General features: G+C 44.3%; 1 protein-coding gene across 1 annotated transcript; it reads left to right on the top strand.

Moving 5' to 3' along the window:
* The first annotated feature begins 19638 nt into the window (after positions 1–19638).
* On the top strand, positions 19639–70905 carry LOC124716785 (mediator of RNA polymerase II transcription subunit 15-like). The gene is made up of 7 exons (XM_047243333.1): positions 19639–19760; positions 30755–31037; positions 44847–45071; positions 48730–48954; positions 55252–55488; positions 64341–64644; positions 70632–70905. Exons 1-6 carry the CDS (start codon positions 19639–19641, stop codon positions 64638–64640), a joined length of 1392 nt encoding a protein of 463 aa, XP_047099289.1. The 3' UTR covers positions 64641–64644; positions 70632–70905.
* Positions 70906–72089: the final 1184 nt, after the last annotated feature.

Here is a 72089-nt window from a genome sequence, read left to right as displayed (position 1 = left end):
TATGACCAGGTTCAAGGAACTTGTGGTCTATTGTGTCAATATGCTGATTTTGTCTCAAGATGTACATCCATCATTTCAGAACTGGATCTGTTTAAATATGCGTGAAATATTACTGTAAGCAATCTTAAAAACATACACATTAGCTGTTGCACTACTTACAATATAGTGCGAACCTTTAGCTTCGTTGAAGAGACCCGCAATTTTTTTCAGCTGCCATTTACTTGTACTGGTTGTATTCTAAATCCAGTCTACGTATCGGCTTAGAGCCTCATTTTATCATCACAGAGTCCAGAACTCTGCAGGAAATCCCCTGTTCCTCCCTTACCCTAAAGGAAGTCACACTTTAGCTTCCTAAATGTGAGCTTAGGGCATTTTCTTATGAAACGTCGCGTCTAGCTCCTGTACTCTCAGCTCCTCATATATAATCTCGACGTTTTCTTAAATCCATCAACTTCATGTAATAGATAATTCTGTTTACAGTGTATTCATAGGTGAACTAGAATCAGTTATAGTAAATACGGGCTCAAACTATTCCTTAAGGAATGTTACTACCATTAACAATGTTTTTCTCACTATATTCTGAAAATCAGTTTCCTTGCTTGGATAGCATTTATTACTTAACACCATTAGGTCAATAATTTAGAGTTGTTATAATATCTGAGACAATTGCTGACTGTGAGTCATGAGCATACCGAGTCTCATCTTCAAAATAATATAAAAAGGTTCCAGTAATACCATATATGAATTTGCCTGTTGCAATACCTTTTAACTAAGTAATAGAAAATAAACGTAGCAAATGCATCTTGTTAAATGACACATTTGACATTAGCTTTGCTTTCGAAGAGATCATTTAACTCTAAGCAGTCACATAACTTTACAATGCACTATTTACAGGACAATCAATCTACTCGTTGGCAAAGGGAACAAGAGATAAGTACAGTTCGGATGTTGTAATAAGAAGTGGGTGCCTCAAAATATGTGGATGGGAAGAGGCACAGGAAACCGGTATAGATGGAGAAGTTTAACCTAAACTACCGTTCATCAACAGAAGAAGAAAGAAAGGATAGCAACAGTGATAGGGCGACAGGAAATGAATGTGAAAGGGAAGGGCTCAAAACTTAAGCTGAGTAACATCCGATGGCAACCGCCCACCAATATAAAATCACAGCAGAGGTTGCTAGAAGGGACTAATGTAGTCGTTCCACTAACAGCAGCATAAGAAACCTTATCACTGAAAAATTTGTCGGAATTTAACTCTGTGTGCCACAGAAGATGTAAAACTGAACATTATTATGTGTATTGACACATAGAAAGAACATAATGTGCTGGACACAGTCATACAAGTGATAAATGCCCAACAACTCATTCTCAGATTGTAACGAAGATTCCTGCGATATGCAATATGTTGCAGACGTACTTGAATTACTGATAACACACATCACATAATAAAATTATTTACAATCCTCAATGTGTGTATCAAAACAATTGTTCATTCAAACGGAAGAGAGATAGTATATATATAGAGAGAGATATGATGCTGATAAATTTAAAGATAGAGCTAGAGGATGCAACAGAGTAAATGAGGAGGAAACAGTGCTATGACAGCTCTAGGCCCTGTAGGCCCTACTCGCTAAACACATAATATACCAATGAGTGTAATAATTACGAGAGCGTGCTGAAAAGTAATGCCTCCAAAGTTTTTACGTGAAGACTATTGGGTTAAAGCTTTTTAAATAAAACAAATGTTATTAACATTCTACATCTGTATTCTTTGTGCCTATACATATTTTCACCCTTTTGCCGCTAGAGGACTCTGAATTGCAGTGCGCAACATGGCGGCATGTAATGTAACTACGTCGGGGCGTGGGAAATAGCCTGCTGTAGCCGAGTTTCGAATTCGAAGAGTTCGTCCACACGTGGAGCGCCGTCAGCCTGAGAATGCCAGACAAGGCACGAGTACTGCACCATCTGAAAAACTCAAGGATCACCTTTGAGGACTTCACTCTGATAGTGAAGAACCGGTACATGCTGAGGTGATGCTGTGGTTGCGCCAACAAAGTCAAAGATTCTGCAGTGACGGTATCAACCAACTGTTGTATCGTTGGGAGAAATGTTGAGAAGTAAATATGTAGACGTAAAGAACAAAGATGTAGAATGTTAACAACGTTTGTTTTCTTTAAAAGGTTTTAAGAGTTTTCACATAAAAATTCTATGGCATTACTTTTAAGCATGCCCTCGTACATATAAACACACAAATCTGATAACTTTGGAAACGCATCTTTCGACATTTGATTAGTACAGAAAAATACCGAAATCTTTCTCAGGCACAAAATATTTTTCTTCATCTTTAAATTCTTTATGATTGATCTCTGCCCTTCATCCTATCAGACCTGTCTTATCAAACAGGAGGTAGAAAATGTGAGTCAGCATTCTTCATTATATTACAAATACTTTCAATGTTTTCAATATTTTTACCATTTGTTATCCCATAACATGTTTTGCTCCCGAATAATTTATTGAAATTAGTGTTTTACTTAGCTATCAGACCAGCAGTAAGTGCATTAAAACTTTCAGGTCATTCCCTTATGCAGATACATATTTGATATTCACAACTGATAATACTACGCTACAAATCGGAATACAGTTCCATAACCCCAACTTCATCATCTTCCCACATCATTATGAACTTTGAATACATCATCGTTTCAGCATCACCTTAATCGCTTCATTTCTCAAAATAAGTAGACATCTTAAAACTGTAATCTACTACACAATGTGGAAATAAACAAAAATATTTTGACCATAGTACACAATTATTCAAATTATAATCATTCAGTATCTGTTAAAATCCTTCCTAACTTCCATCTTAGTTTTCCAGTTCTACCTGTATGATCTGAATAAACACTTCTCTTTCTATATAAAAAAAGTCTCATCAAAAATGAGGCTGGGATGGGATTAAAAGTTGTTCAACATGGTCTCAGGTTAATGTATTACATACTTAATGTGAAACACTCTTTGTACATTCGGTTTTTTACGATAGTTCCGTTCAAGTGCTGAGAGTAAATAATGGGTGTCACAAAACAGGTGTTAGAAAGTTTTTGTCTACTATGACACTATATAGGGGGATATATTCTTGTTATCGTATCTATAACAGACAACGTGAAATCGAATATAGAAGGTTTTCAGAGTGGTTTCGTTCTTCAGCAATGACTGTGCAGAACCTTGAACTTAATTCCGCAATGACCCTCAAAATAACATCATTTTTCGGTTGCGCTAATCTCTCTGGAAATTGCAGTACGAAGTTCCTGGAGTGTGGCAGCAAGTTCTTTAAAGACTCTGTCCTTTAGATAACCCCATAAGAAATGTGTGACTCTAAGACCCAACTTCTGTATGTCACCCAAAGGAAATGGAAGACGTCCGCAGTACCGTATAGTGTGGACGTTTCCACGAACCAGAAGTTCCAGAGCATTCGGCGCCGGCATGCAGCCGATACACATTCATTTTCCAGTTCTACCTTCTTCTATGACAGGTTCCACACTAAAAACGGGTGCAATAATGCATTGTGCACTGATTGCATACCAAAGAGTGATTTTTTGTTGATGTAGTGGAGCAGAGGCTTGAACGTGAGGATTAACAGTACCGTTGTTGCAACATTAGTGCTTCCATTCTGAAATGTGAATTGAGACCTCAGTGACAAAACTATACAACTTTAAGAGCTACAGTGCAACAATAGCACAAGGAGAATTAACTATGGCGTACGATAAAAGTAAAAGATCGTGTCTGACATAAGATATTTTCAAAATAAAATTTCCCATAAATGTTTTCCTATAATTCCCAAAGTATCCAAAATCTTCTGTACACACCAACGACCAAAGAAATCCAGAAGACATATTTTTCCGAAAGCATTTTCAATACAGTTTCTGTAGCAAAGTTCCAAATAACTATAGACTTCATCAACTAGTATTTTTCTATTACAAAAAAAACATGACAAAGATTAGAGAACATCTAATGATTAGTCCTTCAGTATTGATCGTCCTACAACATAACTAAAGCCAAATAATAGTGATATTAAAGGCAGAAGCATTGGGTAATCACTGTACAGTAACTATCCAACCATTGTGTACATTCAAATATTAAATGTTCTTTATGTATCATTAGCCTAATAAGTCACGAAAATGTTCATTACCAAAACGTAAATAAAGTCTTTGCCATTGACTGTGAGAAACAAAAGAAATATAAAACATCACTATTGTTCCTTTGAAACATATTCTTTTCTGATGGCCCCTTGACTTTTTCAAGAAGACATCTTTATCAATACGAAATTAAATTCAAAAATAATTTCGCTGTTACATTTTGGGAACAATTTCTCAACTAATTTAAAAGTCAGTCCAAGTCTGTGACGTGGTTAAAAAAAGAAAAAAATGCGTAACTTTTCATTCACAGTTTTACTGCAGAGTTCTTACCGGCTGTTCTTTCAACAGAGTGAAATATTTTAGGAACGTCACCACAGCTTACCGCATTAATGTTAAATTCTTTCGAATCAGCGTAAAGTTTCCTACAAAATACTTTCAGGTACTCCTCCCACCGATTAAGCTTTAACGTTTCACAGAATTCTGACAACCTATCCTAAACAGTTTTGTTTTTAGTAAATTTATGTTTTATAAAACTTCCTGCACATAACAGCGAAAGTTAGTTTTCTCACAACAGCAAATCAATCTGTCTCAATAACATGATCATTAATGACATTTTAGTAAAAGTTGTCTGCTGCACTCAAAAACATTATCGTCCGTAACATTTCCATTCATTGCCTGGAAATTTACTAAACCACCTTCATCATATTTGATGGACTCTAAAATTAAGGTTTTTGGAGCTACAATTTTTTATTTGTAATTTCCTGAGCTTCAATAACTATTGCTTTTACGTCTTGACACAGATTTACGAGCTGATGAGAATTTTGTTCAACCCATACTTCTATAGCTTTTAATGATTGGCTCACGAACTCCGTAACTCCAGTTTTAATTGATTGATCTGTTAATGATAATATTATTTTCATTTCTGAATTTTCCTCTTCCGCTTGTTCAAACAATTCGTCCTTGTTTTTAACTGTTACGTCTGAGTCCCTCTTGCCCGACATCTCATCGCTGTCTTGCATCTCTTCTTTTTCGACTTTTGGCTCAAAAATAGTCATTTTCGCTAAACATTCTTCACATGCACACAAGAATATTATAAATAAGTTAAAATCACTACTTAACTACAGATGCTGAACTGCCGTTGTTGGTTAGGCCATCTCCTTTATTGACAGTCATCATTTGCCGATCTTTGTTTAGAAAATCGTTACTTTTGGTTCAGTTTACAGTATCTCAGTTTTCCATGATTTCCTGCAACATATATAATATCAGTACATGCCTATGTTCATTTCTATCCCGGGCATAGAGACCCCAAGTTCTGCCCCCCCCCCTTGCTCGATTGTCTACAGTAATCGCAATACTAAATAAAATAGCTAATTTCACAGTCTATTGACCTTGCATGAAATTGCTTAATAAACACAAATTAGTATGAGCACGTGCAGGTGGAACAAGTAAAGTTTGTTGTATCTTACTTAACTTTGGGCTTGACGTAGTCTTTGTTTGGCTGTTTGTCTAGATGGTACATAGTACTTGCTGCGAAATATAGTTGTTGTTTAGGAATTGTACACCGAAACAATATTATTATGCAGATTACTTTCCTCATATTAACTTTTTAATGAACGTCAAACTACTTTCCATCACTGCAGAATAGACTGACTCCAACGGCCAACTTGCCACTCCATAACAGACAACAAACTATGTATTACATGTTACTCTATAATTGCACAGTGCACAGTAAAGAGACTAACTACTTGTTAACGATTACAAAGATAAAAAAAAATTCACATACAAAGATATTCATGTGCAATCGATATAATCGATGTATCCTAACCAAAGAGGTACAATAAATTAATATTCCATAAACAAAAGTATTTATTATGCTTTTCCATTACGAATATTTTAGAACCGTGACTGTTAATTGAATGTAAATAAGTTATATAAAACTGCAAACAGTCACTGTTTTGAATAATTGTTTTATTCCACGAACCGGTTTTAGAACCTTTTTAGGTTCATCTTCAGATGGTTTCTGGAAGTTACATCATTATTTCTAGCATAATGCTGGGTGATGACTCTATGACACTGTCATAGAGCCACACATCACTCCAGTAAATGCCAAACGAAGCCTCGCTTGAACAGTGAAAAAAGTTGTGTGGAGTGATAATCATGGTACACGGTACAGGGGTGTGGGTATGGCGAATGCCCGGTGAACGTCATCTGCCAGCGTGTGTAGTGCCTACAGTAAAATTCGAAGGCGGTGGTGTTATGGTGTGGTGGTGTTTTTCATGGGGGCTTGCACCCCTTGTTGTTTTGGGTGGCGCTATCACAGCAAAGGCCTACATTGATGTTTTAAGCACCTTCTTCTTTTCCACCGTTGAAGAGCAAATCGGGGATGGCGATTGTATCTTTGAACGCGATCGAGCACCTGTTCATAATGCACGGCCTGTGACGACGTGGTTACAGGACAATAACATCCCTGCAATGCACTTGCCTGTACAGAGTCCTGACCTGAAGCCTACAGAACGCCTTTGGGATGTTCTGGACCGCCGACTTCGTGCCAGGCCTCACCGACCGACATCGGTACCTGTCCTCAGTGCAGCACTCCGTGAAGAATGGGTTGCCATTCTCCAAGAAACCTTCCAGCACCTGACTGAACGTATGCGTGAGAGAGTGGAAGCTGTCATCAAGGCTAAGGGTGGCCCAACACCACACTGAATTCCAGCATTACCGATGGAAGGCGCCACGAACTTGTAAGTCATTTTCAGCCAATTGCCCGGATGCTTTTGATCACATAGTGTATACGAAGAACAGCAGAAGGCAAGACCAATGTGTAGTGTGAGAGGAGGCCCATTGGACCACATAATACGCTTGGCATAGATTATGTGAGTTTGTTGTTGTGGTCTTCAGTCCAGAGACCGGTTTGATGCAGCTCTCCATGCTACTCTATCCTGTGCAAGCTTCTTCATCTCCCAGTACCTACTGCAACCTACATCCTTCTGAATTTTGTTTGCAGAATTCATCTCTTGGTCTCCCTCTACGACTTTTACCCTCCACGCTTCCCTCCAATACTAAATTGGTGATCCCTTGATGTCTCAGAATATGCCCTACCAACAGATCCCTTCTTCTAGTCAAATTGTTCCACAAATTTCTGTTCAGTTCTATTCAATACCTCCTCAATAGTTACGTGATCTACCCATCTAATCTTCAGCATTCTTGTGTAGTATCACATTTCGAAAGCTTCTATTCTCTTCTTGTCCAAACTATTTATCGTCCACGTTTCACTTCCGTGCAAGGCTTCACTCCATAGAAATACTTTCATAAAAGACTTCCTGACAAGTCTATGCTCGATGTTAACTAATTTCTCTTGTTCTGAAACGCTTTCCTTGCCATTGCCAGTCTACATTTCATATCCTCTCTACTTCGAACATCATCAGTTATTTTGCTCCCCAAATAGCAAAACTCCTTTACTACTTTAAGAGTCTCATTCCCTAATCTAATTCCTGACTTAATTCGACTACATTCCATTATCCTCGTTTTGCTTTTGTTGATGTTCATATTATATCCTCCTCAAGACACTGTCCATTCCGTTCAGCTGCTCTTCCAGGTCCTATGCTGTCTCTGACAGAATTACAATGGCATCGGGAAACCTCAAAGTTTTTATTTCTTTTCCATAGATGTTAATACCTACTCCGAATTTTTCTTTTGTTTCCTTTATTGCTTGCTCAATATACAGATTGAATAACATTGGGGATAGGCTACAACCCTGTCTCACTCCCTTCCCAACCACTGCTTCCCTTTCACGCCCCTCGACTCTTATAACTGCCATCTGGTTTCTGTACAAATTGTAAATCGCCTTTCGCTCCCTGTAATTTATGTCTGCCGCCTTCAGCATTTATGTGAGTACATGGCAAAAGATTACGCTCTTATTATCAGACACGAGTACATGTATTGCATGATGTAATGTATAACTAAGGGAAGTATAGCCAGCGCATTGATAAATGTGTTGACGATGTGCAGTCTTGTGTTTGTTAATGGGAATTTGTAAATACCCGAATGTTCCCTTGGGGAACCCCAGTTACTACTCCTGTTCCACTGGATGGCTTATTGTCAGTTCTTAACCCCTGTGTTTCTGATAGGGTTCGCGAATATAGTCGCACGTCTGAGACGTTACTACCTAATTACAAGCCGATTGTGCGGAACGATAACGAAAGCGTTATGGAAATCTCGAATTAAGAAACAAAGCTGATGGCGCATGTCGGAGGGACTCATTACTCTATATGAATAACCAGGTATTTCATAACGTTTGATAACGTTTCATAGAGTCTCAAAATTTTCTCTCGAGCGTAGTGGAAGTGGCCTTCCGTAAAGTGAGCTGGGGTGCAGGACCGGGTGGCCGGAAAGCCGATCCGCTGGCCCGCGTGGGCGGGGCGAGATTTCGCCGCCTGCCGGGACTCTGGCTTCCGCTCTGCACGGTGGACGGTCGGCGCGCTCCGGGGCTCTCAGTAGCGCCACGCGCTCTCCGTAAAAGTGGGCCGTTCCCAGCGCGACCTCGGGACTCAATCTATTCCACTGGTGCGCAAGCTTCCGGTAGGGCCTAAGGCTAAGAAAGCAAGCAGGAAACCAGTAAGACAAACGTTCTCTTTGCACAGCGGTAACTGTCCTGTACTGACATGGCGCGATCCCACACGCCTGTTCATACCACAGGCGAAGTCAGCAAAATCGGTGAGCTCTGTGGAGACCGTAGGGTTACCTCACTCACAAGGAATCCCTCGAGTGGGAGATCGCAAAAGGCTAACGATGTTTGCGGCATTCGACGCCCCACATGTTGTCTACCGTGCATTCACAACATGGGCTGCTATTGGCAACAGGGGGCAGGACCATGGAGGCATCGAAAAGCGAGCACAGCATGAGGCTCCGGAGCGTAGTTGAACTGCTTAGTCGATGAGTAACTCACAGCAGTGCTGCGGTGCTAGGGGTGTTGATATAGAGCACAGCAAAGGCAACAATAAACAAACCAAACACTGTATTATACACTACTGGCAATTAAAATTGCTACACCACGAAGATGACGTGCTACAGACGCGAAATTTAACCGACAGGAAGAAGATGCTGTGATATGCAAATGATTAGCTTTTCAGAGCATTCACTCAAGGTTGGCGCCGGTGGCGACACCTACAACGTGCTGACATCAGGAAAGTTTCCAACCGATTTCTCATACACAAACAGCAGTTGACCGGCGTTGCCTGGTGAAACGTTGTTGTGATGCCTCGTGTAAGGCGGAGAAATGCGTACCATCACGTTTCCGACTTTGATAAAGGTCGGATTGTAGCCTATCGCGATTGCGGTTTATCGTATCGCGACATTGCTGCTCGCGGTGGTCGAGATCCAATGTCTGTTAGCAGAATACGCAATCGGTGGGTTCAGGAGGGTCATACGGACCACCGTGCTGGATCCCAACGCCCTCGTATCACTAGCAGTCGACAGGACAGTCATCTTATCCGCATGGCTGTAACGGATCGTGCAGCCACATCTCGATCCCTGCCTCAACAGATGAGGACGTTTGCAAGACAACAACCATCTGCACGAACAGTTCGACGACGTTTGCAGCAGCATGGACTATCAGCTCGGAGATCATGGCTGCGGTTACCCTTGACGCTGTATCACAGACAGAAGCGCCTGCGATGGTGTACTCGACGACGAACCTGAGTGTACGAATGGCAAAACGTCATTTTTTCGGATGAATCCAGGTCCTGTTCACAGTATCATGATGGTCGCCTCCGTGTTTGGCGACATCGCGGTGAACGCACATTGGAAGCGTGTATTCGTCATAGCGATACTAGCGTATCACCCGGTGTGATGGTATCGGGTGCCATTGGTTACACGTCTCGGTCACCTCTTGTTAGCATTGACGGCACTTTGGACGTTACATTTCAGATGTGTTACGACCCGTGGCTCTACCCTTCATTCGATCCCTGCGATACCCTACATTTCAGCAGAATAATGCACGATCGCATGTTGCAGCTCCTGTACGGGCCTTTCTGGATAGAGAAAATGTTCGACTGCTGCCCTGGCCAGCACATGCTCCAGATCTCCCACCAATTGAAAAGGTCTGGTCAATGGTGGCCGAGCAACTGGCTCGTCACAATACGCGTCACTACTCTTGATGAACTGTAGTATCGTGTTGAAGCTACATGGGCAGCTGTACCTGTACACGTCATCCAAGCTCTGTTTGACTCAATGCCCAGGCGTATCAAGGCCGTTATTACAGCCAGAGGTGGTTGTTCTGAGTACTGATTTCTCAGGATCTATGCACCCAAACTGCGTGAAAATGTAATCACATGTCAGTTCTAGTATAATATATTTGTCCAATGAATACCCGTTTATCATCTGCATTTATTCTTGGTGTAGCAATTTTAATGGCCATTAGTGTATCTACAACAACAGTTGCTGAAGTTGAAGTATCGTCACAAAGGAATCCAAGGAATTTCGCAGCTCGAGAAAGGTGTGGTAGATGAAATATTAGCGTTTCTGCAAGATGAGTGAGTGGAATATGTGGTGTTATATACGCTCAACTGTACGGACAATGTACATGAGGAGAGGAATGATAATAAGTGTTTAACTAGTGAAAGTAGTATTTAAACTGTATCGACCCGTGTAGATCATATTTCTTGTCGGACAGGGAGCCACAAATCTCGTCTTCAGTGAAACGTAGTAAAGGACAATCGTTGTCCAAGGTGAAGGTGCTAAACATAAATACGTACGTGGAAGATCATCCTGAACATAGTGAAAAAGCAATTATGATCAGATTCCGAATAAGTCCGTAGCAATATCACTGTGCAGTGCATACGAGAAACTACGGATATTCAAGGGAGGACGAGGCACACTTGTTACAAAAACTGGTCTTTGCGCGTTTCAAGAATACTCGATACAATTTACAGGATGTGCATGATAGTAACCTACTACGTTATGCACATCAAATTGCACGCGGCATAGATTAAACCGATTTCAAGGGAAACAATGGATCGTTGCATGAGTACAAACAGTGCTGCAGAAATGAAAGACGTAAGATAACGAAATTCCAAACAAACCGTCAACTTAACGATGTGCTGCAAACTGCTGAATCGGCCCGAAAATTTGTAGATCAGTTAACAAACTTATCCCATCGTTCAATAACGAATTTGTTTTCAACTGCGGCCAATCGGAGCTTGAAGATGAAATACATGTGAAAGGAACCCTAGAAATTAGAGGTACCAAGAGAGTTGTGCAAGATCAACTAATATAACTGCCTTAAGGCATTCATGGAAAATAATGCCGTTTGTTAATCTGGAATGTAAATTGGCTGGAAAGTTATTTATAGTGCTGTCGGAAGTTGGAAGTGCTCTCCAATCTATGACTCTTTCTTGTGTGCGTGATTTTGCAAGGACAACAGGGAATATTTGCGTCACAGCAAGCAAAAGAGGGAAAATGAGCGTTAGAGAACTGTAACTATAGTATGACCACTGTTTCTGTCCAGCAGCTGATGAAAATAACTTACGTCTGCTTGATTTCCGGTTTGCGTATAATATCATACTCCTTTAGGGCAAACTATCCCTCCTGAAAAGTATGTGAGGTTGCAATTCGTACCACCTGATACAAGTTGACAAATTCGGCCTCTGGATGTTTTTCATCCTGAGTATAAAACATACTATCGCACTCTCTGCAGCTACGCCGTAAAGGATAGCTAGCTTCACGATAAGATCCACGACAGACTGTTTAGCATTTGGTTGCATGGCATCACGATCCATCAGTTCTCACCATTCCTTTACATCAATATTATTCTATACGCATTCTTTAAGAGTGGATATCTAGCTCAACGTCCTGCACGGTTTATAACCCCAAAAGAGTTCACCTTAGATCTTGATGGTGTGAACCTTTGTGATTACTGTGGCGCATCATTTTTCATTCGGTGTTCATGTACAAGTTAATGCTTTGTTTTGAACATTTCATGAATGTCGACGATGCACATTTTGTGGAGTGTAATAGATACATGTAATAGGAGGTTGATCTCTACCCCTACCGGACTCCGTTTGCTGTCGCCCTCCTGATGCACATGGTGAGTCATTAGCAGTTAATATTTTTCCTGTCGTAACTGTTCACACAACACCTTCAAATGAGCCTTACTAAAGACTGAACAAGCGACCTCGTACTCAAGGGGTTCCTTGTCAGTATAAACTCTTCCGTCCTTATAAGCCGTCTATACTACATCCTACTTTTCTTTTTTTTCCAGTTCAACAAATAAACTCTGTGTACTCTTTGGGCATACACAGTTTAGGTACACGATAGAAATATTTTTTTGCCAATTTTTGAAAGCTATTACAATCTTCTAAAAAGTTCTTGGTAGACGCATTAGCTTTCCGCATTTCCTTTGTTACAGGATCATATGCAACCGGTTTTGCGATGATTTAATCGCATCCTCTCGGGTATACATATGTGAAAAAGTATAATACGAATTAGAAGGTGGTGTGGTCGTGCGGTTCTAGGCGCTTCAGTCTGGAACCGCGTGACCGCTACGGTCGCAGGTTCGAATCCTGCCTCGGGCATGGATGTGTGTGATGTCCTTAGGGTAGTTAGGTTTAAGTAGTTCTAAGTTCTAGGGGACTGATGACCATAGATGTTAAGTCCCATAGCGCTCAGAGCCATTTGAACCATTTTTTTTTAAATTAGAAAGTTAGAGTTAGCTGGTTAACAGAAGGACAGAGGAACGAATACGACTAATTTAACACTGGTTCGTAAAAATACACTGCATCCCAACGTTCGTATTGTATTCGAATTGCCAAAACCACCTAAATTGGATGATTACAAGATGATCTAAAAGTCCAGAGGGTAGCAGGCACAGGCAGTGTACATGAGCACTAGGAGTCGCAGGTACTGACCTGAAGAGGGAGCTGAAATAAGGCCACGGAGAAAAACTGTACGGAATGAATCCGTGTTTGGATGGAAAAATATAAAGACTCACCACTGATGAAAAATCAACAGACGACCGTAAAAGCATTGTGGAGACGGGACTATGCCTGAAATTGGAAACCCAGGCCACCTAACAGCAACATTAGGTTGGGGTTGTTTGGGGAAAGAGACCAAACAGCCAGGTCATCGGTCTCATCGCATTAGGGAAGAAAGTCGACAGCCCCTTTCAAAGGAACCATCCCGGCATTTGCCTGGGGCGATTTAGGGAAATCACGGAAAATCTAAATCAGGATGGCCGGACGCGGGATTGAACCGTCGTCCTCCCGAATGCGAGTCCAGTGTGCTAACCACAGATCCACCTCGCTAGGTAACAGCAATGTTATTGAAACTGTCGGTGCGCATTGTCCTAGAGAGAACCGACCAAGAAAGAGTGTGGAAACAAGCCGGTAGACGATGTAAAGATGGAAACAGGAGAAAAACGATGACGTACCAGCCGACGTTTCGGAACTGTTCCAAAATAAATTAAGGAGGAGAAAGGCAGTGAGTAATACACTGGAGAGCCAACGAAACTGATACACCTCCCTAATATCGTTCAGGGCCCCCGTGAGCACGAAGAAGTGCCGCAACACGACGTGGCATGGACTCGACTAATGTCTGAAGTGCTGCAGATAACTGACTCCATGAATCCTGCAGGGCCGTCCGTAAATCGGTAAGAGTACGAGACGGTGGAGTTCTCTTCTGAACATCACGCTGCAAGGTATCCCAGATACGCTCAGTAATGTTCATGTCTGAGAAGTTTGGTGGCCAGCAGAAGTATTTAAATTCATAAGAGTGTTCTTGGAGCCACTCTGTAGCAATTCTGGACGTGTGGGGCTGTCACATTGTTCTGCTGAAATTACCCATGTCTGTCGGGATGCAAATGAACATGAATGGATGCAGGTGATGCTTAAGTACGCGACACCCGTCAGAAATCGTGTCTATACGTATCAGGGGTCACATGTCACACCAACTGCACACGCCCCACACCATCATAGAGCCTCCACCAGCTTGAACAGTCCCCCGCTAACATGCAGGGTCCGTGGATTCATGAGGTTGTCTCCATACCCGCACACGTCCATCCGCTCGATACATTTGAAACGAGACTCGTCCGACCAGGTAACGTGTTTCCAGTCATCAACAGTCCAATGTCTGTGTTTCCGTGTCCAGGCGAGGCGTGAAGTTTGTGTCATGCAGTCGTCAAGGATTCACGAGTGGGCCGTCGACTCCGAAAGCCCATATCGATGATGTTTCGTTGAATGGTTCGCACGCTTGTTTATGGACCAGGATTGAAATCTGCATCGATTTGAGGAAGGGTTGGACTTCGGTCAACAATGGTTTTCTTCAGTTGCCGTTCGTCCCCTTTTTGCAGGATGTCTTCCCGGCCGTACCGATGTCGGAGATTTGATGTTTTACCCGATTCCTGATGTTCACGGTACACTCGTGAAACGATCTTACGTGAAAATCCCCACACTATTGCTACCTCGGAGATGCTGTCTCGCATCGCTTGTGCACCGGCTATAGCACTACGTTCTGTTTCACTTAAATCTTGATAACCTACCATTGTAGCAGCAGTAACCATTCTAACAAATGTGCCGGAGTCTTGTCTTATATGGGCGTTGCCGACGGCAGCGCCGTATTATGCCCGTATTATGCCTCCGTAGCGCAGCGGTAGCGTTACCGCTTATCACGCAAGGGGGCCCGGGTTCGATTCCCGGTAGGGACTGGTTGTGTGTCCTTCTTCATCATTGACACGCAAGTCGCCGAAGTGGCGTCAACCAAAAAGACTTGTGATACGGCGGCCGAAGCGCGAAGGGGATATCCCGGCGAATAAATGCCAGACGATCATTTCATTTTTCATATCTCTGTATTTGAATACGCATACCTATTACTTCAGTTGATTGATGAAAGGAGGAAGTACAAACATGTTCCGGGAAAACCAGGAATACAGAAGTACAAGTCGCTGAGGAATGAAATAAATAGGAAGTGCAGGGAAGCTAAGACGAAATGGCTGCAGGAAAAATGTGAAATCGAAAAAGATATGATTGTCGGAAGGACAGACTCAGCATACAGGAAAGTCAAAACAACCTTTGGTGACATTAAAAGCAACGGTGGTAACATTAAGAGTGCAACGGGAATTCCACTATTAAATGCAGAGGAGAGAGCAGATAGGTGGAAAGAAGACATTGAAAGCCTCTATGAGGGTGAAGATTTGTCTGATGTGATAGAAGAAGAAACAGGAGTCGATTTAGAAGACATAGGGGATCCAGTATTAGAATCGGAATTTAAAAGAGCTTTGGAGGACTTACGCTCAAATAAGGCACAAGGGATAGATAACTTTCCATCAGAATTTCTAAAATCGTTGGGGGAAGTGGCAACAAAACGACTATTCACGTTGGTGTGTAGAATATATGAGTCTGGCGATATACCATCTGACTTTCGGAAAAGCATCATCCACACAATTCCGAAGACGGCAAGAGCTGACAAGTGGGAGAATTATCGCACCATCAGCTTAACAGCTCACGCATCGAAGCTGCTTACAAGAATAATATACAGAAGAATGGAAAAGAAAATTGAGAATGCGCTAGGTGACGATCAGTTTGGCTTTAGGAAAAGTAAAGGGACGAGAGAGGCAATTCTGACGTTACGGCTAATAATGGAAGCAAGGCTAAAGAAAAATCAAGACACTTTCATAGGATTTGTCGACCTGGAAAAAGCGTTCGACAATATAAAATGGTGCAAGCTGTTCGAGATTCTGAAAAAAGTAGGGGTAAGCTATAGGGAGAGATGGGCCATATGCAATATGTACAACAACCAAGAGGGAATAAGAATAGTGGACGATCAAGAACGAAGTGCTCGCATTAAGAAGGGTGTAAGACAAGGCTGTAGCCTTTCGCCCCTACTCTTCAATCTGTACATCGAGGAAGCAATGATGGAAATAAAAGAAAGGTTCAGGAGTGGAATTAAAATACAAGGTGGAAGGATATCAATGATACGATTCGCTGATGACATTGCTATCCTGAGTGAAAGTGAAGAAGAATTAAATGATCTGCTGAACGGAATGAACAGTCTAATGAGTACACAGTATGGTTTGAGAGTAAATCGGAGAAAGACGAAGGTAATGAGTAGTAGTAGAAATGAGAACAGCGAGAAACTTAACATCAGGACTGATGGACACGAAGTCAATGAGGTTAAGGAATTTTGCTACCTTGGCAGTAAAATAACCAATGACGGACGGAGCAAGGAGGACATCAAAAGCAGACTCGCTATGGCAAAAAAAGGCATTTCTGGCCAAGAGAAGTTTACTAATATCAAATACCGGCCTTAATTTGAGGAAGAAATTTCTGAGGATGTACGTCTGGAGTACAGCATTGTATGGTAGTGAAACATGGACTGTGGGAAAACCGGAACAGAAGAGAATCGAAGCATTTGAGATGTGGTGCTATAGACGAATGTTGAAAGTTAGGTGGACTGATAAGGTAAGGAATGAGGAGGTACTACGCAGAATCGGAAAGGAATATGTGGAAAACAGTGATAAGGAGAATGGACAGGATGATAGGACATCTGCTAAGACATGAGGGAATGACTTCCATGGTACTAGAGGGAACTGTAGAGGGCAAAAACTGTAGAGGAAGACAGAGATTGGAATACGTCAAGCAAATAATTGATGACGTAGATTGCAAGTGCTACTCTGAGATGAAGAGGTTAGCACAGGAAAGAAATTCGTGGCGGGCCGCATCAAACCAGTCAGTAGACTGATGACCAAAAAAAAAAAAAAACCTATACCAGGTTCTTTGGAGCTTGAGTGTATAGCAAATATTTCTAAACTGACTATGCAGGTTGCAGAGTGTACATAATCATAGGGCTGTATCGTTGACTGCAATCTGTTGTAGAACTGTGGAACGTATTTTATACTCAGGAATTATGGCTTTTTGGAGAACAAAAATCTCCTTTTTAAAAATGGATTCCACTAATCGGCCACTCTGTTCCTCCATGACACCACATTGCGGTAGACAACGACGCTCAGGTTGATGCCGTGCACTACCGTTTAGTGGCAAAAATACGAGTCTGTCAAGTATCAGACCAGATTTTCAGCTGGATTCAGAACTTCCTTGTAGACAGTACTCAAGACATCGTTGTTAACGGAACAAAGTAGACAGATGTAACTGTAATTTGCTGAGTACCCCAAGGAAGTGTCGTAGGACCGTTATTGCTTACTGTGTATGTAATTGCTGCAGTAGCAAGCGTCGCAAGGACTTTAAGATTCTTCGCAGATGTTGCGGTTATCTATAACAAAAAAGCAACGCCAGAAGACAGAATCGATTTGCAGAATGACCTGCAGAGGTTTGATGGATGATGCTGGCTGCGGCTGTTGACCCTGTAAGGAAAGAAGCTTAACATATTGCGCATACATAGGAAAATATATCCATTACCGTATAGTTGACGACAAACCGCTGGAAATACTATCTGCAGTAAAATATCTAGGAGTAACTGTGCTGAGCGACCGTAAGTGCAATGACCACATAAAACAAATGGTGGGAATAACAGATGCCCGACACAGATTCATAGGAACAATGTTAAGAAAATGTAACTCAAACACGAAAGAAGTGGCTTATACGACCCTTGTTCCGCCGAACCTTTGAGTACTGTTCGTGTATCTGGGATTCTTACCAGGATCAGAGGATGCTGTTGTTTATCGAGTAGTAAAATCATCAGAAGATCAAAAAAATTAGAAAACGATTTAGGAAAGATATCTGTATGGAGAAAAATTGGCAATTGGCCTTAAATAACGAAAAGCATGGGGTCGTCCACATGAGTGCTGAAAGGAATCCGTTAAACTTCGGTCGCACGATAAATCAGTCAAATCTAAAAGCGGTAAATTCAGCTAAATATCTAGGATTTATAATTACGAACTTACATTGGAAGGACCACGTAGAAAATGTTGTGTGGGAGACTAACGATAGACTGCGTTTTATTGACAGGACACTCAGAAAGTGTTACAGATCTACTAAGGAGACAGCCTACACTAGTCTTGTCCGTCCTCTTTTAGAATACTACTGTGCGTATGGGACCCTTACCAGACTGACGGTTTGTGTCGAGGAATTTCAAAGAAGGACAGCACGTTTTGTATTATCGAGAAATAGGGGGAGAGTGGCGCTGATATGGTACAGGATTGCGGTGGACATCATTAAAACAAGGGGTATTTCATTGCAGCGGAATGTTCTCACGAAATTGTAATCACCAAATTTGTCCTTCAAATGCGAAAATGTTTTGTGCACGCCGTCCTAATTTGGGAGAAACGATCATCTTAATGAAATAAGGGAAATGAGAGCTCACACGGAAAGATGATGTTCGTTTCCTCCGCGCCCTGTACGAGATTGGAATAATGGAGAATTATTGTGCAGCTGGTTCGATGAACCCTCTGCCAGGCGCTTGAATGTGATTTGCAGAGTATCCATGTAGATACAGATGGGCCATATGGGACTGATAGAGGAGATAGAGAAGATTCAGCGAAGAGTGGCGAGTTTCGTCACGGTATCGTTTTTGTCTGCGCGAGAGCGTTACGAACAGGTTCAACAAACTCCACTATTAGACGTTGCCTGAGAGGCTTTGTGCATCAAGGAGAGGTCTGCTATTGAAATTTCAAGACAAAGTTTCCGGGAAAACTCGGACAGGCTGTTACTACAGTTGTGGCCTGGTGACGTGATACGGGTTCTTGGGAACATGACGTCCACGAATGGCTGCAAATGATCTCTAGGTGGTTGAATATAACCATTTTCAGTCAGTGATTGATTTAGTGCAACCAGAGGACCCAGTCCCTTCCATGTAAACACATCCCACACCATTAGGGAACCAGTTTCGACAGTGTCTTGTTGACAACTTGTGGTACGTTGAGTTTACATGCAAACCGGTGACAAGTGAAATAATAACAAGTACAGAGGACTTGCAAGATGCAACTAATTTATTACTGATCAACAGTTTAACCCAAAGGGCACAGTATTTACCAAAAATTTTCTACAAGTGTCTCTTATTCACAAGTCAGAAAAATACATTACACAAAACCTTTCTGATTGAATTATTTACGAACAAGAACTTCTTATAAGTTCTACACTAACTGTAAGCACTTCAATAATAAAAGGTAAATTCAGTTTCATTTAACAAAGGGCACTTGACTAATAAAAATGAAATAAGTTTCTTTTAAATAGGTCACCCGGGCAAGCGCAATAGAACAATTCACATAATTTCCAATTTCCGCTACCCATCAAGTATTTCTTTTCAACATGTACATAATTTCAACTCCCGCTGCACGTAAGGTATAATTCAGAACACTAGTCTCCTTCCTGTATGGTTTTAAAGGTAAATATATAAGCAGTATAGCAAACGGAAAAGACACCTTGGCGTCCCAATGCAGAGGAAACTTAACTTAATGCAAGATCCCCACTCACTGCAACCTGAAGAACTCAGTGGCCGCCGTATCTGTTGCCATTTTCCCCGCGGCCAAAAGAACCTCCGTTCCCTCTGGTACTGGTCGGCCATGGCGTCGTACTCCGGACATCGATTTAGACACGGACTAGGTGCCCGCTGCAGTGGTGCAACAGAAAAGCACAACCACACAGCCACAGCCAAAAGAAACAATGTTAACAACTCCAGAACATAGTAAGATAAAATTCTGCAAAGATAGATCACATCAAGACAAAGACAAATTAAAAATGGTTAAAAGTATTAACTGTAGATCTCAAATTTCAAAATATGTAAAATTGTCCCAGCACAAACAGACTAGTTTTAAAAGGGCAACGATAATACAGAGCATAATATTATTACACCAGTACGTCGCAGTTCCAATACAATATTGGCACTCATAAGAAAAGGTAGAAGCTAGTGATAACACGGGTAGGCTCGAGTGCAAAACTAGAAAGCTTGAATGTCTACTCCAATAGACAGCTGCGTGGTACATAGTTCAACTCCACCAGCCAAAATGAATAACATATTGCTCAGCGTCCTGTGTAGAAGGCCACGGCCCAGTCACGCCTCAAGAACTTGCAATAACAGGCCCGCTTCTGCACTCCGAGCCACATACACTGGTCAAATCCAGCTAACTCCACGCAAACACAGGTTTCACTCTCTGAGCAGCGACACGTAGCGGCCGTTCCGAAGCCGAAACCCAGTCTGCCCGCCAGCCAACCCGCACCACCACCGGCCAACGAGGCAAAGATAAGCGTCGCCAGAGGGAAACAATCGATCCGGGTGAAGTGAAGGGAGAAAGCGACTGGCGCCGGCGCCTCCCCACGTATCAACTTGGGTCCATGGCTTCGTGGGTTCTGCACCATTTTCGAACCCTCCCATCAGTTCTTACCAATTGAAATCTGGACTCATCTGACCAGACCACGGTTATCCTGTGGCCTACGTTCCAATCCAAGGCTTCGTGGGTTCTGCACCATTTTCGAACCCTCCCATCAGTTCTTACCAATTGAAATCTGGACTCATCTGACCAGACCACGGTTATCCTGTGGCCTACGTTCCAATCCATGGCTTCGTGGGTTCTGCACCATTTTCGAACCCTCCCATCAGTTCTTACCAATTGAAATCTGGACTCATCTGACCAGATCACGGTTATCCTGTGGCCTACGTTCCAATCCATGGCTTCGTGGGTTCTGCACCATTTTCGAACCCTCCCATCAGTTCTTACCAATTGAAATCTGGACTCATCTGACCAGACCACGGTTATCCTGTGGCCTACGTTCCAATCCATGGCTTCATGGGTTCTGCACCATTTTCGAACCCTCCCATCAGTTCTTACCAATTGAAATCTGGACTCATCTGACCAGACCACGGTTATCCTGTGGCCTACGTTCCAATCCATGGCTTCGTGGGTTCTGCACCATTTTCGAAGCCTCCCATCAGTTCTTACCAATTGAAATCTGGACTCATCCGACCAGACCACGGTTATCCTGTGGCCTATGTTCCAATCCATGGCTTCGTGGGTTCTGCACCATTTTCGAACCCTCCCACGTTCTTACCAATTGAAATCTGGACTCATCTGACCAGACCATGGTTATCATGTGGCCTACGTTCCAATCCATGGCTTCGTGGGTTCTGCACCATTTTCGAACCCTCCCATCAGTTCTTACCAATTGAAATCTGGACTCATCTGACCAGATCACGGTTATCCTGTGGCCTACGTTCCAATCCATGGCTTCGTGTGTTCTGCACCATTTTCGAACCCTCCCATCAGTTCTTACCAATTGAAATCTGGACTCATCTGACCAGACCACGGTTATCCTGTGGCCTACGTTCCAATCCATGGCTTCGTGGGTTCTGCACCATTTTCGAAGCCTCCCATCAGTTCTTACCAATTGAAATCTGGACTCATCTGGCCAGACCACGGTTATCCTGTGGCCTAAGTTCCAATCCATATGGTCGGGAGCCCACGAAGCCGCTGCAGGCGGTGCCGTGCTGTCAGCAAAGGCACTCAAGTCGGTCGTCTGCTGCCATAGCCTATTAACGCCAAATTTCGCCGCTCTGTCCTAACGGATACGTTCGTCGCACATCCCAAGTTGATTTCTGTTGTTATTTCATGCAGTGTTGCTTGTCTGTTAGCACTGATGACTGCGCAAACGCCGCTACTCTCTGTCGTCAAGTGAAGGCCATCTGTCACTGCGCTGTCCGTGATCAGAGGTAACGACTGAAATTTGGTATTCTAGAGAGCACTCTTGACACTGTCGGTCTCGGAATATAGAATTCCCTAGTTCCAACTACCATTCCACCTACGCAGTCTGTTATTTCCCGTCGTGCGGACACGATGACGTTGGTAACCATTTCACATGACTCACCTGAGTACAAATGACAGCTGCGTCAATGCACTGCAGTTTTATACTGTGTGTACGCGATACTAATCTGCATACGCGCATGTCACTATCCCCCTTCCTCTTATCAGCTCAGTGTACAACTGGCTTCAAATCTGACAGCTGTTACCGGTCAATGCAAGGCCATTTCAACCAATTTACGAACGAACATGGGGTGCGGAAACACATCCAATATACATTTGGATTCAGTTACCTCGAGAAAAGACCAACGGTTACAGCGGCACATACACTATGTGATCAAAAATATCCGGACGCCTGGCTGAAAATGACTTCCAAGTTCGTGGTGCCCTCCATCTGTAATGCTGGAATTCAATATGGTGATGGCCCACTCTTAGCCTAGATGACAGCTTCCACCCTCTCAGGCGTACATTCAGTCAGGTGCTGTAAGGTTTCTTGGGGAATGGCAGCCCATCCTTCATGGACTGCTGCACTGAGGAGATGTATAGGTGTCGGACGGTGAGGTCTGCCACGAAGTAGGAAAGTAGTAAAGGTGTTGTATAGGATTCAGGTCAGAACTCTGTGCAGGCCAGTCCAATACAGGGATGTTATTGTCGTGTAACCACTCCGCCACAGGCCGTGCATTATGAACAGGTGGTCGATCGTGTTGAAAAATTCTATCGCCATCCCCGAATTGTTCTTCCAAAGATTGAGTTCTCTTGGCAGAACACTTGGAAGCTGCGACAACTCTACTAAACAGACTGCCTACAGTACATTTTTCCGTTTTCTTTTGGATTACTGATGTGTGGTACGGCCTCTTTGCCACACAGGATCGGCGGAGAAAATTAAAAAAAAAAAATTCAAGGAAGGGTTGTTCATTTTGTATTATGATGAACTAGGGAGTGAACGACGGAGAGATTGTATGACATGTGTTACTTGAGCAGAAGTCGCAACTACTGAGACAAAAGTTTCTTTCGTTGTGGCGAGGTCTTATCACGAAATTTCAGTCACCAACTCAGTCCTTCGATTGCGGTAATACTTTTTTGACTGCCATCTATAAAGGGAGAAATGACCCTCGTTATTAAATGAGAGGAACTGCAAGTAGATTTATGTGTTCACATTTCCCATGTGCTGTTCCCGAGTTGAACGATCGAGAAATAACCTAAAAGTTGTTCTATGAACCGTCCATGAACTGCAGAGCAGTCTTACGGATGTAGAACAGCAATAAAAAGTTCTACTTAAAAGGATACTACAGTATTTCCATGCCTGCGGGATGGACTGAAACTTCATCTTCATATAGGCTCACACTGTCATTCGATATCTCCTACTATCGTGTCGATCTCCTTTTCCCGGCGTAGTTAGCATCTCGATGTGGCATGGATTCAATAAGTTATTGCATACGTTGAACCTCTTTTCCACCTATCAACATCTCTGGCGCCTTCTGTATCTTTGCCCGCATACGCAGTGATTCGCTCTTCGAGTTTAAAAGGGTGGAGCAAGCGCTGGAGCGTCAGTCATCTCGGCTCGCTCTGAAGATGGCTGGACAGTATTCAGCCGAAATATTAGAAGAAGCTGAATTTATGCGGCTGCAAGCCCGAAATTTTATGGAACAGTTCTTACGCTGCAACAAACTTGAAGCGGAACATCAGGTCATTGGAAGTCCACTGCAGAAATACTGAGCCATGCCGCCTCTATAGCTGTCCATAATTGTGGAAGTGTTGACGGTGCGAGATTTTGTGCTTGCATCGATCTCCCTATTATGTTCCATAAACGTTATGTCGGGTAATCTGGGTGGCCAAATCATTCACTTTAATTACCCAGAATGTTCTTCGAAGCAATCTCCAGCAATTGCGGCCTGCTGACGCAGTGCATTATCATCCATAAAAATTGCGTTCTTATTGGGGGGCATGATGTCCATGAATGGCTGCAAATGGCCTCAAACTAGCCGAACTGAACCATTTTCATTCATCACTTGAACCAGAGCATGCCACGTTAACACAGCCCACGCCATTATGGAACCACCACCAGCTTGCACAGTCCCTTGTTGGTAACTTGGGTCCATGGCTTCTCGGGGTCTGCGTCACACTCGAACCCCATCATCAGCTCTTACCAACTGAAATCGGGGGTTATCTAACCACGGCATGGTTTCCTAGTCGTCCAACCGAGTTGGTCACGAGCCCAGGAGTGGCGCTGCAGGCGGAGTCGTGATGTTAGCTAAGGCACTCACATGGGTCGTCTGTTGCCAGACCATTAACGCCAAAATTCGCCGCACTATCTTAATGGATACTTCATTGTACATCCCACATTGATTTCTGTGTGTATTTTATGCACTGTTGCTTATCTGTTACCACCAGAAACTGTACGAAACGCGACTGAATAACACGTTCTCGGTTCTCAAGCCGCGGCAATTCGAATAAAATCCTCGAGCTTTCGATGACCACCTCATCCAGCAGAAAGCCCATTCCCGCCTCCGCCTTCTGAAACTCCTGTCTGGCCGGACATGGGGATTGCATCCTTCTACCATCCTCCACACCTACAAATCCCTCATCCATCCTATCCTCTGTTATGCCAGCGTTGCCTGGATCTCCGCCCCCACCCGCTTTTACAAGGCTCTCCAAATCCTTGAACGCCATGCGCTCCGCCTTGCCTTCCTTCCCCCACACGGCTCCTGTATGAACTGATCCCCTTCCCCCACCTCCTCCAGTTCCTCCAACATCTCTGCATCCTCTGGTTTCCCCCTTCCTCTCCTCCCCCCACCCGTTGCCGCGCCTCTATCGCTGTATCCCTCCCTCTCTCCACCTCCACACCCTCCATCTCCTTCATCAGGGCAATTTCCAACACCTGCCCCACCCAGATGACGAACTTCACTGTGACATCTAACCTTCCTTCCAACTATAACCTGGCCTTGTCCCCCCCCCCCCCCCAGGCCACCCTTTTTTTCCTCTTCCCTCCTTCTCCCAGAGCGGATTTTCCTCCTTCCCCCCCCCCTCCCCTGAGACCCTGCACACCATACTTGCCTCTTTCCTTCCTCCCTACCTGGCAAGCCGGCCGCAGTGGCCGTGCGGTTCTAGCGCTGCAGTCCGGAACCGCGGGGCTGCTACGGTCGCAGGTTCGAATCCTGCCTCGGGCATGGATGTGTGCAATGTCCTTAGGTTAGTTAGGTTTAAGTAGTTCTAAGTTCTAGGGGACTGATGACCTGAGATGTTAAGTCCCATAGTGCTCAGAGCCATTTGAACCATTTGAACCTACGTGGCACTCTTCCACGCGCCCCCCGCTCATCTCCCCCATCTCCCCCCACCCCCCCCCCTTCTTCCAGTCTCCCTCACATTTTATGCTCCAATGTAGCAATTCTGGACGTGTGTGGTGTCACAGGGTCCTGCTGGAATTCCCCACGTCCGTCGGAATGCACTGTGGACATGAATGGATGCAGGTGATCAGGCAGGATGCATACCTACGTGCCACCTGTCAGAGTCGTGTCTAAACATATATAGACGTATCACTCCAGCTGCACACGCCCCGTACCATTATAGAGCCTCAACCAGTTTGAACAGTTGTTCCCGCACCCGTAAACGTCCATCCACTTGATACAATTTGAAACGAGTCTCGTCCGACCATGCAATATGTCTGTAGTTACCACCACTCGAATGTCGGTGCTGACGGGCCCAAGTGAGGCGTAAAGCTTAGTGTCGTGCAGTCATCAACGGTACAGTTGTGGACCTTCGGCTCCGAAACGCAATATCGAAGGTGTTTCGTTGAATGGTTCGCTCGCTGACACTTGTTGATGGTCCAGCACTGAAATCTACAGCAACTTCCGGAAATGCCGACACAGCGATGTCGGAGATTTGTTGTTTTACCGAATTCCTGATATTCACGGTGCACTCGTAAAATGGTCGTACGGAAAAATCCCCACTTCATCGCTGCTTCGGAGATGCTGTGTCCCAGCGCTCGTGCGCCGACTATAGCACCGCGCTAAAGCTCACTTCAATCTCGATAACCTGTCATTGTAGGCGCAGTAACCGATCTAACAACTGTGTCAGACGCTTATTGTCTTATACAGGCGTTGCCGACAGCAGCGCCATATTCTGACGTTTACACATCTCTGTATTTGAATACGCACGCCCATACCAGCTTCGTTGGTGCCTTAGTATAGCTGCACTACTGACAATTACAATTGCTACTCCAAGAAGAAATGCAGATGATAAACGTTTATTCATTGGACAAATATAGAACTGACATGTGATTACACTTTCACGCAATTTGGGTGCATAGATCCTGAGAAATCAGTACCCAGAACAACCACCTTTGGCCTTGATACACATTGGCATTGAGTCGAAGACAGCTTCGATGGCGTGTACAGTAGAGCTGCCCATGCAGCTTCGACACAATACCACAGTTCATCAAGAGTAGTGACTGGCGTATTGTGAAGAGCCAGTTGCTCGGCCACCATTGACCAGAGGTTTACAATTGGTTAGAGATCTGGAGATTATGCTGGCCAGGGCAGCAGTCGAACATTTTCTGTAAGCAGAAAGGCCCGTACAGGACCTGCAACATGCGGTCGTGCATGATCCTGGTGAAATGTACTGTTTCGCAGGGATCGAATGAAGGGTAGAGCCACGGGTCGAAACACATCTGAAATGTAACGTCCACTGTTCAAAGTGCCGTCAATGGGAACAAGAGGTGACCGAGGCGTATAACAAATGGCACTCCATACCATCACGCCGGGTGATAAGCCAGTATGGCGATGACGAATATCGCTTCGAATGTACGTTCACTGCGATGTCGCCAAACACGGATGCGGCTATCATGATGCTGTAAACAGAACCTGGATTCACCCGAAAAAATGACGTTTTGCCAGTCGTGCACCCAGGTTCGTCGTCGAGTACACCATCGCAGGCGCTCCCGTCTGTGACGCAGCATCAAGGGTAACCGCAACCATGGTCTCCGAGCTGATAGTCCGTGCTGCTGCAAACGTCGTCGAACTGTTCGTGCAGATGGTTGTTGTCTTGCAAACGTCCCCATCTGTTAACTCAGGGATCGAGATGTGGCTGCACGATCCGTTACAGCCATGCGGATAAGATGCCTGTCACCTCGACTGCTAGTGATACGAGACCGTTGGGATCCAGCACGGCGTTCCGTATTACCCTCCTGAACCCACCGATTCCATATTCTGCTAACAGTCATCGACCAACAGTCTCGACCTATTCAGGCAGCAATGTCGCGATACGATAAACCGCAATCCCGATAGGGTACAATCCGACCTTTATCAAAGTCGGAAACGTGATGGTACGCATTTCTCCTCCTTACACGAGGCATCACAGCAACGTTTCACCAGGTAACGCCGGCCAACTGCTGTTTGTGTATGAGAAATCGGTTGGAAACTTTCCTGATGTCAGCACGTTGTAGGTGTCGCCACCGGCGCCAACCTTGTGTGAATGCTCTGAAAAGCTAATCATTTGCATATCACAGCATCTTCTTCCTGTCGGTTAAATTTCGCGTCTGTAGCACGTCATCTTCGTGGTGTATCAGTTTTAATGGCCAGCAATGTATTTACATGAACCATGGACCTTGCCGTTGGTGGGGAGGCTTGCGTGGCTCAGCGATAGAGATGACCGTACCGTAGGTGCAACCACAACGGAGAGGTATCTGTTGAGAGGCCAGACAAACGTGTTGTTCCTGATGAGGGACAGCAGCCTTTTCAGTAGTTGCAGGGGCAACAGTCTGGATGATTGACTGATCTGGCCTTGTAACACTAACCAAAATGGCCTTGCTGTTCTGGTACTGCGAACAGCTGAAAGCAAGGGGAAACTACAGCCGTTATTTTTGCCCGAGGGCATGCAGCTTTACTGTATGATTAAATGATGATGGCGAACTCTTGGGTAAAATATTCCGGAGGTAAAATAGTCCCCCATTCGGATCTCCGGGCGTGGACTAAACAAGAGGACGTTCTTATCAGGAGAAAGAAAACTGGCGTTCTACGGATCGGAGCGTGGAATGTCAGATCCCTTAATTGGGCAGGTAGGTTAGAAAATTTAAAAAGGGAAATGGATATGTTAAAGTTACATATAGTGGGAATTAGTAAAGTTCGGTGGCAGGAGAAACAGGACATCTGGTCAGGTGAATACAGGTGTATAAATACAAAATCAAAAACGGGTAATGTAGGAGTGGGTTTAATAATGAATAAAAAAATAGGAGTATGGGTAACCTACTACAATCAGCATAGTGAACGCATTATTGTGGCCAAGATAGACACGAAGCCCACGCCTACTACAGTAGTAAAAGTTTATATGCCAACTAGCTCTGCATATGACGAAGAAATTAATGAAATGTATGATGAGATAAAAGAAATTATTCAGTTAGTGAAGGGAGACGAAAATTTAATAGTCATGGGTGACTGGAATTCGTCAGGAGGAAAAGGGAGAGTAGGAAACATAGTAGGTGAATATGGATTGGGACTAAGAAATGAAAGAGGAAGCCGCCTGGTAGAATTTTGCGCAGAGCATAACTTAATCATAGCTAACACTTGATTTAAGAATCATAAGAGAAGGTTGTATACATGGAAGAATCCTGGAGATACTAAAGGGTATCAGATAGATTATATAATGGTAAGACAGAGATTTAGGAACCAGGTTTTAAATTGTAACACATTTCCAGCGGCAGATGTGGTCTCCGACCACAATCTACTGGTTATGAACTGTAGATTAAAACTGAAGAAACTGCAAAAAGATGGGAATTTAAGGAGATGGGACCTGGATAAACTGAAAGAATCAGAGGTTATACAGAGTTTCAGGGAGAGCATAAGGGAACAATTGACAGGAATGGGGGAAAGAAATACAGTAGAAGAAGAATGGGTAGCTTTGAGAGACGAAGTAGTGAAGGTAGCAGAGGATCTAGTAGGTAAAAAGACGAGGGCTAGTAGAAATCCTTGGGTAACAGAAGCAATATTGAATTTCATTGATGAAAGGAGAAAATATAAAAATGCAGTAAATGAAGCAGGAAAAAAGGAATACAAACGTCTCAAAAATGAGATCGACAGGAAGTGCAAAACTGTTAAGCAGGGATGGCTGGAGGACAAATGTAAGGATGTAGAGGCTTATCTCACTAGGGGTAAGATAGATACTGCCTACAGGAAGATTAAAGAGACCTTTGGAGAAAAGAGAACCACTTGTATGAATATCAAGAGCTCAGATGGAAACCCAGTTCTAAGCAAAGAAGGGAAAGCAGAAAGGTGGAAGGAATATATAGAGGGTCTATACAAGGGCGATGTACATGAGGACAATATTATGGAAGCGAAAGAGGATGTAGATGAAGATGAAATAGGAGATATGATACTGCGTGAAGAGTTTGAGAGAGCACTGAAAGACCTGAGTCGAAACAAGGCCACCGGAATAGACAATATCCCATTATAACTACTGATAGCCTTAGGAGAGCCAGTTCTGACAAAACTCTACCGTCTGGTGAACAAGATGTATGAGACAGGCGAAATACCCTCAGACTTCAAGAAGAATATAATAATTCCAATCCCAAAAAATCAGGTGATGACAAATGTGAAAATTACCGAACTATCAGTTTAATAAGTCACAGCTGCAAAATACTAACGCGAATTCTTTACAGACGAATGGAAAAACTGATGGAAGCCGACCTCGGGGGAGATCAGTTTGGATTCCGTTGAAATGGTGGAACATGTGAGGAAATACTGACCCTACGATTTATCTTACAAGAAAGATTAAGGAAAGGCAAACCTACGTTGATTCGAATACTCTCTTTCAAATTCTGAAGGTGGTAGGGGTAAAATACCAGGAGCGGAAGGCTATTTACAATCTGTACAGAAGGCAGATGGCAGTTATAAGAGTCGAGGTGTACGAAAGGGAAGCAGTGGCTGGGAAGGGAGTGAGACAGGGTTGTAGCCTATCCCCGGTGTTATTCAATCTGTATATTGAGCAAGCAATAAAGGAAACAAAAGAAAAGTTCGGAGTAGGTATTAAAATCCATGGAGAAGAAATAAAAACTTTAAGGTTCGCCGATGACATTGTCAGAGACAGCAAAGGACTTGGAAGAGCAGTTGAACGGAATGGACAGTGTCTTGAAAGGAGAGCATAAGATGAACATCAACAAAAGCAAAACGAGGATAATGGAATGTAGTCGAATTAAGTCGGGTGATGCTGAGGGAATTAGGTTAGGAAATGAGACGCTTAAAGTAGTAAATGAGTTTTGCTATTTGGGGAGCAAAATAACTAATAATGGTAGAAGTAGAGAGGATATAAAATGTAGACTGGCAATGGCAAGGAAAGCGTTTCGGAAGAAGAAAAAATTGTTAACATCGAGTATAGATTTAAATGTCAGGAAGTCGTTTCTGAAAGTATTTGTATGGAGTGTAGCCATGTATGGAAGTGAAACGTGGACGATAAATAGTTTAGACAAGAAGAGAATAGAAGCTTTCGAAAAGTGGTGCTATAGAAGAATGCTGAAGATTGGATGGGTAGATCACGTAACTAATGAGGAGGTATTGAATAGAATTGGGGAGAAGAGGAGCTTGTGGCACAACTTGACTAGAAGAAGGGATCGGTTGGTAGGACATGTTCTGAGACATCGAGGGATCACCAATTTAGTATTGGAGGGCAGCGTGGAGGGTAAAAATCATAGAGGGAGACCAAGAGATGAATACACTAAGCAGATTAAGAAGGATGTAGGCTGCAGTGGGTACTCAGAGATGAAGAAGCTTGCGCAGGAAAGAGTAGCATGGAGAGCTGCATCAAACCAGTCTCAGGACTGAAGACCACAACAACAACAACGTAGGTCCCACACGTGAGACGCTTAGAAGGCTTAGCTACAGTACGGACGACGGCGCTGTAGTGGCGTGCATGCCGGAGACGCGCCGGCGGAAGCTCGCGAGGAAAATTTGCTGCTGCCAGGGCGTGGACCGGCCGGCCGCTGGTCTGGGCGACATCAGTGGCGCCGCTCCTCCCGTGAGGGGGACGCAGCCCCAGCATGCCCGCCTGTCAGTGAAAGTGGAGCAGCCGGCAGCGGCTATAAGAGCGAGCGGCCGGCCGCCGCCACGGTCACACCTCGCCAAGGTCCGCCGCCGCTGCTGCCGTCGCCGCCAAACCCGCCCCTGGCCGCCATGCACACCGTCTCGGTGAGTACCGCTGGCGACCGTGCAAGGACGTCTCTACTCACGAAAGGATGTACTTTCAGTGGTGCGTCGTTAATACGATACCCGAGTGTTCACCTCAGCATTGGAGTTACGAGGCTCGTTGAATACACCCCACAGCTTATTTTCCTCAGACCATATTATGTTCACTCTCGAGGACTGGACTTAGGTGACAGTTTCAGCTAATATTTCCTTAACATCTACAATTTTTCCGCATAGTCCACGTTGTATAGCCTGATACCAACGCTGTGTAAGAGCATGCATTCTCTGTTGGTAAAATCTCGTGTGTTCTCACAGACACAGTTCCCTTGCTTCAGTTGTGGTGTCCTCTGTAGTGGACTGACAAGGCAGCCAGTCCACAGTGACGGGTAGCCGAGAGAAAGGCATGCGTACACACACGCCGACTGGCGTGATTTCTGGAACAGGATAAGTAATGAATGGTAGCAAGAAAAGTACGTAGCTGCTTTATACTTAACTTTTATTTATCCTTGTTGTATACATCGTTCTTCTAGTTGAGACATTTCATACGATAACTATCAAACTATGTAAGGCTAATGGCGCCTTGCTAGGTTGTAGCCATGGACTTAGCTGAAGGCTATTCTAACTGTCTCTCGGCAAATGAGAGAAAGGCTTCGGCAGTGTAGTCGCTAGCAAAGTCGTCGTACAACTGGGGCGAGTCCTCGTCCATATCTCGAGACCTGCCTTGTGGTGGCGCTCGGTCTGCGATCACACAGTGGCGACACGCGGGTCCGACATGTACTAAATGGACCGCGGCCGATTTAAGCTACCACCTAGCAAGTGTGGTGTCTGGCGGTGACACCACATCCTCATCTTAAAAGAGTGTTCCACGTGCTCTTAAACATCCGTAGTTACCCCATATAGAAGGAAGTCTGAGGACAGCAGGTCTGGGTTATATTGTGTATCCTGCAATGATGACCAGCTGGGTTGTGGTACTTGTGTGTCACTGTGAACTGTCGTGCTGGAGCAAGATTTTGTTTGGATGCTTCTCTGACTGAACAGATCAGAAAAGGTTCTTATGTTTCTTCAGAGTCTTCACACATGCATCTCAATTAATGATTCATCCTTTTGGAAACACGAGAATGACACCATAATTATCCCAAAAGACTGTCGTCCTGCCTCGAACTTTCATTTTTTTGATGGTAGATGGTGCGACTCCAGTGGCCGCCTTTTTGTTTCTGGCTGAAACTGACGCACCCTTGTTTCGTCACCTGTATCGATCCTTAACAGAAACGCCTCTTCATTGGCCTCAAAGTACTTCAACAGTGGCAACAGTTGGGACTAAGTGGATTTTGGTTCAAATGGCTCTAAGTACTGAGGTCATCAGTCCCCTAGACTTAGAACTACTTAAACCTAACTAACCTAAGGACATCACACACATCCATGCCCGAGGCAGGATTCGAACCTGCGACCGTAGCAGCAGCACGGTTCCAGACTGAAGCGCCTAGAACCTCTCGGTCACAGTGGCGGCAAGTGGATTTTCTTTCAGTCTTGTGATATGTTGAGAGAATTAGTGGAGCCCATCTTGAGCATACCTCTGAATATCAGAGGGTGTCAGTCACTGCACACGCCCTTGCAGTGTTCACCAGTGGCTTGTGGATAGCTGCTGCCCTGGTGTGTACCAGCACTGGCAACCGCGCGATCGATCGTGTCGTCAGCAGAGGCTGTCGCAGGACGTCTCGAACGTGGCCGATTGTGGAATTCAGTTTCTGCCCTTCCTGACGCTCCAACTCTCTTTAACCGACAGCCCAACAGCACTACTACCAAAGGCACCACTGCCGTACAGCGTACTTGAGGTTTCTGGATGTTCACGGTGTTTTCTTTTTCCGCTATCAACAAAATTACAGCACGTTTCTAGTAATGAATGTCTTCCGTAGATCATTTTGATCATTCACTACGACTCTTCTCTCTGTCGGAATAGTTCGAAACTCCGCCGACGTTCTGAAGAAACGTCAGATACCACACTCCTTCAAGTATGTTTTCTTACATTTGCTTTTAGGTGTAAAAAATTGGAGATTTATCTACTAAACTACCCTCGTAGGTTAATCATGAAAAAATTTGGATAAGATTGTTTCTTTCAGAAAGAAACCTTCATATCCTGTCTATATATCTATAGCTGGATGTGCACTTTTCTGTAAGGTGTTTTGCGTATTGTCTATTTCTCTAGCTAAAAAAACTTAACTCCACCTGAACAGGCCATGATCGCCCAACGGTACCATCGTGTCATCTTCAGCCAATAGGCGTCATTGGATGCGGATATGTAGAGGCATGTGGTAAGCACACCGCTGTCCCAGCCGCATGACGGTTTTCGAGACCGAACTTTCTCTAGCTACTATGTCTAAAGTAATAATTTGAGTATACATATGAAGATTTGAAATTCCCCAACAGATTTATACTACGAAGCAAGACCGGTGCTTAAGCTCAGAATCCTGCCTTTAGTGGGTAATACTCTTACAAATGGTTCAAATGGCTCTGAGCACTATGGGACTTCTGAGGTCATCAGTTCCCTAGAACTTAGAACTACTTAAACCCAACTAATCTAAGGACATCACACACATCCATGCCCGAGGCAGGATTCGAACCTGCGACCGTAGCGATCGAGCGGTTCCAGACTGAAGTGCCTAGAACCGCTCGGCCACACCGGCCGGCAATACTTTTACAGTCCAGGCACGAGTGACGCCTTGTATTGCTCATGAAAGACGAGGTTGAACCTGGAACCCTAGTCAAATACGCAGTTTTAATCTGGTAGGAAGTTTCAGATCTTCAAATGTTTACGCACAGTATAGTTTTAGGCTTAGTGGGGTACAGGAACAGGCAGCAATCGGATGAATTTTTGTAAAAGAACTGCACAACTCACTTGCTATATGTTTGGTGATGGTACACCCAGATCGAAACCAGAAGTTGGTTTCCACTGTCGTCATCAACGGTGCTCTGCCTGCTGGGAAGTCCTTAGACGGTCAGAGCGGTTAATCCGTACCTCCTCAGGTTCAGATTGAGGTCCTTACATATTAATGAACTGCAGTTACTATTACTTCCATCAGCTGTGAATATTATTTATTGATCTCCAAGTCGTCAATCGATTATGTGAATTTTCCCGTTCTGCATTTCCCATGCATCCTTCCTTATAAACTGCTAGGGTGAGTGAAAAGTCAAGCCCCACAGGACACAGGCTGCACTGAGGACTCAATAGTTTTGGCCCATACTACAAAACAGTCCTTACGGATATGACAGGAACGATCATTCGGAGCAAAGAAGGTTCTACATTTCATGCGTCAAGAGTTACGAGCACTTCTTCATCTCTTCTGCTGCAATCTAATTACTTTTGAGAAGTAGTAAAATGAAAAAAAAAAAAACAAGAGAAAAGTCGAGGGAACATGGGCTCTAAAGTGCATACCACTAACAGGTATGAAAACTTGTTCCTCTTCGCTACTGTGCAATACATCTCGTTTACTGACCAAGTTGTTCTCATACCACTTGAGGTATGCATTGTAGGACCGATGTTTACCAGGAAATTTTTATTTTTTTGTTTTGGTCCCTAACTCCTCCCGAAATGTGGAAAGCAAAGAGCTCTAAGTAAAATAGGTTCTGTATCGAAGATGAATAAGCATTCGTGGCTCTTCAGGTACCATTTTAGACTCCACGTCCGATGAGCCAATACTAGTGAATTACCAATGTAGACTTTATTCTATGGGACATGATTTTTAAATTACCCTGTATAGTATTAATTATATATTACATAATTATGTGAAGTGAAATGTGGGCGATACGAAGTTTAGAAAACAAGAGAACAGAAGCTCTTGAAATGTGACGTTACGAAAGAATGCTTATGATTTCAAGGACAGAACGAGTAACTAATAGGGAGGTACTGAATTTAAGTGACACAGCTTGACTAAATGAAGGGTTCGCTTGATTGAACCCATGCCGAGACTTGAAGGAATCGTCAATCTGTTTACTGTGGGTGGGGGAAACAGTTTTAGAGGAAGATCAAGACAATTTGTTTCTGTCATCTGTATCATTTACTAAATGATTTCGTTATGCCTTCATCGGCACCACAACTCAAATAGTATTAAATATTTTCTATAAAAACTCCTTACTGTACAAATTTCTGCCATTCATATTAACTATTGAAATTATTTTTCTTTCCATCATCCTAAAAACAGTCTAAGTAACCTGCAGAGATCTTGGGAATACACTTCTCCCCAAGTATCTGCGTACTTCCTGTCGTAATTCCAATCAGCTATGTCAGTTGGACAACCGATTTGATTAGTACAACAAGCGCCCTTTTACACAAAAACTCCCAGATATTAAAAGAGTTTGACCTCATGCAGAGCACTTGGTATACTATTGCGTGTAAGGGAATTTTATTGAGAGATGGTCCCATGACTTTTGTCATTTGATATGAATTCCCGTGTTCTATACACTACGATTTCTTTCTAGTCCCTACATTTTACGTACGGGGACTGTATACTTTTTACCATCATCGTCGGTTCATTTATATCATTCAGCATGTTCTGGAGGCACCATCGTAATAGACAACCTCCAGGAAGGTGTTAAAAGTCCATGTTTAGACTAACAAAGTGGAGTATGTATCGTTAGTGTATCACTAGTTAACTCTAGATAATTTTTTACAAATTATCTGCGCTTAAACAAGCAATTTTTAGTGTATTAAAATTTAAAAGAAGGCCGTCATTTCGAAGAAGCAAAAGTTACTTCTTCCTCATTTACGAGGGTTTGAACTTAAATAGTGGCAACTATTTATTCACAACCGGTACAAAAGTGTCACATGTATGCAGCTGCTACTGTCCTTCAAAGTAGTCACCAGCGTTGTGTAGAACCCGTTGCCAGCGAAGTGGAAGGCGTAGTGTACCATTAGCAGAGCCTGTTCTTTGATGGTGCGAATGGAGCGGTCTCAAGTTATGGTGTTTCTCGTGTACGACTGTGACGCTGCTATCCTAACACATTACGTTCCTCCACGGCAGACCGTCAATGCACAGTATTAGTGTTCGTTTTTGGAGCATCATCTGCGACCAGTTTTGCGAAAGAAGTGGCGACACTTTCTGCACGACCCACCCATCATTTTACACGACAATACGCGGGCGCATACAGCGCAAGCTGTGGCTGCTCTGTTCGGTCGATGGGACTGGGAAGTACTGTACCATGCACCATGCTCCCCGGACTTAAGTCCTTGTGACTTTGATATGATTCCAAAGATGAATGAACTGCTTCGTGGCATTCGCTTCAGAACTGCTCCCGAGATTCGATAGGCAGTAGACCGCTCCATTCGCACCATCAACAGAACAGGCTCTGCTAACGGTATACTACGCCTTCCACATCGCTGGCGCCGGATTCTACACAACACTGGTGACTACTCCGAAGGACAGGAACAGGTGCAAACATGTAACTATTTTGTTTCGGTTGTGAATAAATAGTTGCCACTATTTAAGTTCCAACCCTCGTATATTAAATTACTTCTATTGACCTCCCATTGCACGGGTAACTGATGTTTTTTTACAGAGCAATAACTACCTATTCTCCGTGGCAACACAAGACTCTTAGTAACGGTCGTTATTTCTTATCATGTAACCACATGGACTGTTAACCCCCTGCATCTAGATAACCAGATGGCTGGGAGAGTGGTCTGCTGTTTCTTTCCCCCTTTTTTCAGATGCTATCCACTAGCTGTTGATCATGATAAAATAAGAGAAATCAGAGATCTCACAGAAAGATTGTGCTCGTTTATCCCGCTCACCGTTCGAGAGTGGACCGGCAGAGAAGTATCTTGAAGGTGGTTCGATGAACCCTCTGCCAGGCACTCAACTGTGAGTAGCAGAGTAGTCGTGTGATTATACACTCCTGGAAATTGAAATAAGAACACCGTGAATTCATTGTCGCAGGAAGGGGAAACTTTATTGACACATTCCTGGGGTCAGATACATCACATGATCACACTGACAGAACCACAGGCACATAGACACAGGCAACAGAGCATGCACAATGTCGGCACTAGTACAGTGTATATCCACCTTTCGCAGTAATGCAGGCTGCTATTCTCCAATGGAGACGATCGTAGAGATGCTGGATGTAGTCCTGTGGAACGGCTTGCCATGCCATTTCCACCTGGCACCTCAGTTGGACCAGCGTTCGTGCTGGACGTGCAGACCGCGTGAGACGACGCTTCATCCAGTCCCAAACATGCTCAATGGGGGACAGATCCGGAGATCTTGCTGGCCAGGGTAGTTGACTTACACCTTCTAGAGCACGTTGGGTGGCACGGGATACATGCGGACGTGCATTGTCCTGTTGGAACAGCAAGTTCCCTTGCCGGTCTAGGAATGGTAGAACGATGGGTTCGATGACGGTTTGGATGTACCGTGCACTATTCAGTGTTCCCTCGATGATCACCAGTGGTGTACGGCCAGTGTAGGAGATCGCTCCCCACACCATGATGCCAGGTGTTGGCCCTGTGTGCCTCGGTCGTATGCAGTCCTGATTGTGGCGCTCACCTGCACGGCGCCAAACACGCATACGACCATCATTGGCACCAAGGCAGAAGCGACTCTCATCGCTGAAGACGACACGTCTCCATTCGTCCCTCCATTCACGCCTGTCGCGACACCACTGGAGGCGGGCTGCACGATGTTGGGGCGTGAGCGGAAGACGGCCTAACGGTGTACGGGACCGTAGCCCAGCTTCATGGAGACGGTTGCGAATGGTCCTCGCCGATACCCCAGGAGCAACAGTGACCCTAATTTGCTGGGAAGTGGCGGTGCGGTCCCCTACGGCACTGCGTAGGATCCTACGGTCTTGGCGTGCATCCGTGCGTCGCTGCGGTCCGGTCCCAGGTCGACGGGCACGTGCACCTTCCGCCGACCACTGGCGACAACATCGATGTACTGTGGAGACCTCACGCCCCACGTGTTGAGCAATTCGGCGGTACGTCCACCCGGCCTCCCGCATGCCCACTATACGCCCTCGCTCAAAGTCCGTCAACTGCACATACGGTTCACGTCCACGCTGTCGCGGCATGCTACCAGTGTTAAAGACTGCGATGGAGCTCCGTATGCCACGGCAAACTGGCTGACACTGACGGCGGCGGTGCACAAATGCTGCGCAGCTAGCGCCATTCGACGGCCAACACCGCGGTTCCTGGTGTGTCCGCTGTGCCGTGCGTGTGATTATTGCTTGTACAGCCCTCTCGCAGTGTCCGGAGCAAGTATGGTGGGTCTGACGCACCGGTGTCAATGTGTTCTTTTTTCCATTTCCAGGAGTGTAGATGTACGTTTGAAGAGGCAGTGAATAATACACTCCTATTTTTAACTTTTTTCGTTCACACCAGAATGCAGAATCCTTATTCAACCACAGATAATACAGCAAAGTCAACATGGAAGTTATTTCTGTCTCCTGTAATGTGTATAGTGTAAAATACTTGTTCAATAGAAATTGAGTTTATTAGCAGCAACATCCACTGTTATACATTTGATGTATTGGGAAGAGCCTGAAAGAATTCCATGATCTGTGAAGAAGCCTCCACCATATGTAGAGCTGACTGATTTTACTTGTAATACTTGCTTAGCACCCTCTGTTTCACTCGCATAGACTGTATGGCCATTAGATTTTCGTTTTGTTTTGTTTTTATTTCATAGAACTTTTATGTTGTTCACAAACGGCAACAACGGCAACACCAAAGCTTAATACGCTAATGAAGGCCGTGTAAGCATAGTATTTTCCGAATGCAATTCTGAGCAAAAACCGGTTTTGGAAGCTGCAGTCCAAATCTTTTGTTAACCTTGCCTTTTGCGTTCTTGTACTGGTATTTCACAGCAACTTCCATCTCCTAAGAAATATTTTTTTGCATCTAACCGAAAAGTGAAATACCAGTTTCCATTAATTTATCTGCAAAATCATTTTAATGTAAGGAAATATTTTCTTAAAAATTTTCATCGCTTATTGCACCCACTTAGGGATTGAATTTGCACTAACACTGAAAGACCTAATTTTTTATTTCTAATCGAGAATTCAAATACCAGTTGTCGCAGGTGCAACCTTAAAGAAGCTTTAGTAACTATTTCTTTTCAAAAAAAACTTCACCGACTATTTTACCCCCTTAGTGGTTGAACTTCTAAAAATGCCTACTATACGCAGCATCCTTACTGACTGTGTCGGCGCAATCTATATTTACTTTCGCTGTACTGTCACAAAAGGTAATACTATAGGCTAATACAAAACTCTGCAGATCAGTTTCCGTGGTTTTAACATTACAGTAGGATACTTTCGCAGCAATGGTCATCCATTCTTTGCCTGCACCTGGTTTGTGTTCCGGCTCGTGAATGATGTAATCGACTTGCACGGCCAGCCCTTGTGGTCATTGGATTCCTGACTGAAAGGGGAAGGACCAACAGCATACAGTAGAAAAATGAGGCTGCCAACCTTTTCTACAGTGAAATTTGTTGGAGGATTAAAAATGTGCTAGACCAGGACTCAGAGCTAGATCGATGCCTTCATGCTTAAACATTCTACCTACTGAGCCGTCCAACAAAGACTCACCACCTTCCCTCTCAGGTTCTCTTCCACCAGTACATATTCTCCTGCTTTGCAAAAACTTCAGCTTTATTCTGAGATGCAGAGCATAAATGTAAACGACAAACTTCTTTGAATACAAAAAAATATTTTGTTAGCGCCTTCCCACCTAGGAAGAAATGATCATCGTAATAAAATAAGAGATATCAGTGCTCGTACAGAAAGATTTGTATTCGTTTTCACCATTTGCTATTCGAAAGTGGAACGGCAGAGAAATAGCTTGAAGGTAGTTCGATGAACCCTCTTTCAGGCACTTAATTGTGAATTGCAGAAGAGTCATGTACTTGTAGATGTACGCTGAAGAGTCAAAGAAACTGGTTCACCTGTCTAATATCGTGTCGGGCCCCCGTGACCACGCAGAAGTGCCGCAACACGACTTGGAATGGATTCGGCTGATGTCTGAAGCAGTGCTGGAGGGAACTGACACCAAGAATCCCTCAGGGCTGCCCACACATCCGTAAGAGTACGACGGGGTGCGCATATCTTCTGAACAGCACGTTGCAATTCATCCGAAATACGCTCAATAATGTTCATGTCTGCGGAGTTTGGTGGCCAGTGGAATTGTTTCTGGAGCCACTCTGTAGCAGTTCTGGATGTAGAGGGTCGCATGGACCTGGTGTAATTTCCCAAGTCCGTGCGAATGCCCAATGGACACGAATGAATGCAGGTGATCAGACAGGATGCTTACGTACGTGTCACCTATGAGAGTCGTATTAAATGGTTCAAATGGCTCTGAGCACTATGCGACTTAACATCTGAGGTCATCAATCCCCTAGAACTTAGAACTACTTAAACCGAACTGATCTAAAGATATCACACACATCCATGCCCGAGGCAGGATTCGAACCTGCGACCGTAGGGGTCGTGCGGTTCCAGACTGAAGTGCCTAGAACCGCTCGGCCACATCGGCAGAGTCGTATCACTCCAGCTGCACACTCCCCAAACTATTACAGAACCTCAACCACTTTGAACAGTCTGCTTCTGACATGCAGGGTGTATGGTTTCATGAGGTTGTCTCCAGACCCCTGCACGTCCATCTGCTCGATACAATTTGAAATGAGACACGTCCGACAAGGTAACATGTTTCCATTTGAATGGTGGGCTCCATAAGGTTCCCTTTCTGTGCAGCGACCATGGAATATAAAATTATAAAAAATGTAGCAACCAGTCGCGGAAACATAATTTATGTGTCTTGTTGCAAATCGATGTCGAATCATACCAGTCATCATCGGTGCTAAAAAAAATACAAGAGACAGGGCATAAACAACAACTGCTTTAAATGGTTCAAATGGCTCTGAGCACTATGGGACTCAACTGCTGAGGTCATTAGTCCTCTAGAACTTAGAACTAGTTAAACCTACCTAAGGACATCACAAACATCCATGCCCAAGGCAGGATTCGAACCTGCGACCGTAACGGTCTTGCGGTTCCAGACTGCAGTGCCTTTAACCGCACGGTCACTTCGGCCGGCTACAACTGCTTTAACAAACGATAAATTTGACAGTAAAACATAGTTACATCAATTGCAACATATACAGATGTCTGAAATTAAAATTCAAAGTCATACCATTTTTCTAACCGATACATGCCATAAGCAGAAGTACTGTCGTTGGCAGATTTCTATCATGAAGTGAGACATCATAGGTCAACACTACAACAAGACAACATGAGGTGGCGCCACATTGCAATAAGCGCCCTCTATGTAAAATACAAAAGTAATGTGAAATACAAGGAATAAGGAATATATCACATTACAAAAAATTATACCGTGATGGTAATTGATAATACCAATTTAAATAATTACAACAAGTGAAAACATCTGAACGTTGTTTGTCAGATGATAACAACAAATTAAATATATATGTCAAAATGACAATCGTCAAAACTGTAAGAAGAGATAAACTTGTTAAAATATGATTCCATTCACACAAATTTAGTAAATGAAACTTATTTGTCATAATGACGATACCGAATAGTGGTATCAATGGCCATCTGTCATTCTACATACGAATGTATATTTCACGTCACTTTTGTATTTTACACAGAGGGCGCTTATTGCAACGGTGCGCCACCTCATGCTGTCTTCTTGTAGTGTTGACTTATGATGTCACTTCATGATAGAAATCTGGACAGTACATTTCCTTATGGCGTGTATCGCTTAGAAAAATGGTATGACTTTGAATTTTAATTTCAGACATCTGTATATGTTGCAATTGATGTAACTATGTTTTATTGTCAAATTTATCGTTTGTTAAAACAGTTGTTGTTTATGCCCTGTCTCTTGTATTTGTTTTAGCACCGATAATGACTGGTATCAGTCGAAATCTATTTGCAACAAGATAAATAAATTATGTTTCCGCGAACGGTTGCTACATTCCTTATAATTTTAAAATGATTCCAGTCATCAACAGTCCAATGTCGGTGTTAACTGGTCCAGGTGCGGCGGAAATGGTTCAAATGGCTCTGAGCACTATGGGACTCAACTGCTGAGGTCATTAGTCCCCTAGAACTTAAAACTAGTTAAACCCAACTAACCTAAGGACATCACAAACATCCATGCCCGAGGCAGGATTCAAACCTGCGACCGTAGCGGTGTTGCGGTTCCAGACTGCAGCGCCTTTAACCGCACGGCCACTTCGGCCGGCCTGCGGCGGAAAGCTTTGTGTCGTGCAGTCATCAAGTGTACACGAGTGGATCTTCGGCTCCAAAGGCCCATATCGATGATGTATCGTTGATTTGTTGTGTACGTAGTTCCGTGTAGTCAGCGCGTACACAACTTTCCCAATAGAGCGCGCCCTGCTAAGCACAACAGCGCAGGCGCAGTGCTCGTCCGTCTCCGCACTAAGAGATGGCGCTGTCTTAGAGACGGACCAAATTCTGCTTCCTCCGATCCGCGTATTAATATGTCTCGAAGCCAATGAGATCGCTGCTAACGTAGAACCTTTTCTCCTCGCGGATCACACTTGCGCAGTGATACCTGAACGCGCGAGGTATTATAACGAGTGTACAGACCTCCGATTAGTCAGTCTGCATTAGTCTGCATCAGTCTGCATTAGTCTATAGTCAAGTTTCCGTCTGCGCCTAATAAGATTCTCATATTCCTGTACATAGCCATGAACAGAAATGAATAGACACTTTGTCAAGTATCAGAGATATGTGAGAATAAGATTAACATACCAAGACCAAAGGAACTTCAGATTGTCAATTGTAAATAGCATCCAGAATGAAGTTAAGTAAGGTTTATGATTGTTATTATTTTAATAAATGTGTGTGAAAATTAATCAAGTTCTGTTTAAAGATGGTCACCGTCAATATACTACTGTAAGCGTGCAACTGGCATTTCTATCGTCTTACCTAATGGTAGAAGATAAACACGCCACGATAAGACCACGAGACATATTGCTGACACTCGCCTACTTCGTTAGAGCGACAAGTCAAATAATCTGATGGTGTGTGTACCGAAGGTCTTACAGTACGCACACCACAGCATTGAAATCTGCAGCAATTTGCGGAAGGATTGTACTTCTGTCACGTTGAACGATTCTCTTCAATTGTTGTTGGTCTCGTTCTTGTAGGATGTGTTTCCGGCCACGGCAATGTCAGAGATTTGATGTTCTAGTGTATTCCTGATACTCACGGTACACTCGTGAAATGGTCGTACGGGTAAATCTCAAGTTCATCGCTGCCCCAGAGATGCTGTGTCCCACCGCTTGTGCGCCGACTATAACACCACATTCAAACTGACTTAAATCTTGATAACCTGTGACTGTAGCAGCAGTAACCATTCTAATAACTGCGCCATGCACTTATCGTTATAGGCGTTGCCGACTGGAGCGCTTTATTCTGCCCATTTACGTATACAGGGTGAAAAGTATTTAAACCGACAAACTCCGGGCGGTTGTAGGGGACATCAAAACAAATATTTTTCCCTAATGTCATTTTTTCCTATGAGGAGTATTTAAACCGGTGGAGACCGTATCACGCTCTTCAGTTGTTAGAGGCCATATTACGATCTTCAGTTGTTAGACGGCGTAGTAGTGCATTGTCTCTGTTTACTAATGGAGCGATACACCTGGAGTGAGTACACTGATACGGTTGGTGCGTACTACGTAGCGCACCACAACGGACGAGCTGCACAGCGGGTTTACCAACAACAATATCCTAATCGCCGTATCCCGCATCATGCGACCTTTGCTGCTGTGTGCCAACGTCTGCGTGAGACCGGGTCATTTAGCAGATTACCTGGACAGGGACGCCGTCGCACGGTAAGAACGCTGCAAGTTGAGGAAGCTGTCTTGCAGCATGTGGAGCGGCATCATTCAATCAGCACTCGTGCAATTGCACGTAACATAGGGACGAATCAGACGAATGTAAGAACAGTCCTTCAAGAGCAATTGTTACGTCCATTTCGCTTACAGCGTGTCCACAACTTGGAACCAGCTGATTATCCACCCAGAGCACAGTTTTCGCAGTGGTACCTGGGACACTGTGAAATACATCCTACATTTCCATCCTCTGTGTTGTTTACCAATGAAGCAACGTTCCGGGGTGATGGAGTCTTCAACGTGCACAATTCGCATATTTGGAGTGAGGATAACCCACATGCCACAGTTACTAGCGCTCATCAAGTGCGGTTCTTCGTTAATGTGTGGGTCGGCGTTGTTGGGGACTGTTTAACTGGGCCGTATCTGCTACCTAGGCCATTAAATGGCAGGCACTATTACAATTTTCTCGCCAGAGCATTGCCAGAATTGCTGAAAAACGTCCCGCCCCCTACAAGACAATGCATGTGGTTCCAACATGACGGGGCGCCGGCACATTTCAGTCGTCGTGTGCGTCGATTCCTGGACCGACGGTTCCCAGAAACGTGGATTGGCAGAGGTGGTCCTGTACCATGGCCTGCTCGATCCCCAGATATGTACCCTCTGGACTTTTTTGTTGGTTTAATTAATTTGTCGCCAGAGAAGTCTTCCTCTACCGGTTTAAATACTCCTCATAGGAAAAAATGACGTTAGGGAAAAATATTTGTTTTGATGTCCCCCTACAACCTCTCAGAGTTTGTCGGTTTAAATACTTTTCACCCTGTATCTGTATTTGATTACGCATGCCTATACCAGTTACTTCAGCGCATCAGCATAGATGTAAATATAGATTACTCCACACGATCCACAAATACAGTTGCTGTCTGGTCTGCGACAGGTACTGGTGGTATCTCTGCTGGTTGCTGCCGTGGCAGCTGCCGGCACTGCACTGAGTCCAGCTCCTACGTCATCGCCTGCAGCGCAGTCACGACAGGTGTCGGCTGCCGAGGCGGCAGCTGTGGCCAAGGAGAAGAGGGGAACCGCCAAAGCAGCTGCGGCTCCCGCTTCCAGTGCCAGATACGTCGCTCCCGCTGTCCAGCAGCAACAACAACAGCAGCAACAGGTACGTCAGCATACAGCAGCCGCACTGCAATGTAAGTTACAGGTACATTCCCATACAGCAGCCACACAGCAGTAGGAGCAACTGCTCCCACAGAATACAGTAACCAGACAGTAGTAATAGCGACAGATATGGCAGCATACAATATCCAGAAAACAACGTAAGTGACAGGTACAATACCATACAGCAGCAAGACAACAATAGGAGCAACAGGTACAGTAGCAAAGAGCAGCCAGAGTGCAATAGGAGGAGCAAGTACAGTATCTACAGAAGCCAGACAACGATAGGCGAACAGATACAACAGCTTACAGCAGCCTCCAGTTGACCTCTCCAGATGTGGCCTATGAGGGTGCAGCAGTTTCGGCCATTATTTAAAGAATCCTCTAGAACATCAGTTGACACTGTGTCACACACTGTGAGAAACTGAGTTACAGATAGTGTCTGCTTTCCAGAGAGTGTTTTCCTGTCGCTACAGCAACTGAAATAGGAGCACCAGCCAATAAATAAAGGCAATTTTCCAGAAAGAGATTTTCACTCTGCAGATTAAAGCTGTGTGCAGGGCCACAGTTTTAATCTTCCAGGAAGTTTCATCTCAGCGCACACTCAGCTGCAGAGTGAAAAATCTCATTCTGAAAACATCCCCCAGGCTGTGGCTCACCGCAATATCCTTTCTTTCAGGAATGCTAGTTCTCCAAGGTTTGCAGGGGAGCTTCTGTAAAGTTTGGAAGGTAGGAGGCGAGGTACTGGCAGAAGTAAAGCTGTGAGTACCGGGCGTGAGTCGTGCTTGGATAGCTCAGTTGGTAGAGCACTTGCCCGCGAAATACAAAGGTCCCGAGTTCGAGTCTCGGTCTGGGACACAGTTTTACTCTGCCAAGAAGTTTCAAAGGCAATTTTTATTTTCTGTTCCAAAGTTTAGTCAGAACTAGAGAATTACAGAGATACTCAACAAACTACAGTTACAGACGCTACAAGAGAGGCGTTGTGCATCAAGAACAGGTTTACTACTGAAATTTCGTGAGGTCTTTCTGGGAAGAATAAGACAGTGGAGGTTTGGGATATGAAAGCTCCAGTGCTGATTCATAATACTCCTAAAAGTCGAACAGCGAGTGTTGATGGCTGTTGTGAGCTATTGTGAAATCGTAGAACTGAATTGAAGACGAACAAGATACAGAATCTTTGCTTGAGGATAATCCCTGTCTTCCCACAGCTCGGTAAACACTTTAGTGGTTTTTAAATCCCTGGTCTGAGTTTCCAGAGAAAGCACTACACAGTCCTTCCTGGCTGGATGAAGGAGCACCGTCAAGAAATTGCGGAGGCGGTGCAAGAAGCCGCAAAGCTTCTGCTAGGATGGAATTAAGAATCTTGTCAAGAGATGTACCAAGTATGTGAAGGTTGAGGAAGATTTTAGAGGAAAATTATGTTACTAGAAATGTGGGTTTCCCAGTAAAAAGTTTTTTAATAAAATTTCCCTCTACGGTTTTATTTTCCCTCGAGTTCCGGTATATGATTGGAATGTGATCAGACTTTCCACAGACTTAAAGGATTACAGCCAAGCGTGGAGCGGATAGAACAGATAGGACGTGCCACGATTTCAGTACATTAGACTGAGGAATGCTGCATGAGATTCCCCATCTCTAAGCTCGTCCATGCAATCTAACACGAAACTTTCTGGCACAGATATGTTCTGTTGTTAGGCACGAAACAAATGGATGTATCTGACTCGCAGTGACACAAAACATTCTCTAGCTTCATCCAGAGCTGTTTGGAAACAAAGAAAGCAGGGGAAAAATATGTCATATCACATAAACTTATCTGTTATGACCTGCAGGAGCTGTCGCTTTGTGACAACTTTTTCATACAGTTTTCACAATTTGTTGCTAGTAGCCCATGGTCAACACCAAAGGAACGTGGGTGGGCAGTTTGAAGAAACTACGTGAGTTTAAGGGCGTGTTTACACTGGAACCCAAATTAATTATGTTTCATTTTTTCATGGAAAGCCTACGCATCTACGTTTCATGGAATTTTGACACTGGAACCCAAATTCATTCTACTTCCTTTATTTATGAAAAGCGTCTCATATAGTTCATTGCTGGCATCCAGTCGAAACAAAACGTCCTTACTGAATTTACTGAAAAGTAATAAATTTTTAATAATGTGGGTCCACAGTTATAATATATTTCTTTTAACTCAGTACCGCCATTAGACTGTTTTTTATTTGCAGTGTTACATTTACAAGATCATGATTTCGGCTTTAAAGTGCCATTATCAAGTGTTTCATGTTAAACAGTACCTAAAATTGCATACTGTCGTATTCAAAATACACTATTAGACACAGTGTCCAACACTGCAAATAAAAAACAGTCTATTGGCGGTACTGACCTTAAAGAAATTACTGACAAGTATTTGTCTTTTGCCATAAAACAGAACTGAGTCTGTATCTTTATAACGGAGACTAGTGGAACATCGAGGAAGTGTGATAGCACTGCTATGTTTTACATACGCTTACATTGTACAAACTGTGTGGTTGATGACGTTTTTAGCTCTATAAGGCTATATTTGTGACACACAGGTACCTAGACAGGCTAAATGGTCAAAGAATTGTTGGAAAACTTTAAGACGCTCGGGGATTGTCGGGAAGACTAAGAGCTGATACTCAAAATAAATAATGGTAGGATAGCGAATGTGTACCGACGAAAAGGCGAGATAGTGTTTGACTACTTGGTATACTTTCAGTGACAAGCATCTAGTACCTAGTATTGCCTGTCCCAAGAGATTTAATGTGAAAAGATCAGATTAATCTAGTTGAGAAAAAGTTAGATGCCAGTCAGCAGATTAGGGAAAATTCTATGAAGGATAACTGGGTCTCAATGAAGACTGTTAAAAAAACCCATTATTGCACCCCTTCTGGAATGCTGTACCTGTGATAACCTTAACAAACTGAATTAATAAGAGAGAGAGAATATTTGGAGAAGAATGGCATAATTCAGCATGGCTTCTATACTTAGTACCACACCACAGAAAAATAAAAGAAATGCTTCACCATACATCTTCAATAAATAAATGTTGTGTGACTAGGTCCTTCCGTCGGGTAGACCATTCGTCGCATGCAAGTCTTTCGAGCTGACGCCACATCGGCGACTTGGGCGTCGACCGGGATGAAATGATGATCATTAGGACAACACCAGTCCCTGAGTGAAGAAAATCTCCGACCCAGCCGGGAATCGAAGCCGGGCTCTTAGGATTGACATTCTGTTGTCCTGACCACTCAGCTACCAGTGGCGGACATATTCAATAATGACATCGAACAGGAAGACTAGAGAAATTTTGATGTATTTTGAAGGTAGTTCTCCCGTGCCCACCTGCAGATGGAACAGAGAGGGAAGAAAATGGTATTGCTCTATTACATTCTTTCCAATAGTGAAGTTATACATGCACTGCAAATATCTCATGAAGTAATCAGCCTAGCTAAACAACTGATGAGAGCATATTCTGCAGATTGGATTGGAGAAATCCCCCTCATACTCGTTCATGCTACTTCGATTCGTTTTTTGGCAGCAATCTGTATTAGTGACTGAACATATTGTGGTCTGACTTACTGTCTGTCAGGCTTGCAGGCTCTGCAGTGGCATCCAATTGCAAGGAATGTTCTTTGTGGCTTTAGGCACAGTTGGACGCGCAGCCACAGCAAGTGCAGTACCTGCAGCCCGAACAGCTGCAGCTGTTGCCACAGCAGCAGCTGGCATTCCTGCCACCTCAGTACTACCAGCAGCCGGCGCAGCTGTTCTACCAGCCACAGCAGCAACAGCTGCAGCTGCAGCAGCAGCAGCAGCAGCAGCAGCAGCCAGTGGTCACCTACTACCAGCAGCCGCAGCAGCAGCAACACCAGGTACCTGCTGCAGCCTCGTAACATACAGCACTCCACAGGGCACGAGATTCTTCCAGTTAGTGGAAATTTTAATCCATGTAAAGTTGATTAGAGTATTGGAGACTGTTGAAAATATTAGTGACAGACTAGGACTCGATTCCGAATTCCATGGTTTTCAGGCATAAGTCCCTGCCTCCAGTTTTCAGTGTCATTGGTGTTTTCTGTGCAAATTACAGATGCCTAACACATAGCAGCCTACTAAGTAGTAGAATGTATCCACTGCTCCTTTTGTAGTAATGCATAGTCTCACATGAATATAAAGTAATAGCACATTCCCAGTCTCCCAGCTGTGTAAAATGGTAAAGTAACCAACAGCCTTCAGATGAGTGTTTCTCAGTCACTGTTAAGTGCTGTCAGTGCTTGATCCTCATATAGCTGTGCCTCTCATGTTGCATATGGTGCTGTTCAACAGTGCATGACACAAAACTGTCCACACCTTCATGGTGTTTTGTATACTGTGCACATTCTGTTGTCTCATGAGTTGTGAAATTTCGGCTAGAGGCCGGAAAACAGATTTCACAAGTTATTTTACACAACACACAGAAGCAAACGGCTTCCAACGAGGGTAAGTCTGTTTTGCCAGTTCTACTCCTCCCGCAAAATTTCCACAGCTGACGATGCCTCCGAAAGCTAGCCCTCAGAACGCCAGGAGTGTGCAAAATACTGTGTGCATGAGGTCAGTTTTGTACTGATCAGAGTGCACACATTGTTGAATAGGGCTGCACAGAACATGAGAGGTGGAAATGAGCGTACGGTATTGTGGGCCAGGAGTCCCCCATTCGAGGAAGTTCGGGTTCCGAGGGCATGTACTTATTGCGTTCTACACAACATTAGGCGACTTGCGCGTCGGGGATGGGGATGAAATGATGATGAGGACAACACAACACCCAGTCCCTGAGTGGAGAAAATCTCCTGCCCCAGCCGGGAATCGAACCCGGGCGCGTTGGCGTGACATTTCACCGCACTGACCACTCAGCTAACGGGGGCGGACAATATGAGAGGTGTTTCTGCCAACATCACCCAGATAAATCAATGCTAGTAGGACATGCCCTGGAAAAGGGACTCTCAACTGCATTCCACAAGACTTCTACCATTAAATGACAAATGGTTTCTGCTGTAGTGCAAAAAAAAAAAAAGTGACAGAGGTAAAAGTATCTGACAGCATGATTAGTAAAGATGGTGGTCAGCAGCTAGGCCCATATTGGGACCTGGCCATCAGAGAGCTGAACAGGGTGTGGTGGGTGTGGAATGGAAACATTACCTTACATGTCACTTGAGTGTGCACCATTGACGTCACAGATGGTACAGTGCTCATATAAGGATGGAAGCATCAACGATACGGCAGTTACATACCACTTCAAAATGGATGAGGAGCACTCTTCCAAGAGATACTGTATATTTAATCACACTGGTGCGGCTGGAAGCACTTTTTTTGTCTATTGGGACGCTGTCACAATTTTCCTCAATCATAAATCTACACAACTCTCTTTGTGTGCCAATCAGTTTGTCATAAATGTTTACTTGCGTCCTGACATATGAAGGCATTAGAAAGAGGTTTCTATTTTAATAGACCACATGGAATCTAATGACGAATATGTTGTACCAACATGTTTTTAAAGTCAGAGGACCAAAGAATTTTCCACTGTTAACTCCTGAATGCAAAAGGCATCGGTTAACTGCCACTGTGCAAATGTTTGTGTTTCAGCTGGTTGGAACGTGGTCCCCTAGTTGCTGAATGTGATACTCGAATTAAAATAATGTAGAATAAGTAGAATTATATTTTCACTGAATTTGGTGGTACAGACATTAAGACAGCTGTGGGATTTTAGACTTGTTCTTTCAACACCAAACGCCGCCAATACTTTCACACATTCTCTTTCTGCCGAGGTAGTCACTTACAGTTGATAACCTCAGTGTTGACAGAATGTTAAACTTTAGCATCACTGACTCCAAAGTTTCTCTCAGTGGCTACCTGGAGTACCATTTTCCAGAATTTGAAGCAGTATAAAATCGGTATTAAATTTTTATTTTATAATAGACACAATGGCAATCCTGTAATCAGTATCTGGCGACATTTTCAAGTTGGTGCCCTCAACTTTTGCATTCCATAATGTGTATTAGTCCAGAATCAGACACAACCGCACGTTATGCGTCATTGATCTCCCGCTTTGGTACTGGAAACGAGAACATGAATTGAAACTCTGTTGACTCGGACAGCTGTAACAATGCTGATAGAGTGGTTTAGTACCTTAACAGATCACCTTCATAAAAAGAACTGCTCAAAAAGCTTTTAAGTTTTTACAATGTTATTTATATCTTTCTAAACTATATAACTGTCCATATTTCGCTTTATTTGTTGTAATTTCTCGTAGTATGTGGCAAAACATTAGTATAAAATTAACCAAAGCTATATCAGTCTGTGAGAAAAACTGCTATACACACATATTTTCATTTGTTTTATTTTTATTACCTTCGTATACACATTGTTTCCAGAGTAGTATTTCCTGACACAAAGTGTTACCCGCAAAGAAACATCGCATTTTTTACAATAATTCCGTGTTTCTTTCCTTAACATTTCTCATCAGATCCTCATGTATGGGAGCAAACAGTGCACACTTTCGTGTAGTTGGATTCCTTCTCCATCAGCGAAATGGTTTCCCCTGTATTACCGTACTGTTATCTGAAGGGTCTGTAGAACGTGTGAGAGACATCCAGAAGCTGGATGGAGGGATGGTACTTGCAACACTTTCATTATAGTTTGTAATGGTTCATACAGATCTCTTACTTCCTTCTGACGGTTCGTATGTTATAAACGAACTCTAGACCGTCCCATTCAGAAGTTACCTCGCTATCCCTGTCTCAGCTCCACATAGCAGAGCAGTAACTATCATCAGGCAGAGCAGTTGTGGCAGAGAACAGCCCAGGAATATTGCTAAGGCAATAAGACACTTGGACAGAAGTACGGTTTAAATAAGTTTATTTAAGTCAAACCGTTACCAATTTTGAATTTCTGACCGATATATAGAGTTTTACTGATAACCTGTCACATTATAAGTGGTCAGTGAGTAAAATACGTGATACACTGTTTATACTGTACACTGTAGCTTTACATTCGATTTTCAGACTCATTTTTGTCGCTGGAACAGAAAATCATATTTTATTTTTCTTATGTACTCTACATTTTGTCGACCATTTATTGCCATGTCCAATACTGTTCCCTGTAAACGTTCACATACTTTCTCTGATCACAGCATAAAACATAAAACATCTCATTACATAGTTCTCGTCTATAAGTCGTTCTTTGTATGTATATTCTTAATCCTAAGCTTACCTTTCACACGCATGTCTTAATCGTTCAATAAAATGTCATGTCGTGCTGGTGTCGAGAACACTGTAGCTCCTAGAAGATCGAAATCGGTCACCTACAAAATTAAAACCAACAACTTAAATTCAGTCACGACTGTGGTTTTTTAATTAAGTTATATTATTGATAGTTCACTGTTTTTCCTGGAAATTGTGCCAACAAATTTCATACTTTATTAACCTTTTGTATCCTTGTGTAAGGAACAGAAAATTTCTCTCGTAGGTTTATAAAATTTGAAAGGAAAAGTCTTTATCTATCTCAGCGCACAAAACCTGTCATGATTATAGTACAAGGCCTAACAGTGAAGAGAGGAAGTGTAAATGATCGATATAAAGATGGATTTGAAAGAAATATGGAATTGGGAACGATTTGATTGATACAATCTTTCATAAACCATACTTGTGACTGATTGCTTTGTCTAATTATAAACAATATAGTTAAAGCCCTCCCATGGTTCTCGTAAGTCTACAAGACAGAAGTAGCAATAGGTCAAAATACCTGGTGGTTATAATTAAACTTTTCCTATTTAACATGTTATAACATGGAAACCAATTACTGTACAAGTACCAAACCTCGTAGCATTAATCTCCATACGTCACAGCACCAACGTCCAGTTCCAATATGGCCCACAGTTCATAGTCTCACGCACCTGACCAGTCACAGTATACTTGTTGACACGACAACACGAGCTTGGATGAAAGAAGCAGGTGAAGCTCTATTATCAAAACAACAGCAAAACTGCAGCTGCACTTTGAGAATATCGCCAGCTTAAAGGATTATGGAATGGTCCTCTTTCTCTACTTGACCATGATGAAAAAGTTCAAATCAACTGGAGAACTTGGCGTAGCTCTGGAAAGAGGCCGACGACCAGCCGACGACAAGTGGTTGATGAAATGGCTGTTGCTGTGGCAGACAAAGAAATTCCCGACAGTCAGGTACAATGCGTGCTGTGTCACGACATTTGAACACCCCGTGGTCCACTGTATGGAAGCTGTTTTGAACTATTCTCAAATGGTATCCGTACAAGATCCATATCGTACAGCAGCTTACACCACAGAACGCACAATGACGTGTTGACTTCACTCTCCACTTTCTCGCAAGGATTGAAGTTGACGAGGGCTGGCCCTGGACCATCCTATGGAGAGACGAATCTCATTTTTCTCTGATGGGAGAGACGAACACACAGAATTGCCGAGTGTGGGGATCTTCACCTCCAGCCACTGTGCATGAAGTTCCTCTGTAAGGTGAACGTGTAACCGTATGATGTGGCTTCACGGCTACTTTCATCAATGACCCATTCCTTTTTGGACAGGGTGGCGCTCAGGACCCAAAGACCTGCAGTGTGACTGGCCAGCATGACTGCGATATGCTTTACCAGGAGGTCATACCCGCCCTACAGAAGAGAGACGCATTGAAACCAGAATTTTCATCCAAGATGGGGTCCCACCGTTCATCGCTCATGGATTTGACCTGCTTCTCCCAAACACATTTGGAAACGATCGAATTATCAGCCGATCGTTTCCAGATACTTGGCCGGAACGATAATCTGATGTCACTCCCTGTGATTTCTGGTTGTGGGGCTACCTGAAGGACAGGATTAACCAGGGGAATATCCACACGTACGCTGATCTGAAACGCAGCACATCAAGAGAGGTAGCCAGTTCTGTTGTAGAGAATGCAATCCTGCGCTTTCAGACGCTTCTGGACATTGGTGCATAAGTTTTTCAATTTAGCTGATTCTGCATTATTTCTCTTCGATATGTGCCTCACATTAATGATACCGAGTGTGGTACTCACACGGTAATTAGTTTCTGTGTTATAACGTGTTAAATAGGGATAGTTTAATTATAGCCACCTTGTAGCTATGTCGAGTCGGTGTGTGAAACAATAGATGGTTAAATTGCTCAGGAATAGACTCAAACAACAATAACACAGTTGCATACAGAACTACATGAGACTGAAAAAAGCCACACAGGTTGCAAGAAACAAAAAAGGAAGACTGGTCTGTGGGATATCTAGGGATATGCCTTTGCAAACAAATCGCCTTGTCCAAGAGAACTCGGCATAGTAAGTCTAGCAGTTAAATGTTTTTATTCCAGTCTTTGATCACAATATGAATTCTTTAGACGATGACCGTTTTCAGTCCGTAATGACCATCCTCAGATCTTTTTTACACCTGAGGATGACCGTTACGGACTGAAACCGGTCATCGTCCAAAGAATTCATTTTGTGATCAAAGACTGGAATAAATAAAGACACTTAACAGTATTGGATCACTGTTTGTATAAGCGACCATGTCGCAGTTGGTGAAAGTATAGCAGTTAAGAAGATTCACCACTTTTCATTACAGACAGGTGGTAGTTACCAAATGCTTGGGTTTTTGTAGTGGAGAGATGTAGCTTGAAAACTTGAAACGACATTATTCTAAACTTCCTTACTTTTCAGTCAGCACATGCATGCTACTAACAAGGGAACCTCCCCATCGCACCCCCCTCAGATTTAGTTATAAGTTGGCACAGTGGATAGGCCTTGAAAAACTGAACACAGATCAATCGAGAAAACAGGAAGAAGTGTGGAACTATGAAAAAATTAGCAAAATATACAAACTGAGGCAACGTAGGCAACATCAAGGACCGTGTGAGCTCAAGAGCGCCGTGGTCGGTCGGTGAGGACAATGTGAAGCAAGAAGGTGCTTAAAATGTCAACCTAGGCCTGTGCTGTGATAGTTTTCTCGATTGACCTGTGTTCAGTTTTTCAAGGCCTATCCACTGTGCCAACTTGTAACTAAATCTGAGGGGGGTGCGATGGGAAGGTTCCCTTGTAAGCTTCTCCCCTTGCGGTTCTGACTGTAGCAAATCTCGTGCAGATATGACGTCACTCTCCATCACCCACAGGCGCTGTCGCCACAGCAGCTGTACGCCAAGTACGCGACGGCCCCGAGGGCCGGCATCCCTGCATCTGTGGCCGGCACAGCTGTGCAGCCGCAGCTGCAGGCGCCGGACTACTCGCAGCTGGGCCTGGCAGCTGCCGCCTCAGCTGCTGCCATCTCGCCCTACACGCAGCTGGCTGGCTTGGGCGGCGCTGGCCTGCAGCAGTCTCCCGTGTTCGGCCCTAACCTCTTCCAGCACCAGGTAATGGACTCTTGTGCCATCCGTCTTCCTACACAGAGAAGACCTGTGTGATGGCATCTTCAAAATGCTAATGAGGACAGATGTAATGGATGGAGACCGTGGAATAACGTGTGATACACTATGTGATCAAAAGGATCCAGACACTTGGCTGAAAATCACAAGTTCACCGCGACCTCCATCGGTAATGCTGGAATTCAGTACAGTGTCGCCCACCCTCAGCCTTGATGACATTGTCGCACGCATAGTTCAGTCAGGTGCTGGAAGGTTCCTTCGGAAATGGCAGTCCATTCTTCACTGAGTGCTGCACTGAGGAGAAGTATCGATGTCGGTCGGTGAGGACAATGTGAAGCAAGAAGGTGCTTAAAATGTCAACCTAGGCCTGTGCTGTGATAGTCCCACGCAAAATAAATGGTTCAAATGGCTCTAAGCACTATGGGACTTACCATCTGAGGTCATCAAAAAATGGTTCAATTGCCTCTGAGCACTAAAGAACTTAACATCTTAATCATCAGTCCCCTAAAACTTAGAACTACTTCAACCTAACTAACCTAAGGACATCACATACGTCCATGCCCGAGGCAGGATTCGAACCTGCGACCGTAGCAGTCGAGTGGTTCTGGACTGAAGCGCCTAGAACCAGTCGGCCACAGCGGCCGTCCACACGCAAAACGACAAAGGGTGCAAGGCCCCTCCATGAGAAACACGACCACACCATAACACCACCGCCTCCGAATTTTACTGTTGGCACTCACTACACACGCTGGCAGATGACGTTCACCAGGCATTCGGCATACCCACAACTTGCCATCGGATCGCCACATTGCGTACCATGATTCGTCACTCCATACAACGTTTTCTCACTGTTCAATCGTCCAATGTTTACACCCTTTACACCAAGCGAGGCGTCGTTTGGCATTTACTGGCGTGATGTGTGGCTTATGAGCCGCTCGACAATGAAATCCAAGTTTTCAAAAATGGTTCAAATGGCTCTCAGCACTATGGGACTTAACTACTGTGGTCATCAGTCCCCTAGAACTTAGAACTACTTAAACCTAACTAACCTAAGGACATCACACACATCCATGCGCGAGGCAGGATTCGAACCTGCGGCCGTAGCAGTCGCGCGGTTCCGGACTGCGTGCCTAGAACCGCTAGACCACCGCGGCCGGCTCCAAGTTTTCTCACCACCCGCCTAACTGTCATAGTACTTGCAGCGGATGCTGATGCAGTTTGGAACTCCTGTGTGATGGTCGCATTGATGTCTGCCTATTACACATTACGACCCCCCTCAACTGTCGGCGGTCTCTGTCAGTCAGCAGACGGGGTCAGCCTGCACGCTTTTGTGCTGTACGTGTCCCTTCACGTTTCCATTTCACTATCAAATCAGAAAATAGTGGCGCTATGGATATTTATGTGTGTGGAAATCCCACTTACAGACGTATGACGCAAGTTACACCCAATCACCTGACCACGATCGAAGTCCGTGAGTTCCGCGTAGCGCCCCATTCTGCTTTGAGGACACTGATACGGCGTATCTGGCAGCAGATGGCAGCAAAATGCACCTAATATGAGAAACATACGTTTTTGGTGGTGTCTGGATACTTTTGAACACATGGTGTACTTATAGAATCGAAGTTCGTAATTCATTTTATGTTACAACTGTGTGCCAAACTGTGTAGGAGTATTGTGCCTGTCACACCTGCACTCTCCGGTTAGCATGCACTTGCCATAAAGTCTTACAATCTGAAATATTTTATACGTTATATGCCTATCTTTTGTTGCACAAGCAACTCGAGCCACACTGGCATTTTTCCTGTGTGTGGTGAGTGGCACAGCAACTACACACGTGTCTGGAGATATAACCATTGGTCGGATAGTAAATATGGTAATTGGTTTCGGTAAAAGCTAAAATGTTGTTGAGAGGAAGAGTTGTATTAAGGATTTAAGCAGTATTGATTACTGTAATAATCAAACGTTCAAATGTGTGAGAATTCCTAAGGTGCCAAACTGCTGAGGTCATTAGTCCATAGACTTACACATTACTTAAACTAACTTATGCTAAGAACAACAACAAGAATCCATGAACGAGGGAGGACACGAACCTCCAGCAGGTGGGGTCGCGCCATCTGTGACATGGCGCCTCTAAACACACAGCCATTACGCGTGGCCATTAATAATCATATATATATAATGAACAGCCAAAGAAACTGATACACCTGAGCCCCCGTGAGCATGCAGAAGTGTCGCAACACCACGTGGGATGGACTAATGTCTGAGGTAGTGCATGAGGGAACTGACTCCATGAATCCTGCGTGACTGCCCACAAATCCGTAAGAGTACGAGGGAGTGGAGATCTAAACAGCACGTTGCAAGGCATCCCAGATGACGCTCAATAATGTTCATGTCTGGGGCGTTTGGGGCCACTCAGAAGAGTGTACCTGGAGCCACTATGTAGGAGCTCTAGACGTGGGTGGTGTCGCATTGCCCTGCTGGAATTACCCAAATCCGTTGGAATGCACAATGGGAACGAATGAATACAACTGATCAGACAGGATGCTTGCTTACGTTTCACCTATCAGAGTCGTATCTAAACTCCACACGCCCCACACTATTAGAGAGCCTCCACCAGCTTAAACAGTCCCCTGCTGACATGCAGCGTCGATGGGTTCATGAGGCTGTCTCCATACTCGTACACGTCCATCCGCTCGATACAATTTGAAACGAGACACGTCCGACCAGGCAACATGTTTCCAGTCATCAATGTCGGTGCTGACGGGTCGGGCGAGGCGTAAAACCTTATATCATGCAGTCATCAAGGGCACGCCAGTGGGCTTTCGGCTCCGATGTTTTGTTGAATGCTTCGCACGCTGACTCTTGTTGCTGTCCCAGCATTGGAATCTGCAGCACTTCTGCCACGTTGAACGATTCTCTTCAGTCGTCGTTCTTGCAGGATCTTTTTCCGGAAGTAGCGATGTCGGAGATTTGATGTTTTATCGCATTCCTGATATTGACGGTACTCTCGTTAAATGTTCTTAATGGAAAATCCGCATTTCATCGCTACCTCGGAGAATCTATGTCCCACCGCTCGTGCGTCAACTGTAACACCACGTTCAAACTCTCTTAAATCTTGACAAGCTGCCATTGTAGCAGCAATAGCCGGCCGCGGTTGCTAAGCGGTTCTAGACGCTCCAGTCCGGAACCGCGCTGCTACGGTCGCAGGTTCGAATTCTGCCTCGGGCATCGATGTGGGTGATGTCCATAGGTTTAAGTAGTTCTAAGTCCAGGGGACTGATGACCTCAGATGTTGAGTCCCATAGTGCCCAGAGCTATTTGTAGCAGCAATACGCGATCTAATAACTGCGCCAGACACTTGTTGTCTTACATAGGCGTTGGCGACCGCAATGCCGTATTCAGCCTGTTTACATGTCTCTGTGTTTGAATACGCATGCGTATGGCAGTTTCTTTGCTGCTTCAGTGTATAACTTGAGCTACAAGAGTGAGCGTTAGTTTTCCTAGTGTGGGTAGAACTAAAGTTACTGATAGAAATTACGTGGCGTAACGACCTGTGTAATATGGTAGTAATAATCGAAAACTGTATCAATGAAAGAATTAACATCCGTTAAATCGTGGCTTGTCCAGAATGACAAATTATCAGCGTGGTTTACAGTAGTCTCAGTGTGGAATTCATAGTTGCGAAGATTCATTCCGGGAAAGAAATAAATTAATTTTTATTGTGATTAATAACAGATCCTGATGGCTATTAATTACAGATATTTCACTAACAGAACGTAGACATTTGAATTTTGTGCTGAACGTGATCTGTTGTAAGTCAACTTCCTTAAAAGTCCGATCACGGGAGAATTAAACATACAGTAATAGACCAGTATGTAAAACTACAAAAGGGGGAGCAAGACTTTGCCTTTCTCGGGTGTGGCTCTCCCACCTGAGCTGTCTAGACGCAGGTCAGGGACCTGTCCTCGCAAACTTACATACTGCCTGTACCTCTCTCCTGTTTCCAGATTTCACGAAATCCTCCTTCAAAACGATATGAGATATGGCGGTGTTGGCTGGCAGGATCCAACGGGGAAGTTCGGCCGCCGAGTGCAAATCTTATGTCAGTTGACGCCAAGTTGGGCGATTTGAGTGCCAGGGATGAGGATGAAATGATGATAAGGACAAGAGAACACCCAGTCCACGAACGGAGAGAATCTCCAACACGGCCGGGAATCGAACCCGGGCTCGCTACATGGGAGGCACGCACGTTACCACTCAGCTAAGCAGGTGGACATCCTCCTGCAGAAGTTATTAAAGCGACCTTGGGAGGAGACAGGGTTAGCTGCAGTCCAACGGCTTTGAGAGATAGACTGCTGGCACCCAAGTCGTGGAGGTGGTTCATACATTCTTTCCCTGAATCACAATGGCAATAACCAAAAACTTGTTTTACAATTTGGATCATTGGCTGGTCTACGGTTTTAATTTCTTGCAAATGACCAATGTGTACTTTTCTAAAAGTGAACCACTTTTTTTATTCCATTTGTATGTAAGTAACTATCTTAGCTCCCGCCGCTTCACTCGTGTTGACAGCATGGTCTGCACTGATCTTTTTGTTTCCCTTTAATCGAATTTTTATGTTTTTCACAAACTGCAACATCTCCTAAACTTCGCACGTCAGTTAACGCTATACAAGTATTTCCGAATGTAAATCCGACCAAAACGCAGAGTCGGGGATTTTTGTTAATCCTTCCTTATTAGTTCTTGTGGTGATATTTCCATAGAAACGCATCCCCCAACCCTTATTTCCGTAAAAGTCAAATACAAATTGTCACAGTTTTAGGTTTAAAAATATTTTAATATAAAGAAAATTTTGGTCCTCTATTATTTCACCCCTTCAGTGGATTAATTCCAAAAACACTGAAACGCGTATTTTTTGTAGCTACAAGAGCAGTCAAATAGCAGTTTTCATAGCTGTAGCTTTAAAAACGCTTTTTTAGTACCGTAATAAATACTCATTTTCAAAGAACACTTTCAGCTATTATTTGACCACCTTAGTGGCTGAACTCCAAAAGTGCTGAAGCAAGTGTTTCTTTTTTATTTCTGACTGCGAAACCTAATACCAGTTTTCGACCTTCTAACTTCAAATTTACCTGAGCAGCGCCATATTTTGAAAAATCTTCTAATCCCTACTTCAGCCCCTCTAGGATAAAATTTCGAGCAGTCTCTTACTAAACGATGCCTATAGTATAAGACCAACACCCTCTCCAAATTTCCGGTTTCTATCCTTAGCAGTCTTGGGTGGACGATGAGGAGTCTGTTAGGACAGCCTTTTATATTTCTCTGTACATGAAAGGCAATATTCTGACTGACTGGCCGGCCGCTGTGGCCGAACGGTTCTAGGTGCTTCAGTCTAGAGCCACGCGGCTGCTACGGTCGCAGGTTCGAATCCTGCCTCGGGTGTGGATGTGTGTGATGTCGTTAGGTTAGTTACGTTTAAGTAGTTCTAAGTCTACGAGACTGATGACCTCATATGTAAGTCCCATAGCGCTCAGAGCCATTTGAACCATTTTGAACAGACTGACTGACCCATCACCGCTCAGCCGAAACCGCTAAGGATAAAAACTAGAAATATGTAGAGGGTGTTGATCTCATAGTATAGGCATCGTTTAGTAAGCGACTTCGAAATTTTACCCCAGAGGGGCTGAAGTAGGGGATTAGAAGATTTTTGAAAGCATGACGCTGTTAAGGTAATTTTGAAGTCAGTCGTACCAAAACTGGTATTTGGTTTCGCAGTCAGAAGGAAAAATAAAATAAAATAAAAATAAAAAATTGCTCCTTCAGTGTTTTTGGAAATGCTACCACTAAGGAAACCGCAGAATTTTTTTAAAAAAGGTAAGTAATTATGAATTTACTAATAAAGCATTTATGAAGCCCAATCTTTGAAAATTGATAACGGTATTCTGCGTTAGAAATAAAAGAAATGCGTTTTTCAGTTCTGGTAATCCAACCCCTAAGAGGATGAAATAGAGGCGGACGTTTTTATGAAAATATTTCACAATGACATAATTTCTTAAGCTAAGGCTATGAAAATCTGTATTTGGCTTTTTCTTTAAGGAAAAAAAATGTTTCAGTGTTATTGAAAATTCGACACTTATACAGGTGAAATAGAGGATGAAAATTTTTATGGGTCTCTGAGCACTTATGGGACTTAACATATGAGGTCATCAGTCCCCTAGAACTTAGCACTACTAAAACCTAACTAACCTAAGGACATCACACACACCCATGCCCGAGGCAGGATTCGAACCTGCATCCGTAGAGGTCGCACGGTTCCAGACTGTAGCGCCTAGAACCGCTCGGCCAAAGCGGCCGGCAAAAATTTTTTTATGAAAATATTTCGTTATATTAAAAGATTTTAAAGCTAAATCTATGACAATCTGTTGTTGGCTTCTAAATAAATATGTGTTAAGGTATGAAAGTTTCCATGGAAGTATCACTACAAGAACTCGGCAGATCGGATTAACGAAAATCCCGGTCAGAAGTAAATTCGGAAAATTAATTAACGTGCAAATTTTAGAAAATTTTGCAGTTTGAGAACAACATAAAAATTCGATTACAGGAAAACAAAAACAAAAAAAACTGTGTAGACTGTACAGTCAACGCGAGTGAAAAAAATGTCTAGGAAGCCTTGCATACTCGGTTCGCCAGACAAAAAATCAAATAACTCGTATTAATGAGATTTATTACTTAACTTTGACAATTATACAAATGTGTCGCAAGCAGAGGGCGACATACGAAATAATCAACCTTTGCAATGACTGCTGATTTCTAACTGACAAAAGTCTTTCCTGAACTGCTGTACAAGTCGCTATCGTTGACGCTGCTATCTAGATGGCTAATCTTGAAGTTGGTCGTCACCAGTAGATTGCGGCGATTACATCGGCTCCACGTAGGGGACGCTGCTGTCGCGTTGTCGTCCTGGAAGGGAGGTTGTTCAGTGTGCGATTGGCTGACTTCTTCTCACGGCCTTCTCGTCCCTGTCATTCCCGACTAACGTGCCGGCGATTGACCTTGTGCCGTAACATTTTGAACACCTTCTGTATTCCAATGTCGTTGGATTAAAATTCATTTCCCACCTCCTTTAGTTTCTGTACAAGTTCTCGAACCGTCTGGTATTTACACTACTGGCCATAAAAATTGCTACACCACGAAGATGACGTGCTACAGACGCAAAATTTAATCGACAGGAAGATGCTGTGATATGCAAATCATTAACTTTTCAGAGAATTCACACAAGGTTGGCGCCGGTGGCGACACCTACAACGTGCTGACATGAGGAAAGTTTCCAACCGATTTCTCGTACACAAACAGCAGTTGACCGGCGTTGAATGGTGAAACGTTGTTGTGATGCCTCGTGTAAGGAGGAGAAATGCGTACCATCACGTTTCCGACTTTGATAAACGTCGGATTGTAGTCTATCGCGATTGCGGTTTATCGTATCGCGACATTGCTGCTTGCGTTGGTCGAGATCCAATGACTGTTAGCAGAATATGGAATCAGTGGGTTCAGGAGGGTAATACGCAACGCCGTGCTGGATCCGAACGGCCTCGTATCACTAGCAGTCGAGATGACAGGCATCTTATCCGCATGGCTGTAACGGATCGAGCAGCCACATCTCGATCTCTGATTCAACAGATGGGGACGTTTGCAAGACAACAACCATCTGCACGAACAGTTCGACGACGTTTGCAGCAGTACGGAGTATCAGCTCGGAGACCGAAGCTGCGGTTACCCTCAACGCTGCTTCACAGACAGGAGCGCCTGCAAAAAAATGTGTGTGAAATCTTATGGGACTTAACTGCTAAAGTCATCAGCCCCTAAGCTTACACACTACTTTAACCTAAATTATCCTAAGGACAAACACACACACCCATGCCCGAGGGAGGACTCGAACCTCCGCCGTGACCAGCCGCACAGTCTAATCCGCGCGGGTGTGTGCCTGCGATGGTGTAGTCAATGACGAACCTGGGTGCACGAATGTCAAAACGTAATTTTTTCAGATGGATCCAGGCTCTCTTTACAGCATTATGATGGTCGCATCCGTGTTTGGCGACATCGCGGTGAACGCACATTGGAAGCGTGTATTCGTCATCGCCATACTGGATTATCACCCGGCGTGGTGGTATGGGGTGCCATTGGTTACACGTCTCGGTCACCTCTTGTTCGCACTGACGACACTTTGAACAGTGGACGTTACATTTCAGATGTGTTGCGACCCGTGGCTCTACCCTTCATTCCATCCCAGCGAAACCCTACATTTCAGCAGGATAATGCACGACCGCACGTTGCAGGTCCTGTGCGGGCCTTTCTGGATACAGAAAATGTTCGACTGCTGCCCTGGCCAGCACTTTCTCCAGATCTCTCACCAATTGAAAACGTCTGGTCAATGGTGTCCGAGCAACTGGCTGGTCACAATACTTGAGTCACTACTGTTGATGAACTGTGGTATCGTGTTGAAGCTGCATGGGCAGTTGTACCTGTACACGCCATCCAAGCTCTGACTCAATGCCCAGGCGTATCAAGGCCGTTATCACGGCCAGAGGTGGTTGTTCTGGTTACTGGTTTCTCGGGATCTATGCACCCAAATTGCGCGAAAATGTAATCACATGTCACTTCCAGTATAATATATTTGTCCAATGAATATCCATTTATCATCTATATTTCTTCTTGGTGTAGCAATTTTAATGGCCAGTACTGTGAATATAAATACTTTTGCTCTTTTTTTTGTGAGGAGGTTCTGATAGGAGTTCCAAGTTCCAGCACAGCTACTGAACTGTGGCACTGTACGTGTATTGCAGCCGCTGCTGATGTACATCCCGGACGCCGCCGCGGGGCTCAGCTACCAGCCCGCCGCCGCCGCAGCTGCCGCTCCAGCAGCTGGCGCGGTCCCTCAGGGCCGCGGCGTCCAGATCTACCAGTCGCCGTACCTGGCGCAGATCCAGAGCAACCTGCAGTCGCAGGCACAGCAGCAGCTGGCGGCCTACCTGCAGCAGACGCTCAGCCCGGCGCAGCAGCTGCTGCAGCAGGTGCACCAGCCGCAGGGCGCCCAGCAGCTGCAGCAGCAAGCCCACCCACAGGCCGTCCAGATCAAGGGCTGACCAGGTGCGTCACCACTCTGCACCCCACTGGTGCCCCAAGTCTGACTAAAGAACAGCCTGCGCTCAAATCTACTTCTCACTCCAAAAGCAACCTATTGTTCTATAGTGGAGGGTACTTCTGTTCCCTTGTAATCACCCCTTCCCTGTTCCATTAATGAATGTCACAAGGGAAGAATGAATATCTGTTAGCATCTGTATGAGCTCCAACTTCACTGATTTTCTCGTTGTTGCCGTTTCTTTAGATGTAATGTGATCAAAAGGATCCGGACACCTAGCTGAAAATGAGTTACAAGTTCGTGGCGCCCTCCATCGGTAATTCTGGAATTCAATATGGTGTTGGCCCACCCTTACCCAATATTGCAGGCATACATTCAATCAGATGTTGGAAGGTTTCTTGGGGAATGGCAGCCCATTCTTCACCGAGTGCTGCACTGAAGAGAGGTATGGTATCGGTCAGTGAGGCCTGGTACGAAGTCGACGTTCCAAAACATGCCAATGGTGTTCTATAGGATTTACGTCAAGACTCTCTGCAAGCCAATCCATTACAGGGGTATTATTAGCGTGTAACTACTCCGCCATAGGCCGTGCATTCTCAACACATGCTCGATCGTGCTGAAAGATGCAATCGCCATCCCCAAATTCCTCTTCAACAGTGGGAAGCAAGAAGGTAGCGGCGGCGGTTCTGAACACAGCTTGACAAAGGGGGTTGGGTTGGGTTATTTGGGGAAGGAGACCAGACAGCAAGGTCATCGGTCTCATCGGATTAGGGAAGGACGGGGAAGGAAGTCGGCCGTGCCCTTTCAAAGGAACCATCCCGGCATTGGCCTGGAGGGATTTAGGGAAATCACGGAAAACCTAAATGAGCAGCCGCTCGACAATGAAATCCAAGTTTTCTCACCACCCTCCTAACTGTCATAATACTTGCAGTGGATTCTGATGCAGTTTTGAATTCCTGTATGACGGTGTGGATAGATGTCTGCCTATTACACATTACGACCCTCTTCAACTGTCGGCGGTCTCTGCCAGTCAACAGACAATGTCGGCCTGTACTTTTTGTGCTGTATGTGTCCCTTCACGTTTCCATTTCACTATTATATCAAAAACAGTGCACCTAGGGATGCTTAGGAGTGTGCAAATCTCGCGCACAGACGTATGACACAAGTGACACCCAATCACCTGACCATGTTCAAAGTCTGTGGGTTCCGCGTAGAGCCCCATTCTGCTCTCTCACGATGTCTAATGACTACTGAGGTTGCTGATATGGAGTACCTGGCATTAGGCGGCAGCGCAGTGTACCTAATATGAAAAACGTACTTTTTGGCAATGTGCGGATACTTTTGCTCACACAGTGTATATGGGAGGAAATAATACAGGGTGTATCAAAAGAACCACCCGATTTAAAAAAAATCATAATTATGTCATTTGAGATATGTCAGTGAACAACGTACTCTTGGAAAAAACAAACTCTCGAGCTTTACATAGTTCCCGCTGGGTAGCAGCAGTGTTCGTTCACTTCAGTTCTAGTAACAATGTGTTCTACGTTCCTCGCAGTACGGGTCAGTAATAACTGTTCAGCGTGACTTTCGTACTAAGTATGGTGTGGGTCCTCCTACAACACGTAGCGTTAGACGATGGCATGAACAATTCCGAGAAACAGGTTGTTTGTGCAAAGGCAAATCTCCGGCCGTCCCCGGGTGTCTGACACATTCGTCCAATGCATACGCCTTATTTTCACAAGGAGTCTGTAGAAATCCGTTCGCCGTGTAACTCGACAGCTCAACATGCCCCCGATGCCCGTGTCGAGTGTGTTGCGTCGACGATTACACATGAAACCATATAAAAATTCAGCTACTGTGAGCTCTTCGTGAAGGTAACAAACAACAGCGTGTGGAGTTCAAAAATGGTTCAAATGGCTCTGAGCACTATGGGACTCAACTGCTGAGGTCATAAGTCCCCTAGAACTTAGAATTACTTAAACCTAACTAACCTAAGGACAGCACACACATCCATGCCCGAGGCAGGATGCGAACCTGCGACCGTAGCGGTCGCGCTAATTCCAGACTGTAGCGCCTAGAACCGCTCGGCCACTTCGGCCGGCAGCGTGTGGAGTTCTGGAATTCCGTTCTTGGCAAGATGGAGGATGACAGTTTCCTTCCACGTTGTTTAGTGACGAGGCAACATTCCATTTAAATGGAAAGATGAACCGTCATAATATGAGGATATTGAGTACAGAACAATCACATGAATTTGTACAACATTAGAGGGACTCCCCAAAATTTAATGTGTTTTGTGCAGTTTCACGGGAAAAGGTGTTCGGTCCATTTTCTTTGCGGATAACACTACAACAGGAAGCACATATCTCGATATGCTTGAGAACTTTCTTTGCCCGCTGTTGGAGACTGATACAAATGACTTCATTTACCAACAGGATGGGGCACCACTACACTGGCATCTGGAGGTGTGGGAATTTTTAAATCATAGGATTACTGAACGATGGATCGGTCGCACTGGACCAAAGATTCAACCTTACATTACTGACCTCCAAGGCCACTTCACCTGACAGTGTGGGATTATTTCTTGCGGGGGTTTATAAAATACTCTGTTGATGTGCCTCTGTTACCAACAACATTAATTGCTCTGAGGCATGACATAACAGCAGCTGTGGAAGCTGTACCTCAAGACATGCTAGCTGCAGTGTGGGAACAATTTGAGCACCGCATTGACATATGCCATGCATCTCAAGGGGGTCATACTGAACACCTGTGAGAAGGTATAAAAAAACTTTTTGAATTTCTCGTTCATCAAACAGCAAAATTCATTGTATATGTTTATTAGTTTCAGATATATTAACGGGCCAAACTCTCCGTGATCTACACCACCTCTCGTGTAGCATCTGCCTCTCTTATTTGTTCAGCATCTCCATAATGCTCTAGCATCAAGTAAACATTCCCGTGACGAGACACGCCACTCTTCGTTGGATCTTCTCGATCTCGTATATTAATTCAACTAGACAAGGGTGTCAAATTGATCAGATGTACTTAGGAATCGATCGAACGAGAGCGTTTTAAGGCACTTCTTTCGTTGATGAACTGCGTTTCTTTCAGATCCTCCCAGTGAATCCAACTCTAGCATCTGATAACACCACTATTTGTTTTACGTGTTCATTCCACTTTAGGTCGCTCTGCATGGTCACTCAAAGGTATCTGACTTTTGGTAAATAGTGTAATCAAACAGTAATACATCTCTTCACCTATTCAAGTGCAGTACATTACATTTGTCTTCGTTTAGGGTCAGCTGCTATTTCCTGCACCAGTCACTGATCCTCTATAGGCCTTTCTGCATTTTTCTACAGTGTTCCGGCAAAGCTCACTTGTTTTAGACAACTACATTGTCTGCAAAGGTCCTGACCGAGCAACTGACGATGTCTAACACATACATATTGCAAAAGGTACCGGCCTTATAAGATACACCAATAGATTACTCTGCCCCTAAGCTGTGTACATTGCAGGAGGTGAGCTTCACATGAATCTTGGGGCCCGAATATACATTCATATTCTTGAGTAAGGCGCTGGAAGTCACGCTGGTGAGAGCGTAGCAGCTACAATGTCGATGCTCTGATGTTCATCCACCCCCGGCACGTAAATTTACTAATGTAACAAGGTTCAAATGGCTCTGAGCACTATGAGACTTAATTTCTCAGGTCATCAGTGCCCTAGAACTTAGAACTACTTAAACCTAACTAACTTAAGGACATCACACACATCCATGCCCGAGGTAGGATTCGAAACGTAGCGGTCGCGCGGTTCCAGACTGTAGCGCCCAGAACCGCTCGGCCACACCGGCCGCCTGTAACAAGTTATTAAAAATTCGACACTTATACAGGTGAAATAGAGGATGAAAATTTTTATGGTTCAAAGTGGTTCAAATGGCACTGAGCACTTATGGGACTTAACATCTAACGTCATCAGCCCCTAAAACATAGCACTACTGAAAGCTAACTAACCTAAGGACATCACACACAGTCATGCCCGAGGCAGGATTCGAACCTGCGTCCGTAGACGTCGCGCGGTTCCAGACTGTAGCGCCTAGAAACGCTCGGCCACATCGGCCGGCAATTTTTTTTTTCATGAAAATATTTCGTTATATTAAAACATTTTAAAGCTAAATCTATGACAATCTGTTATTGGCTTCTAAATAAAGGTATGAAACTTTCCATGGAAGTATCACTACAAGAACTCGACAGCAACGGCACATTACCACGAGAATCACAAGACACCTCAATTATTCCACTCCATTTAACCCTAATTGTCGTCAGGAATTTCAAAACGTATAAAACGGAAAACTATTCCTGGTAAAGGAATATGACGATGAAATACGAATTTCATTCTTCATTTAGTAGCAGGAGCAGACCATTTCGGCAATGGATTTAGTTGTGTCGCTGGTAACTATGCTAGGCCGTTGGTTGTGATAGAAGAGCTCACAAAACTTCAGTGGCCCAGTGGTTTATGGCAAGGTTCACAAGAAATTTTAGTACTCTGTACCACTAACGTCACTGGCTTCGGATATGAAAGAATAAGACACTTCTTTGTGGATGTCAGGCAAGATCAAATCGCGCACTGGAGGTGTTATAAACTTTTGGAATGGTGAAAGATTCATTTATAATGGCCATCATTTTCACTTTCACATCCTCTTACTATTAAATATACTGAAGAGTCAAAGAAACTGGTTCACTTGCGAGCACGCGGAAGTTCCGCTGCACGACGTGGCATGAACTCGACTAATGTCTGAAGTAGTGCTGGGGGGAACTGACACCATGAATGTTGCAGGGCTGTCCATAAATCCGTAAGAATACGGCAGGGTGAAGATCTCTTCTGAACAGCACTTTGCAAAGCAACCCAGATATGCTCCAAAATGTTCTTGTCTGTGGGGTTTGGTGACCGGCGGAGGTATTTAAACTGAGAATATTGTTCCTGTAGCCACTTTGTAGCAATTCTGGACGTGTGGAGTGTCGCGTCGTCGTGCTGGAATTGCCGAAGTCCGTCAGAATGCACAATGGACCTAATGGATCTAGGTGATCATACAGGATGCTTACGTACTTGTCACCTGTCAGTCGTATCTAGAACTATCACGGGTCCCATATCGCTCCAACTGCACAGTCTCCACGCTATTACAAAGCCTCCACCAACTTGAACAGTCCCTTGATCACATGAGAGTCCATGGATTCATAAGGTTGTCTCCATACCTGTACATTTCCACCCACTCGATACAACTTGAAACAAGACTCGTCCGACCAGGCAACATGTCCTAGTCATCGACAGTCCAATATCGGTGTTGACGGGCTAAGGCGATGCGTATCTTTGTGTCGTGCAATCATCAAGGGTACAAGAGTGGACCTTCGGCTCCCAAAGCCCGTATCCATGATATTTCGTTGAACGGTTCGCACGCTGACACTTGATGATGACGCAGCATTGAAATCTGCAGCAATTTGATAAAGGGTTACATTTCTCTTCCGTTGAACGATTCTCTTCAGATATCGTTGGCCCTCTTCTTACAGGATCTCTTTCCGGCCGCAACGATGTCGGAGATTTGACGTTTTACCGGATTCCTGACATTCACGGTACACTCGTGAAATGGTCGTACTGGAAATTCCACACTTCATCGCTACCTCGGATATGCTGTATCCCATCCCTCATGCGCCGACTATAACACCACGTTTAAAGTCGCTTAAATCTTGATAACCTGCCATTGTGGCAGCGGTAACGCATCTAACAACTGCGCCAGACACTTGTTGCCTTATATAGGCGTTGCCGACCGCAGCGCCGTATTCTTTCTGTTTACATATCTCTGTATTTGAATACGCATGCCCTTAACAGTTTCTTTGGCGCTTCAGTGTATGACAAATGCCCTTTTTCCATATTTGCTAAAGTATTTTGTAATTTTTTATGTTTAAAAAGCGAAATACCAGCACTAAGACTTAAATTTCTATTGCAGATCGACGACGTGACCTAGCAGAATCTGCTGGGTCCACCATCGTTGAAGACTAACGGCGCGGCATTAATGCACCCGTATCACTTCCATGTTTTATCATCGTCACGCTTTCGTCACCATCGCATTCTGCATAGCCATTATACCTTTCGGCTCTTCGCGGATCAACATAGCGGTGTTGTAAATAGATAAACGGCCATGTACATCTTTGTTTAGTTTCTATACACTGTGTGTATGTAACTTTAGCTAAAATAAAGACTTTTGTAGTGAAACTGTATAATTCTGTAGCATGAGTGTGTATTTATTTCCTGTTTTCCACTCCGATTCCAAGTATGGGACATCCACTTGTGTTTCTGTGGAGTTATACTACAGGTCATTAAAATTGCTACACCAAGAAGAAATGAAGATGATAAACGGGTATTCATTAGACAAATATATTATACTAGAACTGACATGTGATTATATTTCCACGCAATTTGGGTGCATAGATCCTGGGAAATCAGTACCCAGAACAAGTACCTCTGGCCGTAATAACAGCCTTGATACGCCTGGGCATTGAGTCAATCAGAGCTTGGATGGCGTATACAGGTACAGCTGCCCATGCAGCTTCAAACAATACCACAGTTCATCAAGAGTAGTGACTGGCGTATGGTGACGAGCCAGTTGCTCGGCCACCTTTGACCAGACGTTATCAGTTGGTGAGAGATCTGGAGAGTGTGCTGGCCAGGGCAGCGGTCCAACATTTTTTGTATCCACAAAGGCCCGTACTGGACCTGCAACATGCGTTCGTGCATTGTCCTGCTGAAATGTAGGGTTTCGCAGGGATCGAATGAAGTGTAGAACTACGGGTCGTAACACATCTGAAATGTAACGTCCACTGTTCAAAGTGCCGTCAATGCTAACAAGAGGTGACCGAGACGTGTAATCAATGACACCCCATACCATCACACCCGGTGATGCGCCAGTATTGCGATGACGTATACAGGCTTCCAATGTGCATTCACCGCGATGTCGCCAAACACGGATTCGACAGTCATGATGCTGTATAGATAACCTGGATTCATCCGAAAAAAATTACGTTTTGCCATTCGTGCACCCAGGTTCGTCGTTGAGTACACCATCGCAGGCGCTCCTGTATTTGATGCAGCGTCAAGTCCATGCTGCTGCAAACGTCGTCGAACTGTTCGTGCAGATGGTTGTTATCTTGCAAACGTCCCCATCTGTTGACTCAGGGATCGAGACGTGGCTGCACGATCTGTTACAGCCATGCGGATAAGATGCCTGATCTCGACTGCTAGTGATACGAGGCCTTTCGGATCCAGCACGGAATCACGTATTACCCTCCTGAACCCACCGATTCCACATTCTGCTAACAGTCATTCGATCTCGACCAACGCGAGCAGCAATGTCGTGATACGATAAACCGCAATCGCGACAGGCTAGAATCCGACCTTTATCAAAGTC

Source organism: Schistocerca piceifrons, chromosome 9 (assembly GCF_021461385.2).
Source record: "Schistocerca piceifrons isolate TAMUIC-IGC-003096 chromosome 9, iqSchPice1.1, whole genome shotgun sequence".
Classification (NCBI taxonomy): Eukaryota; Metazoa; Arthropoda; class Insecta; order Orthoptera; family Acrididae; genus Schistocerca; species Schistocerca piceifrons.
The sequence above is the reverse complement of the archived record's forward strand: the minus strand, read 5'-3'. Positions and strand labels throughout refer to the sequence as shown.

Excerpts from the sequence above, each read along its gene's own strand:
- LOC124716785 (XM_047243333.1), top strand. The coding sequence starts at position 19,639 with ATGGCGTCGTACTCCGGACATCGATTTAGACACGGACTAGGTGCCCGC. Across the intron at positions 19,761-30,754 it reads GTTAACAACTCCAGAACATA|TGGCGTGCATGCCGGAGACG; the intron begins GTAAGATAAAAT and ends ACGGCGCTGTAG. Across the intron at positions 45,072-48,729 it reads AACAACAACAGCAGCAACAG|GCACAGTTGGACGCGCAGCC; the intron begins GTACGTCAGCAT and ends TTGTGGCTTTAG.